Source organism: Neovison vison, chromosome 1 (genome assembly GCF_020171115.1).
Source record: "Neovison vison isolate M4711 chromosome 1, ASM_NN_V1, whole genome shotgun sequence".
Classification (NCBI taxonomy): Eukaryota; Metazoa; Chordata; class Mammalia; order Carnivora; family Mustelidae; genus Neogale; species Neogale vison.
Genome location: NC_058091.1, coordinates 118,994,757 through 119,064,990, shown reverse-complemented (window position 1 = coordinate 119,064,990; position 70,234 = coordinate 118,994,757). Strand labels below are relative to the sequence as shown.

General features: G+C 48.1%; 2 protein-coding genes across 8 annotated transcripts; one reads left to right on the top strand and one right to left on the bottom strand.

Annotated features, from left to right (window-relative positions):
- Nucleotides 1–52,956: 52,956 nt before the first annotated feature.
- BAK1 (BCL2 antagonist/killer 1) lies at nucleotides 52,957–66,430 on the bottom strand. 4 transcript variants are annotated; one of them, XM_044255210.1, is made up of 6 exons: nucleotides 66,411–66,430; nucleotides 57,224–57,324; nucleotides 56,144–56,279; nucleotides 55,632–55,775; nucleotides 54,380–54,560; nucleotides 52,957–54,287 (listed from the first exon to the last, which is right to left on the bottom strand). In XM_044255210.1, the coding sequence occupies exons 2-6, from the start codon at nucleotides 57,291–57,293 to the stop codon at nucleotides 54,183–54,185; spliced, it is 636 nt and encodes a 211-aa protein (XP_044111145.1). In that variant the 5' UTR covers nucleotides 57,294–57,324; nucleotides 66,411–66,430; the 3' UTR covers nucleotides 52,957–54,182. The 4 variants fall into 4 exon arrangements, with proteins under 4 accessions (XP_044111145.1, XP_044111139.1, XP_044111130.1 ...); XM_044255204.1 differs by lacking the exon at nucleotides 66,411–66,430 and adding an exon at nucleotides 59,398–59,750; XM_044255195.1 differs by lacking the exon at nucleotides 66,411–66,430 and adding an exon at nucleotides 59,403–59,750.
- Nucleotides 55,719–65,737, top strand: LOC122910546 (putative gametogenetin-binding protein 1). 4 transcript variants are annotated; one of them, XM_044255183.1, is made up of 10 exons: nucleotides 55,719–55,794; nucleotides 57,022–57,097; nucleotides 57,895–57,932; nucleotides 61,029–61,130; nucleotides 61,720–61,838; nucleotides 62,280–62,374; nucleotides 62,617–62,761; nucleotides 63,628–63,767; nucleotides 65,060–65,206; nucleotides 65,467–65,737. In XM_044255183.1, the coding sequence occupies exons 3-10, from the start codon at nucleotides 57,913–57,915 to the stop codon at nucleotides 65,515–65,517; spliced, it is 819 nt and encodes a 272-aa protein (XP_044111118.1). In that variant the 5' UTR covers nucleotides 55,719–55,794; nucleotides 57,022–57,097; nucleotides 57,895–57,912; the 3' UTR covers nucleotides 65,518–65,737. The 4 variants fall into 4 exon arrangements, with proteins under 4 accessions (XP_044111118.1, XP_044111124.1, XP_044111106.1 ...); XM_044255189.1 differs by lacking the exon at nucleotides 55,719–55,794 and having other exon boundaries at nucleotides 56,933–57,097; nucleotides 61,716–61,838; XM_044255171.1 differs by lacking the exons at nucleotides 55,719–55,794; nucleotides 57,022–57,097; nucleotides 57,895–57,932 and having other exon boundaries at nucleotides 60,508–61,130.
- Nucleotides 66,431–70,234: the final 3,804 nt, after the last annotated feature.

Below are 70,234 nucleotides of genomic sequence, written 5' to 3'. Positions count from 1 at the left end.
GCACAACAGAATCAGGGTCAAAGACATTTGAAAGACCAAGCAGAGTTTGTGTTTGAAAAAGCATTTCAGGGATTTTCCTCCTTCATTGTCTATCCAGCAGGAACCATCCTGGTTTTTCTTTTCAGATTACACACTGAGGGCCAGGTGTCAGGAGGGGAGAAGGAAGCCAGTGTATCCCTTCTGGGCCGCACGAATCCTGGGTCATGAAGTCCACTCCACTCCTGGAGACAGGTCCACAAGTGACTGTGGGACACTCCCCTCTGTTCACAGCTGTTCAAATAAGCATCGTTTGGAAAACACTTTGCCATTAGGACACCAATGGACAACAAAATGGATACTTCTTAAATATTCCAAGATCATACACCCTTTTAGGCAATCTCATTAAAACTAGGCTTTTAAAAAAACTCCATGGGTGCCTGGGTGGCTCAGTCAGTTAAGCATCTGCCTTCAGCTTGAGTCATGATCCCAGGGTCCCAGGATCAAGCCCCGAATCGGGCTTCCTGCTCAGCAGGGGAGGCTGCTTCTCCTTCTGTCTCTGAATGCTGCTCCCCCTGCTTGTGCTCTCTCTCTCTGTGTCAAATAAATAAAAATCTTATAAAAACAATAAAATATTTTTTAAAAAAGTTAAATAAATAAATAACGCCAATTTGATTGGCTAGAAACTACTTTTCTACAACTCTTCTTTAGCCAAAAATGTTATAAATTGTTTTTACTCTGTGCTTTATACACCATGTGGACCTAGTGTGTCAAAATTAAATTTTAAGAGACATGGATATATAGAGAGACCAGCTGAGCCAAATCCTCATCCTGAAAACATTACTTACAAAAGATACTAGTCACTTGTGCTTAGTAAACCATCGCACATGTCTGGTTCAGTATTTTAATTTCTCAATCTGATAACAATACATTAGAGGCCCTCGACATAGAAAGCAAACTTGTCCAGTAATTCCAGCTCCAACGTCAAACCTCAGAGACAGGTGTGGGTCTGGCCCAATTTAGCGTAGAGAGTAGAACGATGCTTGTGTGTGAACATTCCCAGGAGCCTAGGCAGAAGTAGAAGTGTTCGGGGCGCCTGGGTGGCTCAGTCAGTTAAGTGTCCGACTCTTGATTTCAGCTCAGGTTGTGATCTTGGGGTTGTGAGATCGAGCCCCAAGTCGGGCTCCACGGTCAGTGTGGTGTCAACTTAAGACTCTCTCTCCCTCTCGAATAAAATAAACAAATCTTAAAAAAAAAAAAGAAGAAGAAGAAAGAAAGAAATGTTTGCTTCCATCAGATGGTCAGATGGTTTGAAGACTTCAGCCTGAGGGATAATGCAAGGGGCGGAGGGCCTTGGGCTGGAGTTGGGGTAGCACACTGCGCCGCCTAGGGCTGGCTGAGTGGGGGTGGGGCAGTGAGCAACTGAGGGCGGGTGGCTCAAAGGGAACACCTCAGTCTGGGAATAAGGACACACATACCCTCTTCCTCCCGGTGCTAACCCTCCAGGGAGAAACTTCATCTCGCCATCACCGTCTGTCTACACATCGCAGCATGGCCTATTCTGGCCAAGGCCTCCACCTAGGATCTTCTGTTTAGTTCTCTTTAGTTCTCTTTTGTTCAAGACTGTGATGACCTCAGCTCACACAATTCCCGAAAGCGCCCCACTGTTGGTGTCCCTGTTTAAGATTTCCCTAGGCATGGGATGCCCGGGTGGCTCAGTTGGTTAAGCCACTGCCTTGGGTTCAGGTCATGATCCCAGCATCCCCCAATTGAGTCCGCATGGAGCTCCTTGTTTGGCGGGGAGCCTGCTTCTCCTGTCCGTTCTGCCTGCCACTCCCCCTGCTTGTGCACGCGTGCACGCTCTCTCTCTCTCTCTGACAAATAAATAAAATCTTTGGGGGGAAAAAAAGATTTCCTAGGCAAAACATTTGTCTAGGATGAGCTATACTGGTGAAGATCTGAATACCGGCCCGATGACAAGCCCAGCTCCTCCTGTGGGTGCCCCCGCATTCAAGAAGAAAGAAGACTACCTCTTCCTCCTGCAAGCTTGGGATGTGGGTTTAGCGATGTGAGGACAGTTGTCTCGTGGTTGTGCAGAGGTGTGGAGAGTCGCCCCATGACTGCAGGTAAGCAGCTTCTGCCCACCAACTCCCACCCCCCCCACGCCCCCCGCCTTGCCGTCAAGCCTTCTAGGGGTGCTCAGGGAAGCAGGGCCATTATGAGTTTCAAGTCTTTTACCGCCTGCCCCCGGGGGGCCTTGGCAATGCTATTCCTCACTGCCGCCCCCCCGCCCCCCCTGCCAAGCACTTGAGGCCTCTAAAGACCCTGATACAATGTGCCCACTGCAGGATGATTCCAGAAAGGCCATGGCTTGTGGCAGGGGGTGGGGGGCGTGCTACATCCTGACACAGAGGGTGGATATCAGAGGACCCCGGCTTTCATCAGGCCAGCATGACTCAGTCTTACCCACTAGCTTGAGACTCGCTTGCTGGCTGTGCTGCCTCTGCCCCTGATCTCTCCAGAACTGGCTCCCTTCATCACTGGCTTTGTTACCATCAGTTCACCTGCAAAACCCAGAGAGGGCTGGAAGGAGCCCCAGCAAGAGTGACGTCCACATCCTGGTACCCTGGAACCTATGAGTGTGAATAGATTTGGAAAAAGGGTGTTTGCCAATGTAATTAAGAATCTTGAGACCAGATCATCCTGCATTACGAGACGAGCCCTAAATCCAAAGACAAGTGTCCTAGGAGCCACAGGAGCGACACCAATGGGACAGCGGGCCTTGAGAAGACACAGGCGGAGAATGGAGTTCCATGGCCACAAACCAGGGAGCGTTGGGAGCCCCCGGAGCTGGCAGAGGCAAAGGATCATCCTCCAGGGCCCGCAGAGGGAGCCTGGTCCTGCCTGTACCTTGATTTTGGACCTCTGGCCTCTAGAACCCTGAGAATTCCTATTGTTCTAAGCTGCTGGGCTAGTGCTGGGTGCTCAGGGAGCCCCAGGGAGCTCAGACAGGGCCCTCAGCAGAGCCAGTGTCCCTGCCCAGTCCTACCCCCGTTCGCCAGCCAGCAGCACTCAGAGGTGACCGTCCCTCCTCAGACACTTTCTTCCCTGCATTCCTGGGCCCAGGAACGGTCTTCCTACTTCACAGGCCGCTTTCACAATCTTTCAGGCTGAGTCCCCCACTTCTCCCTACTGCTAAATGTTAGAGGCCCCCAGCGCGACCCTCGTGAGTCCCCTTGGTGAAATCATTCTGTCGCACAGCTCTAAGCACTGTCCGCACACTGACGCTCTTGACTTCCCTCTGTAGGAACCTGGCGCTGCAGGGGCTCAAACACTGTTTGGAGGAAGAGTAACATCTTTTCACACAGATCAACATTCTAAATGTGTTCACCATAGCGGGGCGCCTGGCTGGCTCCATCAGTGGAGCGTGTGTGTGACTCTTGATCTTGGGATTGTGAGTTGGAGACCCACATTCAGTGCAGAAATTACTTCAATGTGTGTGTGTGTGTGTGTGTGTGTGTGTTTAGCATATTCACTTTGGAAGCACTCTCGGATATATGCTCTTGTTCTTCTCATACGCCCTGTGACTTGTGAGTGACTGCGTGCTGGTCCTTCGGCTATTTTATGGCAAAACCCAGGTTTCTGGATCTTTCATGCCTCTCCCACCGCCCCTCTCACGAGACTGGAGCACCGCCCCCCCCCAAGTTTCCGCTCCACTGACCGTGCTGTTCCAAGACCACTCAGCATTAGGAATCCCGTCTAGTGACTCCGCCCTCTGATTATCAAGGCTTCTGGAGAGGCTCTCTCTCTATAACAGGGGTTGGTAAAGTAGGACCTGCGGGCCAAATCGGGTCAGCTCTCTGTTTTCGTAAAGCAAATCATGCTGGAAAGCAGCCACCTGCATTGGCGTACAGACTTCTGGTTGCTTCTCTGCTCCAACAGTAGAGCTGAGCTGTGACCACAGAGGCTGGACAGACCCCAAGCCGAACATTTTTACTCTCCAGCCCCTTTACAGAAACGGCTTAGTGACCCCTGCTCAGAAATTAGCCTCAGGGAAGGCTTCCCCCTTCTTGCTGGGTTTGCACCATTGGTCTCCTGCATCCATTCCGGGAGAGAGAAGGGGTGATCTTTTCCTGCTTTCCCACTGGTCACACTCCCGGGCTTGGAAACGGTTATGAAAACTACTATGTGAATGACGGTCTCCGTGGTTGCTAAACACCGTTGATCCCTGCTCCCTCCCCATCAATGCCTCTCCCTGAATGGGGTCTCTGATGACCAATAAGGTTGGGATTTCTCCCAACGGCCTTCCCACATCTGCAACACTCCCAGGTTTCTGTCCTGTGTGAACTCTTCTTCAATGGGCCCTTCCATTGGGCTTGGCTGAAGGCTTTTCCAGGCCTCTCGCACTCGTAAGACTTCTCTGGAACAGGTAGAGTCTGATGGGTGAAGACAAAGGGCTGCTCCCTGAACGCCTTCCCCGACTCGCCACAGGTAAAAGGCTTTCCCCCAGAGGCTACTCAGAGGAACCCAGTGTTGGGAGCGTTGGCATTTGTGGGGCTTCCTACAGGGTGAACTCTGTGGGGCACAGTAGTGAACATAATACAGAAAAGCCCTCCACTCTTATTTTTTTCTTTTTGCCCTCCACTCTTATTGCACACAGACGGCCCAGCTGGGGTGTGAACACTCTGGTGTGTGATGAGGTGGGGACCGCTCTCTCTGTGGCCTCTACGGCTTTTTCTCCAGCATGGGCTGTGTGGTCAGCCTCCTGAGAAGAGGCCCCTCCACACACCTTACAGACACACCATACTTCTTCCCATCAGGAAGAAAAGGAGAAAGGGCCTCGTTGTCTTGGAAAGTTCTTCTATGTCCATTACATTCACAGAGCTTTGTCGATTATGAAGGACCAAAGAGTAGCCTGAGCAACTAATTTCTAGAGCTTTCGCTCCACCCTCAGAGCTCAGGACACTTCTTCCCCATGTCAGAAGCTGGGAGCTGGAGCTAAAGGTTTTGCCACTGTAAGGGCCTGCGCCTCCCAGAGGAACTTGCTTATGGACCACGGATTTAGGGGTGGGGCAGGCCAGGTGGAGATGTCCAATTGGTGTGGCATGTGTTTATCCATTAGGGTGAATTGAGATCCGATTGGCCACCTGTATAGGGGTGGGGCTCAACCAACCGCATAAAGGTTGCTGTGCGAGGCTAGCAGGAGGGGAGGAGAGGAGAGCTGTGAGGGTAGCGGAGGGAAGAGTTGGCGGGAGCGGAAGAGTCGGGGGAGTGGAGGAGCTGTAACAGCTCTCATAAGAGCTATAACCGCCTCCGGTGGTCCCTACGCCTGCAGTCTCCAGCTGCCTGCAGCTTCCAGCCTCCGGGGGCCCTGCCTTCAGCAGCCCCGAGCTGCCGAGACACCAGCGGTCCAGCAGTGAGCGGTCCTGACGCCTGCAGCCCCTAGACGCCAACGGTCCAGCGGTCAGCGGTCCCGATGCCTGCAGTCCCTAGACACCAGTGGTCCAGCGGTCAGCAGTTCTGAGGCGCCAGCAGCCCTGAGATGCCAACGGCCCCTAGACGCCAGCAGCCTCGCTGCAAAATGCCTTGCCACCCCGAGCCACGAGCGGCCTTGTCCGAAGCGGTGGCTTCCTCTGGGTGGCAGCCTTGTCAGAGTGGCATCCGGGTTGTCCTCCTTGTCATCGTCGCTGGCATTGTTGCCTCTTCGTCGTCGGGAGCGGCCTCGTCCGGGAAGTGGTCTTGTCCAGAATGGCCTCTTCTTGGGAGTGGCCTTGTCCGGGGAGCAACCTCATCGAGCAGTGGCCTTGTCTTGAGAATCGCCTCTTCTTGGGAGCGGCTCCAATCATGGAGCGGCCTCATCTGCGGAGCAGCATCATCTAGAGCGGCCTCGTCCAGAGTGGCCTTCTTGGAAGTGACCTTGTCGGGATCATCGTCACCGCCTTTTCGTAAGAGGTAGCTCTGACCGGTCAGTTTGATTCTTGATGCTTGGTGCGAAATAAAGTTTTGCTTGACCTTCGCTTTGTATCAGTCTCGTTCCTTTGATCATGGACCCTAACAGCCACGTTGCACCTGTTCACAGGCCTTCTGTCTGCGGCCCTGGACACACACCTTCCCACACTCGCTGCAGGAGTGGCGCTCTCTGGTGCGAGCACACGGATGCACCAGAACGTGTATGTTTCTCGGGGCTTCCTCATGCTCCTACCCTCCATCAGACTGTTCTCAAGGGCAATTTCTCTGGGCCGTGGGAACAGGAGAGCGCAAACTTCTCTCCAGCAGATTTTCCGCTCAGCAGTAGGTTGTGACTTCCCAGTGGACCTCTTCCCAAACTCGCCATACTTGAAGGATCTTTTCTCCGAAGACCTCTTGTGGTTTCTCGGGACTCGGGGGATTCAACAAAATTAGATCTCTGGGGCCCAACCTCTGGGAGTTCTCCCCATGCCTTCCCTCCCCACTTAGCATCCTTGGAAATGCCCTGCATCCCAGCTGACTCCACTTTCCCAGCTCTGCTTTCACTGCCTGACAAAGAAAAACACCTGCATGACCATGACCAGAGGATAGCCACGGGTAGCCCCTGTGTACCAAAACCAACCTGAGAACAGAACCAGCGAAGAGAGAATGGTGGGGTGCGGCCCTCATCCTCCCAAGCCTCTGTGGGAAGGGAGGGAAGGGGGCTCGGACAGGGCCAAGAGGCAGCAGACAGAGAAAGCCGGAGAAGGCCGAGCGTGCTGGTAACACACAGAGAGGGGGAGGGAGGAACAAAGGGCTGGGCAAAACACATAGGGGGTGAACAGGGAAGTCAGCTGATGTGTAAAGACAAAGTGAGTCCCCAGAAGGAAAGGGGTAAGACGACACAGCAGCAGGTACAGGGGAATGGCTGCTGGCGAATTTCCTTGGGGTATTCACTGCCCGCAGACAGACCAGGCAGAAGTAGGGGCATCAGCCACCGTCCTCTGGGTGCTGATGCTTAATCCAGAGGAGAAGAAAGGCGCACTGGGATATTCCTGTAGAAGTTTATATACGGTTTCCCCTAGTAGCTGAGAGAACAAGAGAAAATGAAGATTCATCTGAATCAGTGTTCTGCCCTCCGTGCGTCAATGTTTCAGAAGGCACACAGGCAGGAGCTGCCTCAGGAGGGATGCTAGTGGACTTCCCTCACTCACCGGTGTGAGCGAAGCCCTCCATCCACAGCAGCCGGCAGATCTGGTAGCCATCATGCTCCGCCTTGTTCCAGGACTATGATCAAATTAGGCTGGGGAAAATAAAATTCTATTCATAGCACTGGAAACAGGAAAAGGGAGATAATGGACCCAAAGCAGCCACAGTCCCTCTGCCAACATGAAACAGACACAGCCGGGGATGCCAACAGGCTGGGCTGCTCTCTAAGGGGTCAACCATCTTGGGCCGGAAGTTGAACTCCCATGGTCAAGTTCTTCGATACAAAGACAGGTCACCTGGGGGCTGGAGAGGGTAGACTCAGATCCCAGGAAATGTGCCTATTTCCAGCAAGGGAAGTATCAGAACCCAACTATGGGAAGCAAGGGGACCAGGCAGCTAACAAGCATTCATAATCTGAAACCAAGTCAGGTCACGTTCCCAAAATTCTCCACCATGTCTTTTTTTTTTTTTTTTTAAGATTTTATTTATTTATTTGACAGCCAGAGATCACAAGCAGAGAGAGAGGAGGAAGCAGGCTCCCCACTGAGCAGAGAGCCCGAAGCGAGGCTCGATCCCAGGACCCTGGGATCATGACCTGAGCTGAAGGCAGAGGCTTTAACCCACTGAGCCACCCAGGTGCCTCTCTCTCCGTCATGTCTTAATGGAGATTCCTCTCGGAAGGGTCAGGCAATGCCAGTCCCTGTGAGTGACGAGTATGACCGGGGCCTCGCACATCCTCAGAGGTCACCCAATCCCCAAACACAGGATCTGCTGCCACTAAAAGAATAACCCCTGAGGGATTTTTCAGCACGGTGAAGGGGTGGTTCGAGTCTGTGTTTATACCTGAGGAGCAAGGACAGCTATGGAACAAGATAAGCGTCTTCTAGCAGGGAAGGGGATGGTTAGGGCTGCTGTGGTCAAGCAAATGCAGTGACAATGAAGGTGCAAGGGAAAACTGTATTTCCCTCCCCTGCTCTCAATACTTTTGGTCACCAAATATGTGTGTGTTTGGGGGTATCCCTATACCAAACAGTTCTCTAACACCAGCTGGGTGTCCTGCAATTTTTTAAAAAGATTTTATTTCTTTCTTTGAGAGAGAGAAAGCACGAGTGCACGCGCATAAGTAGGGAGAGGGGCAAAGGGGGGGAAGGAGAAGCGGACCCCCCACTGAGCAGGGAGCCCGCTGGGATGTGGGGGCTCAATCCCAGTTCCCTGAGATCATGACCTGAGCCGAAGGCAGAAGCTTGACTGACTGAGCCACCCAGGAGCCCTGTAATTTTTTAAAGATTTTATTTAAAAAAATTTTTTTAACTTTCTATTATCATTATTATTATTTTTTAAAGTAGTCTCTACACTCAACATGGGGCTTGAATTCACAATCCCAAGATCAAGAGTCACACGCTCCACTGACTGAGCCAGCCAGGTGCCCCAAGGGAGTCCCATGATTTAAGTCACCTCTGACACTGTCTACGTGGAGAGCGCGTCAGATCCTACAGGTTAAGGGCACAGTTCCACTGGCCCACCGATCCTTGGATGCTAATCGCCAAGTCCAAGTTGTCACCTGCACTTCTGACTGACCGGCTCTAAATCAGAGGTTCCCAGGAGCCCCTCCGCAGGTGCAATTAATTTGCCAGAGCCGCTCTCAGGACTCAGGAAAACGGTTTACTTCCTATTGTCAGTTTATTACAGAGGGTATTGAAAGATATGACTACACAGCTCTACATGAAGAGATACATAAGCAGAGCATAGGCGCTTCTGTCCCTGGTGAACTCAGCCTCTGCCATCGCCCGGCAAACGGACGTGTTCTTGTTCATCAAACCGGAAGCACTCATCAAATCTCCCTGCCCAGCAGCTCTTCCCAGGCTCACACCCAGTCCTCTTCCCTTCCCACAGGCTGGAAGGTGGGGCTGAAAATTGCAACCCTCCAATTACTCGGTCTCTCTGGTGACCAGTCCCACCCTGAGCCTAGCCAGGGACCCTACCTGCCTTGTCAGCATGAACTCCTGTGGACTTGGAAGGGGAATCCTTAAGCGTAACAAGAGACAATCCTATCACCCAGGAAATTCCCAGGGTTTTAGGAGCTCAGTGCTAGGAATCAGGGCCAAAGACCAAATATATTTATTATACCACAGGAAGGAATCAACTAGGTGGCCAGGCAAGGTCTTGTGAAGCAGTGGAAGGAAGCAAAGCTGACCAGACCCAAGGGCTAGGGCTGCGGCCGCCATGGCCACCATGGTTGCCGTGACCACCATGACCGGGCCTCAGGACTTCCCTCTGCAGAGGCTGGGGATTTCAGGGCCACAATCCGTAGAGGCTGGGGGAAAGTTTCTGAGGACCGAAAAAAAGAGAAATAAAAAGAGCCGGTCCTCTGCCTTGTACACTGACCTATTCCCACTGTCTGGGGAGGGACCAAACACACAAGGCAGGAATATTTCCAGAAGGGGGAGTGCGCACAGCCCTGCAGTTCTGACCCTACATTTAAATCTGCTTCAGAAACCAGACTCTGAGGCAACAATGGACAGTAAGTACCCAGCATCCCTCCTGAGAAGACAAGTGGGTTTCACTTTAGAATTTAAAAATCTTCCCACATATATCCTAACAATCTGGACTTGGGCCCCTAAGTAAGTAAATAGCTAAGTGTCACAAATAATCAATAATCAGGGAGACATGGCACGTCTCGGCAGTGAAATACCATGAGCTATAGAGAGAATAAAGTAGACTTACACGGAAAGACCTGGAAGTGTTTCATGATGCAGTAATGTGCTACAAGTGGGAAACCAAATTTCAGCTTGATGCTTGCAAAAAACATACAAGCTTACAGAAAATCGGACGGAATTTATTCTAAATTCCTGAAGGAAAGAATTAAGAGAGGTATCCATTCACTTTCCACATTTTTTTTTACACAAAGAGTTTAATGAAAAACATTTTCTCTCGGTTTTTTTTTTTATTATGCTAGCCTATGAACATAAAATGTATTTATTTCTTGAGTTTTTTACAAACAATAGCAAAGACCTCTTTCTCACTCATGTCATAGCCGGGCTGTGGCTGCTCACGGCTTTGCTCCGTGGCACTCAGGCTGAAAAACCAAGCCCAACCAGCAACCGCTCTCTTTTCTAAGCATTTATTTATGAGAGAGAGAGAGAGAATCAGGAGAGAGGCAGAGGGAGAGAATCTTCAAGCAGACTCCCCACTGAGCGCAGAGCCCACGCAGAGCCCAACATGGGGCTCAATCTCGTGACCCTGAGATCATGACCTGAGCCCAAGAGCCGGAAGGTTAACCAACTGAGCCACCCAGGTGACCCACAACAATTCTTCTTCTTTTTTTTTTTTTTAAAGTTGTGGTACAATGTATAGAACATAAATTTTATGTAGTCATTCTTAAGCATAAGTAATTATGTAGTCATTTTTAAATTTTAAGTAAAAATTATTAAGTAATTTTAATGGTATTAAAATTACTCTGCTCTACAACCTTCTCCAGAACTTTTCTCATCTGCCCAAAGGGACACTTCTCAGCCATTAAACAATAACCTCCCCCAGCCCTTGGCAATCAATCACCGCTCTACTTTCCGTCTCTGTGAAGTTGGCTCCTCGAGGTACCTCCTCATAAGTGGACTCAAACAGTATTTGTCCTCTGTGACTCTCTTACTGCATTAATATAATGTCCTAATACTGCACTAATACAATGTTCATCCACGCTGTAGCATGGGGCAGAATTTTCTTCGTTTGAGAGGTGCCTAGGTGGCTCAGTCAGCTAAGTGTCTGCCTTTGGCTCAGGTCATGATCCCGGGGTCCTGGGATCGAGCCCCGAATCGCATTAGGCTCCCTGCTCGGCAGGGACGCTGCTTCTCCCTCTCCCTCTCCCTCTGGCCACTCTCCCAGCTTGTCCTTGCTCTCTCTCTCTCAAATAAATAAAATATTTTTCAACTTATTATTTATTTATTTATTTGACAGAAAGGGAGATCACAAATAGGCAGAGAGGCGGGTGGGGGGGGGAAGCAGGCTCCCCACTGAGGAGAGAGCCTGATGCGGGGCTCGATCCCAGGACCCTGAGACCATGACCTGAGCTGAAGGCAGAGGCTTAACCCACTGAGCCACGCAGCTGCCCCATATATAAAATCTTTTTTTTTTTTTTTAAGATTTTATTTATTTATTTGACACAGAGAGAGATCACAAGTAGGCAGAGAGGCAGGCAGAGAGCGAGGGGGAAACAGGCTCCCTGTTGGGCAGAGAGCCGGATGTGGGGCTCGATCCCAGGACTTTGAGATCATGACCTGAGCTGAAAGCAGAGGCCCAACCCACTGAGCCACCCAGGTGCCCCCCATAAATAAAATCTTAAAATAAAACAAGAATTTCCTTCTTTGGAAAGGCTGAGCAACTTACATCCTTCATTGTAAGGATACCATGTTTCGTTTCTCTAGTCCCCCAGGGGCGGGTATCTGGGTTGCTTCCCCCTTCTGTATTATCACTACCACTGCTATAGGTGTGGATGTGCAAATACCAGAGTCCCTGTTTCCAGTTCTTTTGGGAATATGCCAAGAAGCAGAATTGCTGGGTCATATGGTAATTCTATTTGAATTATTTTGAGGAACAGCCAAACCAGTTTTCCTAGCAGCCGCACAAGGGTTTATGATTTCTCCACTAGCCTACCCCAGCACTTGTAGTTTCTGTTTTGCTCTAATAGTCATCATAACGGGTGTCAAGCAGGATCTCGCTGTAGGCTGGATTGCATTTCCCTGATGATTAGTGATGCTGAGCACCTCTTCTGGGAAATGTCTATTACTCAAGTCCTTGGCCCATTTTTTGATGGAGTTGTTTGTTTTTAATTGCAGGAGTACTTTATTTACTTATTTGAGAAAGTGTGTGGGAGCCAGAGCACAAGGGGGACAAGGGGGGTGGTGGGAGGAGAGACAGAGGGAGAGGGAGAAGCAGACTCCCTGCTGGGGACTCGATCCCAAGACCCCGGGATCATGACCTGAGCTGAAGGCAGATGCTTAACCTACTGAGCCACCCAGGTGCCCCTAAATTGTAGGAGTACTTTATACATTTTGGATCTCTTTCAATTTTTAAAGACTTTCCAAAAAACTTTTTGCATGGAACATGCCTACAATTCAAGAATGTCTTAGAAATACCATTTACAGTTGGATCGGGATTTTGGTGATTTTTTTTTTTTTAGCTTTTTATTTTGGAATAATGACAGATCTCACAGGATCTTAGATACCTGCGTCTGGAGTTAAAATAGCATCACCAGGCTGAACATAAAGGCAGAGTAATTATGCAAAGCTGAGCAGGAGAGCTAGTCTCTTAGCCCATCTCTCCCCTCCTCACAAAGGCCACTTAATTCACAAATCAGAGTGGGAAAACTACAGTAGAGGGAATCTGCAACAGGGAAGAGTGACAAGGGCCATTCCTTCGTCTGTATTACGAAGTTATTCTGGTTTCACTGAGAACATCCCCAGAAAAAAAATTTCTATCAAGGGTAGGCAGTGGAAATCATACTTTCTACCAAAAATGAATTGTGACAAATAAGAGGACAGACTTTTCAGAAAGCTCTTCCACTGTGATCAGAGGCTGCGAGTCACCTACCGACACCATTCTCCTTTCCTAGAACAGAAACACACTTGTTGTATTCAGGGTGACAAAGGGCCCAGCTAAAGAGTCCACATCTTCCAGCCTCTCCCGCAGGCAGGGCTGGTTACATGATCCAGTTTTGGTCAATGAAATGGAAGCCAGGAAGTCACTAGACAGGGCTTCCAGAAGGATTTTTCAAGTCCTCTTATTTAAAAAAGTGTCATGGGGCGTCTGGGTGGCTCATTCGGTTAAGCCTCTGCCTTCGGCTCAGATCATGATCTCAGGGTCCTGGGATCGAGCCCCACATGGGGCTCCCTGTTGGGTGGGGGCCCCGCTTCTCCCTCTCCCTCTGTGATCTCTCTCACTTTCATGCCCTCTCAAATAAATACATAATAAATTTTAAAGATATTTATAAAAAAATAAGAAGTGTGATATTTTGTTAGAAATGCAGAATCTTAGGCATTTAGTCCAACCTACGGACTGGGGATCTGCATTTTTACAAGAACCCCAGTTGGTTCACATATGCGTTTCAAGGTTTGAGAAGCGGTGCTTTAAGGGGAGTTTTTAGCTTCCCCTTCCTTCCTGCCTGGAATGTGAATGCCATGGCTGGGCCTCCAGGGGCCCTCTTTTGACCACAATGTGACCTCAAAGAAGCCACATGCTAAGGAGGATAATGAAAAAAAAACGGAAGGAGCCTGGGGCACTGATGACATCATGGAGCCCCCACGCTGTCCAGAACTGCCTGCCCCAGACTTCTTGAATACAAGAGAACCTCTACCCGTAAGACTATACCGAGAAGGAACCACTCTTGATGTACAGACTAGAAGAAAAAAATCAGAAAGCTCTCAGCAAGAAGCACAGTGAACTGTTACTGGATCATAAATCATACATCCCATTTTAAGTTAATATAGGTAGGCACATGTAAGTACACAAAAATGCCCAGGGATGGGGCGCCTGGGTGGCTCAGTTGGTTAAGCGACTGCCTTCGGTTCAGGTCATGATCCTGGAGTCCTGGGATCGAGTCCCACATCGGGCTCCCTGCTGTCAGGGAGTCTGCTTCTCCCGCTGACCTCTCTCCTCTCATGCTCTCTCCCTCTCTCTCAAATAAATAAATAAAGTCTTTTAAAAAAAAATGCCCAGGGGCGACTGGGAGGCTCAGTCCGTTAAGCGTCTGACCCTTGATCTGAGCTCAGGTCTCGATCTCAGGGTCATGAGTTCAAGCCCCTGTGTGGGGCTGCACGCTGGGCATGGAGCCTACTTAAAAGAAAAAAAATGTCCACAGGATAGAAGCATAGACATTAAAATGCTCATAGTGTAGGTGGTGGAATTATGAGTACATTTAATTTTCTTCTTTACACCTTCCTTTTATTGACTGAATTTTTCACATTCTGCATGAATTTCATTTTATAAGAAGAGAGGTGGTTTTTAAAAGGTAGAAAACACATGTGCCCTACATAGAAGTATGCCTTAAGGTAATTTGTTAAAAAGGTATAATATTGAACAGGATAAAGAACCGCCAGGTTGCCCGGCTGGCTCAGTTGGAAGAGCACGTGGCTCTTGACCTCGAAGGTCATGAGTTCGAGCCCCACGTTGTGGGTAGAGATTATTTAAATAAATAAACTTTACCTAAAAAAAAAAAAAAGAGAGTGGGAGTGGCCAACAGGAAAATAGCAACTAAAGCGAATGCAACTTCTCTAGACTAATGACGACCAGGGGCCTCACATGGAGTGTAAGTTGCACACCCTTGACTCCTGAGGCCCTAAAACTTCCAGGTCACATCACACACATTTTTGACTAAACATCTGTTCACCGGTTTGAGTCATTCCTTGGTTTTCAGATTCCACTAAATAACTTCTGGCTACATTTCAAGATAAAATGATCCTCAAGGAGCAAAGACTAGTCACACTTGAGGCCCACGTACATGTAACCACTTCAAAGGCAGCTCAAAATACACTTGCACTGGCACAGCAAACCTAAACCAAGGAGGGCCTTTCAGAATCCTTTAAGGGGAAACTGTTCGGACACGCACACGTTTAAGGAAATATTGTGTGTGCTTCCTTCTCTCCCTTTCCTTCTTGCGTGATTCCCCACACTCTGTATATAAGAACATTTCAAGAATTTTTTTTTAAAATTTTATTTATTTATTTGACAGACAGAAATCACAAGTAGGCAGAGAGGCAGGCAGAGAGAGAGGGCGAAGAAGGCTCCCTGCTGAGCAGAGAGCCTGATGCAGGACTTGATCCCAGGACCCTGGGATCATGACCTGAGCCAAAGGCAGAGGCTTTAACCCACTGAGTTACCCAGGCGTCCCTCAAGAATTTTTTTTAAGGATTTATTTATTTATTTGACAGAGAAAGACTGGTGAGAAAGGGAACACAAGCAGGATAAGAGGGAGAGGGAGAAGCAGGCTTCCCACTGAGCAGGGAGCCCGGTGTGGGGCTCAGTCCCAAGACCTTGGGATCATGACCTGAGCTGAAGGCAGACCTGAGCTGAAGGCAGATGCCTAATGACTGAGCCTCCCAGGCGCCCCAGAATATTTCAAGAATTGAAACACACACACACACACACACGCACACACACGCACACACACACACACAAAATTTAAGCTGTCTTTTGAATACAGCTTAGTTAAAATGTGAATACAACATCCAAACTGGCAAAACTCACACTGAACTAAAACTGTACCCAGAGACTGGCTCAGCAGATTCTAGCACATGGATGCCACCCGGTGAAATTCAATAATGCCCACACCCGACTCGCTCGCACATACATTCATGAGGGGAAGAATTTTTATCTTTTTTGTTCATTGATGATCTCAAGCATCTAGAACAGGACCTGGCACATAGGAGGTGTGGGGAAGATTTTTTTTTTTTTGAATGACTGCATATAGCAATAAACAAAGTCTTGCTTGAAGCAAAAAATTACCCGCAGACACACATTAAATCAATTTGCAAATGTCTCCAAGAGAAAAGGATATTGAATAGATTCCCCCTAATCTCTGCATTCACCTGAATGTATAAAGCGAATACACAGGGGTGCCTGGGTGGCTCAGTCATTAAGCATCTGCCTTGGGCTCAGGTCATGACCTGGAGTCCTGGGATCCAGCCCCACATCGAGCCCCTCATCAGGGCCCTGCTTGGTGGGGAGTCTGCTTCTCCCTCTCCCTCTCCCTCTCCCCCCACTCTCATGCTCTCTCTCACAAATAAATAAAGTCTTTTAAAAAATAAACCAAAAAAATAAGGCGAACACACTTTTTATCAAGCAAATACTTAGATGTTACAAACACATGGATTCTCTCCACACAAGGCAATGGGAGGTATTTTACGGGGGACAAAGATGACAAGGTGGTATGGATAGATGATGGATAGCCATGTAAACTGTTGAGGTTCATACCACGATGAGATGAGATGGCAGGCACTTAGGACCCTAAGAGATGCCGGAGAGACAAGATTAACCAGCTGCAGAACCCACCCCCCTCAGGCTCCTTCTAAAGGTGAGGCTCAGAAGGCCGGGATGTGTGTGATTAGGGCTTTGTCTTTTTTTTTTTTTAATTTTTATTTATTTGACAGAGAGAAAGATCACAAGTAGGCAGAGAAGCAGGCAGAGAGAGGAGGGGAAGCAGGCTCCCTGCTGAGCAGAGAGCCTGATGCGGGGCTCGATCCCAGGACCCTGAGATCATGACCTGAGCCAAAGGCAGAGGCTTAACCCACTAAGCCACCCAGGTGCCCCTGGGCTTTGTCTTTGATGTAACTTGGAAAGCTGTGACATAGACAATCTTACTCAAACATCTTCAAATGTGTATTAACAGGCTACCACGTAGCTTGCTGAGGTGGGTTATTAAGATCAATGTCTTTTTTTTGAATTCTATGATATACTTTGACTTTCTGTATCCTTTTTATAGGGAATAGATGTGTGCCCAACTTGCAGAAATAGTCTAGTTCCCTTGCCAGATATATTTCTCACTGTAGATTCGCATGCTGGCTAATTATAACAGCTTGGAAGTTACATAAACGCCCAACAATAGGGAATCAGTTAAGAATAAAATTCATTATAGTGCGTATGTATAACACGATGCAGCCATTAAAAAACATGATGTAAAAGTAGATATTGCCACAGGAAAAAGTCCACAAATAGAGGGCATATAAAAAATAAGGTTATAAAACAGAAGTATCAAGTAATCCCAGCTATGTTTAAAAAACATAGAGGCAAAAAATTCAGGCACAACCTTCCTAAGCATGGGGTTATGTCTCAGGGTACAATTAGAGATGACTTGTTTTATTCTGTAGTTTTGTGAATTTAGGTCTTCTTTTTTAAAAATTTTTTATTTATTTATTTGACAGAGACAGTGAGAGAGGGAACACAAGCAGGGGCAGAGGGAGAGGGAGAAGTAGCCTTCCCGCTGAGCAGGGAGCCCGATGCGGGGCTTGATCCCAGGACCTGGGATCAGGGCCTGAGCCGAAGGCAGACGCTTCACAACAGAGCCACCAGGCGCCCCTAGGTCTTATTTTTCTGGACTTTCCAAATTTTCTTTATTTACTTTTTTTCCCAAGGGTTTTATTTATTTATTTGACAGAAGGAGATCACAAGTGGAGAGGCAGGCAGAGAGACAGAGGGAGAAGCAAGCTCCCCGCTGAGCAGAGAGCCCGATGCAGGGCTCGATCCCAGGACCCTGAGATCACGACCCGAGCCGAAGGCAGGGGCTTAACCCACTGAGCCACCCAGGCGCCCTGGACTTTCCAAATTTTCTATACTGAACAAGAATTACTGTAATCAGAAAATAAGCAGCAATAATTTTTTTTCAATTTTCATTCAGATGACCTTAGGCAAGTTAATCAACCTGTCCGTGGTTTCTTTACCTGTAAACGGTAGAGGTAAAGAAACCTTTAAGTTACCAGGATGCAAATGCTTAGAACAGGCCCTGGCAGGTGCGAACTGCTGAGTGAAGGCTAGCTATTGGCTCCGAAATTCTTGCGAGAATGGTGGTATGTGCCTGAGGTCGGCCCATCTCACCTGTGGCGACACCACTTGTGAAGCCCCCTTTCCACTGTGAACAGCTAACAAAAGCAGAAAGGGAAAGTTAGGGCTGAATTAACAAATTTCAAGTCTTTAGGCAGCAGGGAAGAAATGGAAATGTGAATGAAGCGGCTGGGAATCTGACAATTTGGAGGGAGTGCCATGGCTCCCTGCACAGGGGGGACTCTCTAGAAGTACCTCAACTCATTTGTTTTATTTTATTCTTTTAAAGATTTTATTTATTTGACAGACAAAGATCACAAGTAGGCAGAGAGGCAGGCGGCGGGTGGGGAGGCAGGCTCCCCGCTGAGCAGAGAGCCCTATGCGGGGCTCCATCCCAGGACCCTGGGATCATGACCCGAGCCAAAGGCAGAGGCTTTAACCCACTGAGCCACCCAGGCGCCCCACTTATTTGTTTTAAATATAAATTTATACATACATACATATAAATATGTGTGTGTGTTTATTTTTTTAATTTACTTGACAGACAGAGATCACAAATAGCCAGGGAGGCAAGCAGAGAGAGAGGGGGAAGCAGGCTCTCCGTGGAGCGGAGAGCCCGATGCGGGGCTCAATCCCAGGACCCCAGGATCATGACCTGAGCCGAAGGCAGAGGCTTAACCCACTGAGCCACCCAGGTGCCCCATACTTTTTTTTTTTTTCAAAGATTTGTCTATCCTAGAGAGAGAGCTTGGGTAGGGGAGAGGAGCACAGGAAGAGGGATAGAGTCTTATGCAGACTCTGTACTGAGCACAGAGTTCAGTGCGGGGCTCAATCCCACAACCCATGGGATCACAACCTGAGCTGAAACAAAGAGCTGGGATGTTTAACTAACTGTACCACCAAGGTATAAATTTTTTTAAAAGATTTTATTATTATTATTTTTTAGAGTGAGAGAGATGGAGCACACATGAGTGGAGGGAGGGGCAGAGGGAGAGAGACAATCTCAATCTCAATCAGGCTCCACGCCCAGCACAGAGTCCAACAATCAAGAGTTGGACGCCCAACTGGCTGCCCCACCCACACGCCCGTAAACATTTTATTTTTAAGTAATTTCTACACCCAGTGTGGGGCTCAGACTCACAACCCAAGATCAAGAGTTGCATGTTCTACTGCCCAAGCCAGCCAGGTGCCCCAATTCAGCTTTTTTTAAAAGTGGGCACTAGGGGCGCCTGGGTGGCTCAGTTGTTAAGCATCTGCCTTCGACTCAGGTCATGGTTCCAGGGTCCTGGGATGAAGCCCAGCATCAGGTCCCTGCTCAGTGGGAAGCCTCCTTCTCCCCCTCCAGTTGCTCCTCCTTGTGCTTTCCTCTCTCGCTGTGTCTCTCTCTGTCAAATAAATAAATAAAAGCTTTAAAAATAAATAAATAAATAAATAAAAGCGGGCACTGGCCTAACAGCTCACAACTACCCTGGAGCTGCCTGGTCCTTGCTATCAAGGAGCCTCGGAAAAAAGCAATTTAAAGTGACTGGAATGTGACAGGTGTTGACAGGCCACCCTCCTCAATGCTTCCTTCTCTTCAGGGTGCTTACAACCGGGTTTCAGATATCTGTCAGCGTCCCCTGGGGTAGGACGTTGCTAAAATACACAGCAACAGCAGCTCCTCTCCTCACACATCAGTTGCTGTGTCACGGAGGCAGGCAGGCTAGTCTGACTGGTTCCAGTCAGAAGGACTGGGGAGAGAATTCAGAGGGTAGGAACTAATCCTGCAGCAAATGTGAGCTGTCTGACAGTCCCAGGGACCGCATGATTTATTGTCACAATGGGGATACTTTTTACTTCTCAGAGTAGAAAGGAATGCTGTTGATAATCACACCGGGACATTGGGTCTTGACTGGAAATGCCTGAAACACAGCGGGGTATACAGCTACCTGATTAAAATCGAGGGGTTCCCTAAGGCCTCGGGGAAATTCGAGCTCGTCACCTGACAACTATCTACTTGCATGGCAGGAGGAAACCACTCTTTTCAAACCACCGCATACTAGTAAATAACCCAGAAGGCCTATTTCAAGGGCTTACTCCCCACAAAAGTTTGGGATCTTCCTCTCTGGAATCCTTGGACTGAAAGCCAGAGCTCTACAGCAGGATGAGGGGCCCCGGTCCCCAGAGCTAATATAGTAGAAGACTTGCAAAAGGAAAGGCAGTAGACATCCGTTGATTTCTCAGTCGCTGGTCTCTTCCTAGATCCCGGATACCACACCAGCCTCAGGGAGGAGGAAGTAAGGGGGCTATTCAGGACTCAGTGGGGTCAGGGGCTGTGCCACCAATGAACCTCTGCTTCCCTTTCCTCACTGGACTCCAGGGGTTACAGGTCAGCCACTGGCTCAGAAGCTACCAATGCAGTAATGACAAGAAACCATGATTATAGGCCCAAGGCCAGTCCATGGCTGATGCCAGCTGGGACTGAAATTGATGTGCATTCTACCTAACGAGTGTCTTCCAAATTCTACAGCTGGAAAACAGGACTCCATTACTTTCCCATGGTCCATTTGATAATTACCCTATTCAGCGTTCTTCCTATGTTGTGAATTTTTAGCTTCTCCAATTTGCCTCTCTTTTGCCTCCTCCTGCACTAATTAACAGAATTCCAAGTCTGGCTTTGAAACCACAGAACTCCCCAACTACTGGTGAAAAAAGTCTCAGCAAGATCAGGCGGGAAAAATATTTCTCTGTTCTCCTAACAGCTGCAGAAAAGCAAGCACTATTTAATGTCCCAAAAGTGTTCTTGCTAAGGTTATTATTTTTTTAAAGTTTTTATGTATTTGAGAGTGAGAGTGTGAGTGAACGAGCTAGAGCAACAGGGAGGGGCACAGAGAAAAGCAGATTCCTCACTGAGCAGGGAGCCCAAGGGGGAGTGGGGCTCAATCCCAGGACCCTGAGATCATGACCTGAGCCAAAGGCAGACACTTAACCGACTGAGCCACTCAGGTGCCCCTTAATAAGGTGATTTTTAAGGAGTCTTTCAAGACTCCTGGACTTCGGACATTGTTAATACATCCTGGGAAAGTAATCTAATTTAAAGTCTATAGATTTTAAAGACTTTAAAGTCTGTAACCCTGATTGCTTACTTAATAATTGGTACTTCTGGGCGGGTGTCGGGGGGGTGGCAGTTGGTTGAGCATCTCAACTCCTAATTTTGGCTCAGGCCATAATCCCAGGGTCGTGAGATCGAGCCCTGCCTCCAGCTTTGTGCTCAGCTCAGAGTCAGCCTGAGAGTCTCTCGCCCCCTGCCCCTCCCCCAACTTGCATGCACTCCCTCTCTCTAAATAAATAAATAAGTACAATCTTTAAAATAATGATAATAATCTGTAGTCCTGGTAGCACTATTTAAGTAGATATGCTAGGTTTTTTGGAAGATGCGATTTTTCATGCTTAAGCCAGGAGAGGATCATTATTAGAAATCTGATCTACTCATTAGAGCATGGAGATACAAATGAATTAAAAAACACTGGCTTTATTGGATTTTGTTTTCAAACAGAATTTGACAATCAAATGTTTAACTTTATCAGCAATAAAGAGCCAACTGTTTCAATGTCTGGTGGCTGAAGTTACTCTATTTGCCTTTCGCAGATCTCTGCAAGGACTGAGCCAAGCTGTCTGGGTCATAGGAAGTACATGGATCCTGCACTGGGGCCAGGTCCCAACCCGCAGCAACTAGAAGAGAGCAGGAATGGCCCTTCGAGCAACCAGGGAAGGTCTTCACCTTCTATAGGCAATAACAGCTGGTCATGTCAAGATCACTTTCCAGTCCTCTTCCTGTTTGGCGGGATGAGAAGTCCCAGTGATTTCACTAAGGGGACAGAGGTGAGGAAGGGGGGTTAGAGGTCCCATTGCCATCACAAAGACACCTTTTCTCAGTCCAATGTCAGAAGAGAGGCCACTAGATTCAGACTGGTGCTTATCCGAACATGAGGGTTCTGAGAATTTGAGGGGGTCCAGAGCCAAAGTCCCATTCTCTACTCTGCCTCTATTTCTAAAAGAAAGAAAGAAAGAAAGAGAGAGAGAGAGAGAGAGAGAGAGAAAGAAAGAAAGAAAATGCAGATTTTAAACAGAACACATAAAAACTCTTAAGAGCTAGGGGGCACCTGGTTGGCTCAGTCAGTAGAGCATGTGACTCCTGATCTCGGGGTCGTGAGTTTGAGCCCCATGTTAGGCACAGAGATTACTTTTTTTTTTAAGATTTTATTTATTTATTTGACACAGAGAGAGATCACGAGTAGGCAGAGAGGCAGGCAGAGAGAGAGAGGGAGAAGCAGGCTCCCTGCTGAGCAGAGAGCCTGAAGTGGGACTCAATCCCAGACCCTGAGATCATGACCTAAACCGAAGGCAGAGGCTTTAACCCACTGAGCCACCCAGGTGCCCCCAGAGATTACTTTCTGGGTGGCTCAGTTGGTTAAGCGACTGCCTTCGGCTCAGGTCATGATCCCGGAGTCCCGGGATCGAGTCCCACGTCGGGCTCCCAGCTCCATGGGGAGTCTGCTTCTGACCTTCTCCCTCTGACCTTCTCCCCTCTCATGCTCTCTCTCTCTCACTCTCTCTCTCAAATAAAAAAAAAAAAATTAAAATAAAAATTAATTAATTAATAACATCCAGGGGAGAACCCTATAAATGCTACTAAACTCTACTCACTTTAGAAATCCTAAGTTCACTGGGAACCAAGGAGAGTGGGAAGAAATCCATCTTAAGCCTTACTTTGCAGTAACTCTGAACCACAGGTCGGACCTGAGGGAAAAGGCTTGGATAGTCATTAGTAATAGTGAAATTACCCAAAAATAAATAAATAAAATAAATTAAGCCAGGAGGAGAAAACTAACTAGAATGAACCTATATTCCTTTTTTTTTTTTAAGATTTTATTTATTCATTTGACAGACAGAGATCACAAGTAGGCAGAGAGGCAGGCAGAGAGAGAGAGAGGAAAGCAGGCTCCCGGTTGAACAGAGCGTGGGGATGTGGGGCTTGATCCCAGGACCCTGAGATCATGACCTGAGCCGAAGGCAGAGGCTTAACCCACTGAGCCACCCAGGTGCCCCTGAACCTATATCCTTAACAAAAGAATTCACAAGTGCTAGAATTCCTACAGTAATGGGTACAAGATGAAGGCAGAGCAGGACAGGGGTCCCAAGGGCCTGCCTGCGCTCATCCCGCTATGGTTCTTTGCCCAGCCCAGATACACAAGCTTCACCACTTTCCAAGTGGCTTATCACTTCAGTTTTATAGAATGAAAATCCTATTTCGTGGGCAAGAAAAAGGATCAGCACGTTGAGGAATCAGGGAATGAGGGCAACTCTGCTGACGAGGGCACTGATTTCATGATTCCAGGCAGGCTAACTGTCCTCCTCATTCCTGCCCCTTGGCCCCCACTCACTGGCTCTAGATATTCCATTTACTTCCTTCTTTCTTCTTTTCCCATGACCAACTGTATACTTCCCAGCTTCCCACTACCTTGCTGTCCACTCTAACCTAAAAAAAGCTTTCGGATAAAGGTTTTTCTGCTGCTCACCACAGAAATACAGAAAATGGGTAGAAAGCCTGGTCTGTGTTGCTGGTTTTCCTGATACCTTGCAAATCTCTTTTCTATACCCTTTCGTAATCAAGGGTGGATTTCAACTCCCGTTTGTACATACTTGCTCCAACACTTATACTGGGAGACTCTTTTTTTTTTTAACTATAAAATACAGGGGGCTGGCAAACTCCAGATGGGAATCCTCTACCTTAATGTCCCTCCAAATTTAATCTAATTAAATCATTCTGATACAGGATTATAGTGGCAAATGGAACCAAAGACTCATTTCCTATATTTGAGGGAAGCTGGAGAAACATGCTTTATAGGGCAAAATATACTCTGAGGCCCTGATGGGCCTAGTGGCCCATCTTTTTCGTGTGTCTGGAATGAAAAGACAGTGGCAGCGAGCAGCCACTCCAGAAAGCTACCAGTCAGTCCCAGGCCTGGGATTCTGCTGTGGAGAGTGCTTATGCAGAACTCTAGCTGTGAGAAAGGCAAGAATTGACAATGCTTAAAAAAACTGCCCATGTTTAACGTCTTATTCGTGGGGTTGTGAGTTGGAGCCCCACATTGGAGGTAGTTTATTTAGGAGGAAGAGAGAGGGAGGGAGAATTAATTATCTTGCCTCAGGGCCCATCAGCACTTCAAGGCTCTCTGTCAAAATACTGGGGACCGGGACCTATACAGCTCCATTCAGAGCACTTGCACCGAAAGAGGGCTTGCCCTACCAGTAAGGAGCATTTCAAACCAAGAGACATGCAAATTCCAAGCCTTTCCTCTAGCATAAAAATAAACAATATAGGGAAATTTGTGGGTGGCTCAGTCGGTTAAGCATCCGACTCTGGATTCGCCTCAGGCTGTGATCTCATGGCTCAGGGGATGAAGCCCCCCCTCCACGTGGGGCTCTTGGCTCAGCGGCCCCTTCCCCCACTTGTGTGCTCTCTCTCAAATCAATCTTTAAAATAAGTAAATAGAAAAACAATATAAGGAAGAAATAAACATTGAAATAAAACCCCAAAACAGAAGGTTGATCTCTGTTATTAGGAAAGTCTGAAGCTCGGGAAGCTCTCCAGACCCGGAAGCGATCCACAACACATGAGAAGGGAAATGCGGAGAAGACCCCCCAGTTAGTGAGAAGCTGCTCTTAAGCCTTCCAGTCGGATCGTCTGAGGGTCACAGGAGAGTTCTTACTCAGTGCCATGGCGTTTCTGTAATTCTTTAATACCACGTTCGTGTAAAGAGCCTTCTCGGGCCAGTCCAGGAGACTGCACTCTTTTGTTTCTGAAGCCCACGACCACATCGTCAAAGGGCACCGGCCCTGGCAACAAGAAATTTTGTGCACTCTGACGCGGGGTCGTCGCAGCACCTGCTCCTCGACGGAGAAGGAAGGCTGGGAACTTGAGGAGTGGGGGGTGGACGCGTCTGAAAAGAGTCGCTCTGGGGGGTGTGGGGGGTGGTACGCCGAAGCTGGCACGGCCCTAACCACCCCGGGCACGAGGAAAGACACTGCTGGCGTCGACCTCCGCCGGGGAACCCGGGACACACACCCACTCCCCTCCGGCGCTGGCGGCACGGCTAGGTGAGGTAAACGGGAGAACACAGGGCAAAACGGGACTGCGGCCCTCAGCAGCTCACTTGCCACCGACCGCACAGGACCAGTGAAACTGCAAGGCTGTTCAATTGCCAGGGGCCTCGGCCCCGCCCCCAGCCAACTTCCGCTTCCTCTCTAGGCTGCTCGGAGGACCTCGCGTCTCGGCGGGCCGCTCCATAGGGCGCCTGGATCGTGCGGCCGGTGGGTGCTTGGACCGGAAACAGGGCGTCCGGGGCTGTGGGTTAGGGCCTGGGAGTTCCTGCTAGGCTGGCCCCGTACGCCTCGCGTTTTACACCAATCATTAAAAAATACTCCCCCCCACCTTGTATTTCCCACTGGACAACTAAAGAGAGAGAGAGAAAAGCCAAACGTACCCCAAATATACAGAAATAACTACTGTTAACATTTTACTTATTTTTTATTTTTTTGAAAAAATTTTTAACTTGAAGATTCCTTACAAGATTATTACAATAATCGATACAATGTGATATCACAATAAAGATAGACACACAAATGGAACTAAGTAAACTCAAAGCATAGCAATAAGCACCTAACAAAATACTCTATTACCAGATTAATACAACAGATATATATAAATTAAAACCAGAATTAGGTACTATCACATACCTACTAACATGACTGAAATTTTAAAATAGTAATGATAATCAAGTAAGGTGAGAATATGGAGCATCTGAAAGCCTCATTTTTACTGATGAGAGTATAAAATGGTACAACCACTTTGGTTGTTTGTGGTTTTGTTTTGTTTTTACTGTTAACATTTTAGAGAATTCTACTCCGACATATAATTTGATATTTTAGAGAATTCTACTCCGACATATAATTTGATATCTACATATAATTTGATATTTTTATGTTTTTGTCATCTCCAATTTTCCCACTTGATTTTGTCATATAAGCGCACCCTCCCCCATACTGTGACACCCATTATAACACTCTGTTAACTGGATTATCATCATGTATTTATTCATCCTATATCAAGCCACCCAGTCTGAGCCCAGGAAATCAGCCATCCACTGAATAATGCCACTGAATTGGGTCTCAGCCTGTCCTTAAGGAAGTACTATGGAACTTGTCACTGTTTTCTCTCTGAGAAGTATGGTACTTTTTTTTTTTTTACACAGCTCCTCTCTATAATCACTCAAAAGAAGACATTTTTATGGACTTGCTATCAAGGAGAGTTTAATAGAACAACTAACTCGTTCGTTTTGGCCTTTGGACCCAGGGAGCTGGCTATTAGCTAACAAATTAAGGACTCAATCCCATTTACAATTGCACCCAAAACCATAAGTTGCCTAGGAATAAACCTAACCAAAGAGGCAAAGGATCTGTACTCAGAAAACTATAGAACACTCATGAAAGAAACTGAGGAAGACACAAATGGAAAAATGTTCTATGTTCATGGATTGGAAGAATATTGTAAAAATGTCTATGCCACCTAGAGCAATCTATACATTCAACGCAATTCTTATCAAAATATCATCAACTTTTTTCACAGAGCTAGAACAAATAATCCTAAAATTTGTATGGAACCAGAAAAGACTCCGAATAGCCAAAGGAATGTTAAAAATGAAAATCAAAACTGGTGGCATCACAATCCCAGACTTTGAGCTCTTTTAAAAGCTGTGATCATCAAGACAGTATGGTACTGGCACAAAAACAGACTCGTAGATCAATGGAACAGAATAGAAAGCCCAGAAATAGACCCTCAACTCTATGGCCAACTAATTTTTGACAAAGCAGGAAAGAATGTCCAATAGAAAAAAAAAAAAACAGTCTCTTCAGTGGTGCTGGGAAAGTTGGACAGCCACATGCAGAAGAATGAGACTGGACCATTTCCTTACACCACACACAAAAATAGCCTCAAAATGGATGAAAGACCTCAATGTGAAACAGGAATCCATCAAATCCTAGAGGAGAACACAGGCAGCAACCTCTTCAACCTCAGCCGCAGCAACTTCTTGCTAGACACATCTCCAAAGACCAGGGAAACAAAGGGAAAAATGAAGTATTGGGACTTCATCATGATAAAAAGTTTTTGCAGAGCAAAAGAAACAGTCAACAAAACCAAAAAACAACCAAAACAATGGAAGAAGATATTTGCAAATGACATATCAGATAAAAGGTTAGTATCTAAGACCTATAAAGAATCCATCAAACTCAACACCCCAAAAAACAAATACTCCAGTCAAGAAATGGGGAGAAGACAAAAACAGATAATTCTCCAAAGAAGGCATACAAACGGCCAACAGACACATGAAAAAATGCTCAATATCACTTGGCATCAGGGAAATACAAATCAAACACACAGTGAGATACCACCTCACACCAGTCAGAGTGGCTAAAATTAACAAGTCAGGAAACGACAGATGTTGGCGAGGATGTGGAGAAAGGGGAACCCTCCTACACTGTTGGCGGGAATGTAAGCTGGTGCAGCCACTCTGGGAAACAGTATGGAGATTCCTCAAAAAATTGAAAATAGGGCTACCCTATGACCTAGCAACTGCACTACTGGGTATTTACCCCAAAGATACAAATGTAGTGATCCAAAGGGCACCTGCACCCCAGTGTTTATAGCAGCAAAGTCCACAATAGCCAAACTATAGAAAGGGTCCAGATGTCCATCAACAAATGAATGGATAAAGAAGACATGGTATATATATACAATGGAATACTACTCAGCCATTAAAGAAAATGAAATCTTGCCATTGGCAACGATGTGGATGGGATGGAGAGTGTTATGCTAAGTGAAATAAGTCAGTGAGAGGAAGACAATTATCATATGATCTCACTGATATGTGGAATTCAAGAGACAAAACAGAGGATCAGAGGGGAAGAGAGGAAAAAAATAAAACAAGATGAAATCAGAGAGAGAGACAAACCATAGAAGACTCTTAAGCATAGGAAACAAACTGAGGGTTGCTGGAGGGGAGAGGGGTGGGACCTGGGGTAACTGGGACATTAAGAAGGGCAGGTGATGTAATGAGCACTGGGTGTCATATATAAGACTGATGAATCATTGACTTCTACCTCTGAAATTAATAATACATTATACGTTAATTGAATTTAAAAAAATTAAAAAGAAAGAAAGATACCTAACAACAAATCTTACCTAAGGGCTAAAGGGACCAGTAAGAGCAATCGTAACTTTTTACCCAAATCTGTTTGTTCTCGGAATTCAGCCTGCTGCCATGTTTCTATAGATAACATTCTTGCACAATATGCAAGAATGCAACAATATGAAAATGTTGCTTTAGTTGTTTTGCAGAGACTTGGGTTTCAGTAGAAACTCCAGCCAGAACCACTTAGGACCTCCATCCTTCTCTTGGAGCATGTACCAGTGTCTGATGAATAAATATTTGATATAGAAGGGCCTAAAACCCCACCCCAGACTCATACCAAGGGGGCCACTTTCTGATCATGGGTCATATGAAGAGACATGCAGAAGATCTGTAAAGATGCAGACAATGATCGCTTTAACCCTTCAGTTACTTATTAACTCCCTTTATCTGAGTTTGAAATCATGTAACTCCTCTTCCCTACACCCAGATCCTTTTTCATTCACCTTTAAATACCAAGAGTCTCCCCCTTTGAGGAGAGGAATTTGAGGCTTGCCTTCCCTTCTCCTTTGCCTGCCTCTTTTTTTCTTTTTTCCGGATAAGCTCTATGCCTAACCTGGGGCCCGAACTCATGACCCCAAGATCAAGAGTCACAATCTCCACCGACCCAGCCAGCCAATCTCCGCTCCTTTGGCTACCTCTTGACTAAAGCCTTTTCCTCCTGCGTACTTGGTGTCTCAGTGATTGGCTCTGCTTGCACATGGGTCATATTAACCTGGATTTGGTCACAAATTTGGTGAGCCAGCTTTGACTTTGGTTCGATGGCCCCAGCCATTAAAGGGAGTCTTGTGACAAGTCCAAGCAGTTGCCTAGGCTCTTCATCCTAGAGACCTTCCTTGGGGGTTCCACCCCAATTTGGGTGCACTGACCTTCAGGCGCTGAATTTAACTCTTGTGGCAAGGAAACAGCTTTTGGCTTCTATATGGACAGACATCTGTTTGGTAAGTAACCTCAGAACCAGTGACCAAATGCTTCTTTCTCCCAGCCCCCCCACCCTCCTTCCTCTTCCCCCCCACCCCCCTGATCTCGGTTCTCTCCAAACTGGGCCTTTGGCTTTGGCTCTCATAGCCTTCTTTTTCTTGCTTAAGAAAAGGTTGACGAGGAAGCCATTTATTCAGTTGACAAAGCCTTTTGAGTGGAAATAGAGAATCTTTGTTCACAGAGGAACTCTTGGCTTCATTTGGTTTATTTGTTGCTATAGCTCGTGTTCTAATTGGAAACTAGGAAATGAAAAATTGATCCCCGGCATGCAGCCCTTTGGGCTATATTCTCAAAAATTGGACAATGTGTAGTTATAAACCTATGAAAAGGAAAAAAGATGATCTTCTTTTGCAACCCTGCTTGGCCACAATATTCATTATGCTCTGGGAAAAAAATAGCTAGTTCATGGATCCTTAGAGTATAATACTATCTTGCAATTAGATTTGCTTTGTAAAAGGGAAGGTAAATGGAATGAAATACCTTATGTTCAGTCATTTTTTGCTTTTGTATCAAAATAAGCCAGCTCAGAAAAGATGTAAAATTCTACTTCAATGAACCAGTAACACAAAAAAGCCTGTGCTGTTGATTCTCACCAGGGAGAGGAAGAGGATTTATTGACTATTTGGATTAAACTCCTCTACAGCTCTTCCACTCTATGGGGGCACCAAGACTTACTGTCTGTACTCAGTCCCAACAACCTGAGCTCCCAAAGAGCCCAAAACCAAGACCCTCAGCCTCAGGGGACCAACAGCTAGGAATGATCTCCCCTTCTTACACCCTACTCAATTTAGTCAAGGAGCCACTCATTCCCAGGGAAGACAATATCTGCTAAGGCAAGTCCCAATCCCAGGTTTAGATTGGTGAGGGGGAGGGTTGGGGGATAATCTGTAGGAATGATTTGGGTCCACTGTCTACCATCCACCTTGTATTTGTTTCACTGGAAAAACAATATACCTACTTACAGAGATGACCCCAAGAGGATGGAAAATTCAATCCCATGTATTTTTGCCACCTACAACCCCACTTGGACACATATACAAAATTTGTTAAATATTCTCCTCGCTTCTGAGGAATGCCACATGATGCTAGAAAAGGCTAGGGAAGAAGTTATCGGGCTGCATGCTAAAACTCTCAATAACTCCCTAAGAGCTAATGCAATGATGCCCGTTCCTACTGTGAATCTAACACTGGAACATCAGTGTTAGAGATCCAGGTAAGCTTGAACACTATCAAGATGGGATTTTAGCTGGATTGAGAAAGGGAGTCCCTACACTGTGTAAAAGTCTTTTATTTTGGTGTAGTTGCAATAGTTTAATCTTACTTTTGTTTCCCTTGCCGGAGGAAAACATATCTAGAAAAATGTTTCTGTGGCTAATGTCAAAGAAATTACAGCCTATGTTTTCTTCGTGTTTTATGGTTTTGGGTCTCACATTTAGGTCTTCAACCCGTTTTGATTTGTTTTTGTGTATAGTGTAAGAAAGTGGGTGTGCCTGGCTGGTTCAGTCAGGGGAGCATGTGACTCTTTATCTCAGGGTTGTGACTTTGAGCCTCACAGTGGTTGTTGAGACTACTTAAAAATAAAATCTTTTAAAAATTCTAATTTATTATTTTATTTTTTAAAAAGATTTTATTTAGTTATGTGACAGAGGCAGACACAACAAGAGAGGGAACACAAGCAGGGGGAGTGGGAGAGGTAGGCTTCCCACTGAGCAGGGGGCCCTCTGTAGAGCTCCATCTCAGGACCCTGGGATCTGAGCCAAAGGTGGACACTTAATGATTGAGCCACCCAGGTACCTTAAAATATTATTTATTTATTTTTTTTTTTTAAAAAGAAACTGATGCAGTTTCGGTCTTCTGCTTCTAAAATCTTTTTTTTTAGGAACTGGTGCAATTTAATTCTTCGGCCTGTGCGTAGCTATCCAGTTTTCCTAACACCGTTTGTTGAAGAGACTGTCTTTTTCCCATTGTATATTCTTGCCTCCATTGTCATAGATTAATTGACTATCTAACCATGGGTTTCTGGACTCTCTGTTCTGTTCCATTGACCTATGTGTCTATTTTTGTGCCAGTACCATAATGTCTGATTACTACAGTTTGGGAGTATATCTTGGGATCTGGGATTGTGATACATCCAGACTCGTTCTTTTGCAAGACTGCTTTGGCGGGGGCACCTGGGTGGCTCAGTCAGTTAATCATCTACCTTCAGCTCGGGTCACCATCCCAGGATCCTGGGATGGAGCCCCGTGTCAGGCTCCCTGCTCAACGGGGAGTATGCTTCTCCTTCTACCCCTTCCCTCTGCTAGTGATCTCTCTCTCTCTCAAATAAATAAATAAATAATATTAAAAAAAAAAAAAAAAGATTGGAGCACCTGGGTGGCTCAGTGGGTAGTGATCTGCCTTCAGCTCAGGTCACGATCCCAGGGTCCTAAGATTGAGTCCCACTTCAGGCTCTCTGCTCAGCAGGGAGCCTGCTTCTCCCTCTCTCTCTGCCTGCCTCTCTGCCTACTCGTGATCTCTGTCAAATAAATAAATAAAATCTTTTAAAAAAAGATTATTTTGGCTATCCACGGTGTTTTGTGGTTTCATACAAATTTTAGATTATTTGTTCTAGTTTTGTGAAATATGTTGTTGGTATTTTGATAGGAGCTGCATTAAATCTGCAGATTGTTTTGAGTCATATGAACATTTTAACAATATTTGTTCTTCCAATCCATGAGCATGATATAGCTTTTCATTTGTTTGTGTTTTATAGTTTTCAGAGTACAGATCTTTCACCACCTTGGTTAAGTTTATTCGTAGGTATTTTGTTCTTTTTGGTGCAATTGTAAATGGGATTGTTTTCTTAATTTCTCTTTTTGCTACTTCATTATTAGTGTATAGGAATGCAACAGATTTCTGCGTATTAATTTTGTATCCTGTGACTTTACTGAATTCATTTGTCAGTTCTAGTAGTTTTTTGGTGGAGTCTTTAAGATTTTCTCATATGGGGGCGCCTGGGTGGCTCAGTGGGTTAAGCCGCTGCCTTCAGCTCAGGTCATGATCTCAGGGTCCTGGGATCGAGTCCCGCATCGGGCTCTCTGCTCAGCAGGGAGCCTGCTTCCCTCTCTCTCTCTCTGCCTGCCTCTCCATCTACTTGTGATTTCTCTCTGTCAAATAAATAAATAAAATCTTTAAAAAAAAAAAGATTTTCTCATATGATATCATGTCATCTGCAAATAGTGAAATTTTTACTTCTTCCTTACCAATTTGGATGCCTTTTATTTATTTTTCTTGTGTGATTGCTATGGCTCGTAGTTCTAGTACTATGGTGAGTAAAAGTAGTGAGAGTGGACATCCTTGTCTTATTCCTGTCCTTAGAAGGAAAAGCTTTCAATTTTTCACCCCTGACTATGATGTTAGCTGTGAATTTTTCATATTTGGTCTCTATTATGTTGAGGTATGTTACCTCTAAACCTACTTTGTTGAGGATTTTTCTCATGAATGGATGTTTTACTTTGTTCAGTGCTTTTTCTGCATCTATTGAGATGAACAGATGGTTTTTAATCCTTTATCTTGTTAATGTGGTATATCACATTGATCGATTTGTGAATATTAAACTACTCTTGCATGCTCGCTTCGGCAGCACATATACTAAACTACTCTTGCATCCTTGGAATAAATCCCACTTAATTATGGTGAATAATTTTTAATATATTGTTGGATTTAGTTTGCTAGTATTTTCTTTTTTTATGTTTTTTTAAAGATTTTATTTATTTATTTGACAGACAGAGATCACAAGTAGGCAGAGAAGCAGGCAGAGAGAGAAGAGGAAGCAGGCTCCCCGCTGAGCAGAGAGCCGGATGCGGGGCTCGATCCCAGAATCCTGGGATCATGACCTGAGCCGAAGGCAGAGGCTTTAACCCACTGAGCCACCCAGGCGCCCCATTGCTAGTATTTTCTTGAGGAATTTCATATCTGTGTTCATCAAAGATGAACTATAGCCTATAGCTAGCTTCCTTCCTTCTTTCCTTTTCTTTCTATCTTTCTTTCTTTCTATTTGTCTGGCTTTGGTATTGGGATAATTCTGGCCGTGTAGAATAAAGTTAAAAATTAAACTATTGGGACTATACCAAAATAAAGAGCTTTTGCACAGTGAAGGAAATCACTAACAAAAGAGTTACCTACCGAATGGGAGAAGATATGTGCAAATGATATATCTGATAAACAGTTAATATAGAAAACATATAACTTCTGCACTTGTACAAAATACATAGGACTTATACAACTCTACATACACACAGACATACACACACAATTTGATTATAAACAGGGAGAAGACCTGAATAGACATTTTTCAAAAAAACACAGACAGATGGCCAATGGAAACATGAAAATATGCTCAACTTTATAATCACTGGGAAATGCAAATCAAAACCACAACGAGATATCATTTTACACCTGTCAGAATGTCTAAAATAAAAAACACAAAAAGTAACAATTGTTGGTGAGGATGTGGAGAAAGAAGAGCCCTTGTGCACGGTTGATAAGAATGCCAACCAGGGAAGCCATTGTGGAAAACAGTATGGATGTTCCTCAAAAAATTAAAAATAGAATTGCCATATGATCCAGTAATTCCACTACTGGGTATTTACCCAAAGAAAATGAAAACACTAATTTGAAAAGATACATGCATCCCTATGTTTATTGCAGCATTATTTATAACAGCCAAAATATGGGAGCAAGTCAAGCATCCATCAAAAGATGAACAGATAAAGAAGATATGGGGGCATTTGTATGGTGCAGTTGGTTAAGCATCTGACTCTTGGTTTCAGCTCAGTTCATGATCTTGGGGTTGTGGGATCGAACCCTGCCTTGGGCTCTGCCCTTAGCACAGAGTCTGCTTGACGTTCTCTCTTCCTCTTCCTCTGCCCATCCCATTTGTGCTCTTTCTCTTTCTCATAAATAAATAAATAAATCTTTTTTTAAAAAGAAAGAAGGTATGGTATATTTATACAATGGAATTAGTCACAAAAAGAATGACATCTTGCCATTTGTAACAACATAGATGGACCTAGAAGGTATGATGCTAAGTGAAATAAGTAAATTTGTCAGAGAAGGACAAATACCATATGATTTCACTCATATGTGGAATTTAAAAAACAAACAAAGATAGGCACCTGGGTGGCTCAGTTGATTAAGCAACTGCCTTTGGCTCATGTCATGATCCTGGAGTCCCAGGATCCAGTCCCACATCAGGCTCCAGCTCCACGGGGAGTCTGCTTCTCCCTCTGTCCTTCTCCCTCTCATGCTCTCTCTCATTGTCTCTCTCTTAAATAAATAAATAAAATCTTAAAAAAAAACCAAACAAACAAAAAAAGAAAAAGGAAACAAACAAACAAAAAGACTCTTAAATACAGAGAACAAACTGGCAGTTTCCAGAGGGGAGATGGGGGGGTGGGCATCAGTGAAATAGATGAAGGGAATTAAGAGTGCACCTACCTTAGGACACTTGCTTGGTTCAGTTGGCGGAGGATGTGACTCTTGATCTCTGGGTCATGAGTTTAAGCCCCATGTTGGACATAGAGATCACTTAAAATTAAAAAAAAAAAAAGAGTACTCTTATCTTGATGAGCCCTAAAATTTTTTAGAATTGCTGAGTCATTAGATCATACATCTGAAAACTAAGATAACACTGTATATTAATTATACTTGAATTAAAAAAAAAAGAAAAGAAAAGCAATCCCTAAGCAAAAGAGTCTGAATATGTTTTAGGAAATAAAGCAAGGGGCGCCTGGGTGGCCCATTCCTTTATGCATCCAGCCCTTGATTTTGGGTCCGGTCATCATCTTAGGGGTGTGAGATCATGGGGCTCCACACTGAGCAGGGAGTCTGATTGCGAACCTCTCCCTCTGTCCCTCCCCCTGCTCACTCTCGCTCTCAAATAAACAAATATAATCTTCAAAAAAAGGAATGCCCCAAGCTTGCCAGGTATCTTGAAGAGAAAGAGCAACAGACAGTCCACCAGACATCCAGATTGGCTGACAGTGACCTGGAATGAAGGGGCCCAGAGGTTCCTTGCAAAGCCTGTTCTCATGTCCCATAAGGAACCCCCAGGAAGAGTGAAGGTGGAAAACAAACTTACAGACTTACTAATTGATACTTGGGCCACAGATTCAGGACTGAACTCCTAGCTGTCTCTACTATCAAATCAAACCTTGGCTGACAGGAGTTCCTGGGGCACAGTTGACAGAAACCTTCTTATAACCTAGCCCACCGGAAAGAACAAATTCACCTACAACACAGCTTTTTGTCTATGCCTGAATGTCCCGCCCTGTTACAGGGATATGACTACTAACGAAATTGAATGCTGAGGCTACTTCTACAGCCGATCGCATGAGTTTAAAAGTACCACCAGACCTAGCCCACGCCTTTCAAGCAATGCTACTACACCAAGGTGAAGTCCTATCAGGGCTGCCTGAAGAAGTTATGCAAAAGGCAAGATCAGATGTTTGGGTCGATGGGAAGCATGCGGCAAGCAAAATCGGTGATGCTCATGCATGTTAAACTTTGTGTTGGAGGGGTGCCTTGGTGGCTGAGTGGTTAAGCATCTGCCTTTGGCTCTGGTCATGATTCCAGGGTCCTGGGATCGATTCCTGCATCGGGGTCCTTGCTCAAGGGGGTGCCTGCTTCTCCTTGTCTCCATCTGCTGCTCCCTCCACTTGCGCTCTCTCTCTCTGACTTAAACAAATAAATAAAATCTTCAAAAGCAAACACCTTCATGCTGGGGTAAAGATTATGAATCCCAGACAGTACTCATCAAAGGAACAAGCAAAAAGAAGCATTTAGGCCATTCTCTCTGCCTTCTTGGAATTTGGCCTCATCTGCCCCCTGGTAATCCCCATACAACTCATCTATTTTGCCTCTATAATAATCAGGCAGAGACCAAGGGGCCACTAAGACTGAGACTGAAACTAAAGGGCCCCTAACCAGATTGGTTATCTGGTTATATCTCCAGATAACCAGGATATTATCAGGAATATCTCCACTAGGTGCTCCCCAGTCTATATACTCTCTAAACAACCTTGTCTGGGGCCTTTAGATGGTTCACTGTTCTGGATCTAAAGGACCCTTCTCAGTTCAGATTGCTGTGAATTGTGTGCATTTAAATGGGAAGAGCCCTGAGACTCAGAGTAAGCCACAATATTGCTGGACAGTCCTTCCCCAAGGCTTTAAAAACTTCCTTACCATTTTTGGGCAAGTTCTCGCTAAAGATCCAAGAAACCTCTAATTAAAGCTGGAGACGCTCCTCCAATTCATGGATGGTATATTAATTGCTGATTAAAACAACACAGTCTTCACACTTCGGTACTATTTTGACTCCAGACTTTTTAGCTGAGGGAGGTTACAAAGTTTCAAGGAAAAAGACCCAAATCTCCCAACCCACGATGAAATACCATGGTTTTGGGCTTTCCACAGGACAAAGAAATCTGCTTCTTGATAGAAGGGAGGCTCTAGCCCGAGTGGCAGTCCCTCCCACCCAGGAGACAATTGTGCAGCTTTCCAAGAGTGAGTGGGTTTTGTTGAATTTGGATACATAACTGTGTTTGGCCTGGTAGCTAAGCCCCTTTAGGAAGCACTACAAGGGAGAGAGAAGCCTCTTGACTGGACTGGAGAATGTCACAAGGCCTTTTGGATTATCAGAGAAAAGTTGTTAACTGCCTTTGCATTAGGCCTTCTGGATATTAAGAAACATTTTGATCTGTTTGTTCATGAATGACAAGGAATTAGCTTTGGAGTTTTGACCCCAAATCTCGTCTGCACTAGAAGATCAATTGCTTATTTCTCAAAACATTTGGACACTGTCACCAAGGCATGGCCTGCCCACTGAAGAGCCATGGCTGCCGCCTGATCTGGTACAAGAGGCAGAAAATTTTACTTTGGGCCAACCTACCACTGCCTACACTCTCCCCCCCATGACCCATGTGCTTTCCTTCCTAGAGCAAAAAGGGAAATATTGGTTAACATCTGGAAGATTGGGCAAATGTCAAGTCATTTTACTAGATAACCCCAAAGTTACTTTGAAGGTTGTCTCCATTTTAAATCCTCCTACACTGCTACTTGTTAGCACAGAGGAATCCATTTACGATTGTATTCAAAGAGCTGAAGAAGCTCATTCCAGCTGTCTGGACCTAACTGATATACCTCTGTAGGATCCTGACATGGAAATATTCACTGATGGAAGCTGCTTCATGGACCAAGGACAACAGAAAACTGGATTTGCAGAGATTACCAGCCAAGGAAGTTTGGAGGTGGGAACTCTTCCACCAGAGACCTCCACTCCAAAGGCAGAACTCATTGCCCTCACAAGGGCCCTTCATTTAGGAAAAGGAAAAAAAGGATAACTATATATACTGACTCTAAATATACTTATTAACTCCAGGAAATAAGGAAATCAGATACCCCCAAGAAGTTCTGAACTTGTTAACTGCAGTAATGAAACCGAAAGGAACTGGCAGTAGTTCATTGCCCAGAACATCAGAAGCCTAATTATAGAGCTCAAAGAAACAATCTGGCTAACCAGGCCACCAAGATGACAGGCTCTATGAAGACTCCAAGACCCTCTATGATGACTTTGGTGCCAGACGTAGAGTTAACTAAATACCAACCCAAATATTTCTTGGAAGACCTAAAAAGAGCTAAGGAATGGAGATTTGGGTACAATGCTGTCATAAAAGTCAACTGCAAATATAATGAATAAGGAATATTCCTTATTCCAGAACATCTTATGGAATAAATAGTCATATTCACCAAAGCACTGTTATGAGCAAGATGTTACTCTTCTGTGGGTCCAAACATATATTGCAGGACCCAAACTCCAGAGAATTATCTAAAAGACTGTCCAGAAATGTGACATTTGTGTTAAGAACAACCCTAGGACTAGGCCCCCACCAGTTCTAAACCAAGTTATAACCAAGTTACAAAACTTGGGGGCACCAGTCAGTAGAGCATCCAACACAATCTTGGGGGTGTGAGTTCAAGCCGCATGTCGGTTGTAGACATTCTTTAAACATATACATACATACATACATACACGCATACATAATAGATATAAATAAACAACTTAGAAACACTGAACCTGGAGAGAATAAGCAGATAGTCTTCACCATGACATGGAGAGTAACAGATGATTTTCAATATTTGCTAGTATTTGTAGACGTTTACAAGTTGGGTGAGGCCTTCCCATGCTGTTCAGAGAAGGCCTCAGAAGTTGTCAAAATACTTTTTTTTTTAATTTATTTAAGTAATCTCTACACCCAACGTTGGTTTTGAATTCATGACCCTGAGATCAAGAGTTATATGCTCTACCAATTGAGCCAGCCAGGCGCCCCCTGTCAAGACACTTTTTAAAAAAAAAAAATTTTTTTTAAGATTTTTATTTATTTATTTGACATAGAGAGATCACAAGTAGGCAGAGAGGCAGGCAGAGAGAGAGGAGGAAGCAGGCTCCCCGCTGAACAGAGAGCCTGACACGGGGCTCGATCCCAGGACCCCGAGATCATGACCCGAGCTGAAGGCAGAGGCTTTAATCCACTTAGCCACCTAGGCACATCTGTTAAGACACTTTTAAGAAAAATCAATGCCAGGTTTGGATTGCCACTAAACAATTCAGAGTGCCAGTGGAGTGGCATCAGTGTTTAATGCCTTGGGCTTTCAATGGAAACTACACATTTCCCAGAGACCTCAATCAACTGGAAAAAAACAAGAAAAATGAACCACATACTTTAAAAGACTTTAGCAAAGATCTGCCAAGAGACCAACTTAACTTGGGAAGAAACCTTGGCAGTTGCCCTACTTTGGTTATGAGTGGCCCCTAGAAGTGGGCCAGGTTTAAGCCCCTGTGGAATGTTAGTTATATGGAAGACCCTTTCTAAACTCTTTTCATGGCTTAGGAGTTCCTGATGGAGCTCACCGTAAGGAGTTGGATACTATCAGTATGTTTAAGCTTTGGGAAGTACTCTAGCTGCTATTCAGAAGTTTGCTTCTAGCAGGTTGTGTATCCCACAGATGTGTGCTTATACCACCCATATCCTGGAGACTTGGTGCTGTTAAACACCTGGAAGAGCAAGCACCTGGAGGACCAACTCCATCCTCATTGGACAGGACCCTATGATGTGCTGTTAACCACCCTTCAGTGAAACTGAAGGGTATTCAGATGCAGATTCATCACCCTCCAATTACGCTGGTTCCACAAGAATCCACAGGTGCCCTCTACCCTGTTAGCATGGAGAACATAGAGAAGAACCTACTTGGACCATCAAGTCTCTGACGGACCGGAGACTGCTATTTAGAAGAAGTGGTTCCAGAAACCAATCGATAAGGAAAAAATAGCCTGTGACCTACTACTAATAGCTTATACATGATGAATGTTATTCCTTCTCCCTTTGCACTTTTCTATTGTTCACGACCTCTCAAGCTTGAAATGATAATTCCATGATTAGGATTTCTCAAACATTGGCCAAGGCTGACAGTCTTTCTCACTGCTCAAGATGTCATCCTAAGCCCCACTCAGTGCAAGTCCATGGCAACCCAGTAGTAATGCCTATAGCCAGTCTTTCCCTGCTCACTAATTCTTCAATACATCTAAACCAACTCACGCCATTGGCTTAGAGAGTCAGGTTAATCAAGTCGGCCTCCCTCCCTACTCCCATCCCCTGTTTCTTCTTACCTATCCCAAAGCATGAAGTCTCTCTCATTCAGTGATTGGAATCCACCCCAAGAAGCTTGTGATTCTCCTTAGGCTTACAATATAACCAGAACACTTGACAACTCACCTCTTGTAAAATTAATTGAAACTTTTTCCTTTCACCACCTTCCAGAGACTTTTGGGAAAGACACTTTTAACAAGAGTTACTTATCTTACAATACTGAGAACAGAAAGAACCTGGCCATTTGGGGCCATCACATCTCTCTCTGAACTCCTTCTTACCAATTACATTAAACATAACCATACTTCTTGGTTTCAGACAATGCCTTTAGTGATCCTGCAAAATGAAAGTACTCACTCCCATACATTAACAAATGCTATGTGTACCCCCTAGGTTATTTTTTCCTTGTAGATATCACCATTTCCCCTGGGGATATGAATATTTGAATGGCTGGAGCATGGGAGGTCTTTTAGTACTTTTGGTCACCTTTTTTTCTATATATAATTCCAGTAAGGTTAGTCACTAGACTAGTTCTTTCAAATTGTTCTATAGGTTTAAAAGGAGAAGCCACAAGATATTCTGATTATCTTCCTGGAAACCGGGAAGATGTACTCTGTCTGGTACATGTTTGGGAGAACATTATTGCCATGGTGCAGGATGGCATCACATGAACATATGATTGGAATCCTTTCAGTAACTTTAGGGATCATATCAAATGAAACTGACAAAGCCGTGACAGCCCAAGAAAAAAACCTTAGGCCCTCTGGCAGCAGTAATCTTGGATAATAAAATTGCTTTAGGTTATATTTTAACAAAACAAGAAGGTGTTTATGTGCTAGCTAATTCATCATACTTCCTTGGAAGTTGAAGTTCATCTTGAAAAAACAAGAAACAAGCTCCTTAGCTACAACAAATCTCCCTTAAAGCCCCAGGCCCAGATTTTGACTGGTTTTCAGGGTTATTTTCTCAGAATCCCCAAGGAAATAGATCAGTTTTGTTTTTTTTTTTAAAGATTTTATTTACTTGACAGACAGAGATCACAAGTAGGCAGAGAGGCAGGCAGAGAGAGAGGAGGAAGCAGGCTCCCCACAGAGCAGAGAGCCCAATGCAGGGCTCGATCCCAGGACGCTGGGATCATGACCTGAGCCAAAGGCAGCGGCTTTAACCCACTGAGCCACCCAGGCGCCCTGGAAATAGATCAGTTTTACAGGTATTTCTAATTCTCCTTCTTTGCTACTTTATCATAAAGTATTGTATAGCATGTGATACAAGAACTAGTAACCAAAGTACAAAATTTTGGTAATGTAGAATGTTGAGTGTCAACCTGAAACTAAGGACTATCATTATTTTTTTTAAGATTTGATTGATTGATTGATTGATTTAACAGAGTGAGAACACAGCAGGGGGACTAGAATAGGAAGAAGCAGGCCTCCTGCCAATTGGGGAGCCGGATGCAGGGCCCGATCCCAAACCCTGGAATCACAACCAGAGTCAAAGGCAGATGCTTAACAGCCGAGCCACCCAGGCGCCCCAGGAATATTATTTTTTTAAGTAGTCTCCATGCGCAACATGGGGTCCAACCCGACGGTTAAACTCATGGCCTTGAGATCAAGACCTGAGTTGAGATCAAGTTGGATGCTTAGCTGACTGAGCCATCCAGGTACCCCAGGAATATTTCAAATGAATGCAAAATGTTCTACTCTTCTAACCCTGACCTCTGTCCCATTTTAGCAAGAAGTAGCTGGAATGGAGTCATCCCAATTCCCTTGAGAATGAGACATGATCAAAAGATACTGGGGTATTGAAACCAGTAACCACAGGGTTAATGGGACTAATAAGCTAACTATCTGGCTCTTTTTTTTTTTTTAAGATTTTATTTATTTATTTGACAGACAGAGATCACAAATAGGCAGAGAGGCAGGCAGAGAGAGAGGAGGAAGCAGGCTCCCTGCTGAGCAGAGAGCCCGACTCGGGGCTCGATCCCAGGACCCTGGGATCATGACCTGAGCCAAAGGCAGAGGCTTCAACCCACTGAGCCACCCAGGTGCCCCACTATTTGGCTCTTTTAGATTTTTAGTTCTTCCTCTCATTTGGTGGCCTCCAAATAGGGGGGTTTGGTTTGGCTTTCTTGGCCTTTTTTGTGCTTAGGAAAATGTTGATTAGGAAGCCATTTGGTTCAGCGATTGGAGCTCTGACTTTTAGGAAGGAGGTCCTCTGGGCTTCATTTGGTTTATTTGTTGCTGCAGTTTTCATTTCTTTGAATAAAACCAGCCATGTTCTAACTGGAAGATGGGAAATGAAAACCAACATGCAGCCCTTTGGGCTGTATTCCCCCCAAACTGGTCAATGTTTAGTTATGAACCTATGAAAAGGAAAAAGATGATTTTTTTTTTTTTGCAACACTGTTTGGACACAATACTCTTCAGACTCTGGAGGAAAATGACCTGAAAAGAGATACTTGAATTATAATACCATCTTATGACTGATTTCTTTTCCAAAAGGGAGATATTGGGGGATGCCTGAGGTGGCTCAGGTTGTTAAGTGTCTGACTCTTGCTTTCTTCTCCAGTCATGATCTCAGGGTTGTGGGATTGAGCCCTGGGTGGGGCTTCGCGCACTGGGAGTGAAGCCTCGTTAAGAACCTCTCTCCTTGGGGTGCTGCTTTGAGCTCAGTTGTTGAGTGCCTCAGTCTTTGGGCATCTGCCTTTGACTTGAATCGTGGTCCCAGGATCCTGGGATCGAGCCTCACATCGGGCTCCCTGCTCCATAGGAAGCCTACTTCTCCCTCTCCCTCTCCCTCTGCCACTGCTTATGTTTCCTTTATTGCTGCTGTGTCTCCCTCTGTCAAATAAATGAATAAAAACTTTAAAAAAAAAACTCTCTCCTCTTCTTCTTCCCCCACCCCTCCCACCCTATCTATGCATGTGTATGCATGCTCTTTCTTAAAAAAGAAAGAAAGAAAAAAAATATATTTATATGTGATATTTGGAAATTGGACCTTTACTGTCCTCTCCATAAATATTAGTCAAACAAAAGCTCCAAGATTTTGTTTCCATCTTGGTTATCTATCTGTGTGTGTGTTACCATATGTTGTAAATGTGAGATATTTTCTCAACTTCTGGATGGTATTACAAATTAATTTGTAAAAGAACTTTATTTAGTTGGTTTGAAGGCAAGTGCTTATAAGAATTGGGCATTCTAAAACTCAGAAAGATAGTAACTAACCCAAATGTTTTTCAAGTTCATGTGATCTGGGAAAATATTTGGTATTAAAACTAATTTAAGGTTGTTGGTTTAATTAAAGTAGACATATTTTAGAGTTATCAGCATTAAATATAAAACTTTTATTCTGCTGTGTTTACTGAAAGTCGAATGAGTTTGTGTTATCTCTATCGCAAAACTTGTCAGGAAAGAAAGAAAAAACTTAGGATAATAGTTGACTTTTTCTACTGCCTCATAAAGTTTAATGGGTAATCTAAACATAATTGTTGAGAACAAATGAACAGATGTAAATAAGATAAACAGGTATATAGGTAAACTTTTAAATAGCTTTAAAAATCTTTGATAACCTGAAACTTTCAGGTTTTGCTCAGTTAAATGGTAAGTAAAGTTAGATTCATTAATATCCACATAATTTTTTTAAAGATTTTGTTTATTCATTTGAGAGAGAGCATGAGCAGTGGGGGAGGTGGGGGTGGGGAGGGGAGTGGGAGAGGGAGAGGGAGAAGCAGTCTTCCGGCTGAGCAGGGAGCCTGATGTGGGCCTTGAGCCCAGGATTCTGAGATCATGACCTGAGCCGAAGGCAGGTGCTTAACTGACAGAGCCATCCAGGTGTCCCAGATCATTTCTAATTAAGACAAATTAATAAAACATAGGTTTACTGCTTTTGGCTCCCTATTACAGAAAAACTAAAGATATTTGAGTCTATTAGTAAAGATGTTTTATGTCATGCTGAGAAATTTGCTATGACAAGGCACATGTTTCTAAAAATTATGAAATGGGGGCACCTGGGTGGCTCAGTGGGTTAAGCCTCTGCCTTTGGCTCAGGTCATGGTCTCAGGGTCCTGGAATCAAGCCCGGCATCGGGCTCTCTGCTCAGCAGGGAGCCTGCTCCCCACTCTGTCTTTGCCTGCTGCTCTGCCTACTTGTGATCTCTCTGTCTCTCTCTGTCAAATAAATAAGTAAAGTCTTTCAAAAAAAATTATGAAATGTATTCATAAATTAGCCAATCTAAAGAAATGCCAATATATCAGTTCACAACTGCTTCCTTCTTCGCTTTCACTAGAAAATAAGTTTTCTAAGAATTAAGAGTTAAAGTTTTTTGTTTTGTTTTGAAAGAGAGAGAGAGAGAGAGAGAAAGAGAGTGTGAGCAAGCAGTGGGGAGAGGCAAAAGGAGGGGGAGGGAGAGAATCTTCAGCAAGCTCCACACCAGAGATTTTTCTTTATCTTTAAGGTAACCAGCCTAGAAAAACAAAGTTTCTGTTTTGTCTCTATGTTAGGTCTTTGATCACTTAAGAAAGCTAAATCTTCTCAGTATTAAAAAAGCTGTTTTGCTAACAACAATGTATCCCTCTGTATTTGCCGTTAGACTCTCTTAAGGTCTCCTTGGTTAAATAGATAATTAAGTTTTGTAATCATCTGTAATGCCATTTAGGCATGTGCTTTAAAACCTTCTGATATTTGGGGGGCACCTAGGTTACCCAGCTAGTTGGTTAAGCATCTGACTCTTGATTTCAGCTCAGGTCATGATCTCGAGTCATGAGACTAAGCCCCACATCAGGTTCCACACTCAGCGCAGAGTCTGCTTGAGATTCTCTCTCTCCCTCTACCTCTGCTCCCCACCCCCACCCGAAGCAGGGTCTCTCTTTAAAATAAACAAAAACAAAAACAAAAACAAAACCCTTCTGATCCTGAGACATTTGCCAAAATTCAAATTTTAAACAAAGTCTTGACGAATTAGGCTTGTTTATTTGGTCTGTTATATTACATGGGAAGCATTGTCAAACAGGATAATAAACCTTCTAGGTTACACTGTAGGAGGGAATGCTATAACTATTGTATAAATTATATAAAGTTCCTAAGGTTTTGATATGTCCTGGTATAAAGTCATCACTTGTAATTCTAATTATTGAAGCATTATGTGTCAGAGAAATAACCAGATTTCCTTGTCACCTGCATTATAATGAACTCTCATCAGATCTTTAGCCATGGCCATTTGGAGTCTTTTCTAATTTACAGTTATTGTTTTAATCTGATACTCTTGCATATGTGTTTCAGCTTCAAGGAGATTCATGGAAAGGACTTTTTGATGAATACAGGCTTTTGATACCTTTAGGATCATAAAACTAAGCTGAATAAGAATTTCCAGAACTAATAGAGAAACTGCACTCAAACAGAACAAGAATTAATAACATGAGACTGAATGAATCGAGAAAAGATGATGATTTTTTTATGACTCTTATTGAAACATTGCTGGTTCTCCAATGTTTCCTCTTCTGGATTTAAGAAAATTTTTGCTGCTAAGTTATCTGTGACTTACAGATATTGGGTGAAATAGTCTTTTGTAAACAAATATGGAACATTTTTCTCCCTATCTGATCACCCCCAAAATTTTGGAAACTCTGAGTATTCTTACTTTCATGGTAATCAATGGGGTTTTGGGGTTTTTTTTAGGATTTTATTTATTTACTTCATAATTTTTATTTTTAGATTTTATTTATTATTTGGCAGAGATAGAGACACAGAGAGAGACACTCCCCAAGCAGGGGGAGTGGGAGGGGGAGAAGCAGACTCCCCGCTGAGCAGAGAGCCTGACGCAGGACTTAATCCCAGGACCCTGGCATGATGACCTGAGGTGAAGGCAGACGCTTAATGACTGAGCCACCCAGGTGCCCCTTTCCTGGTATTTAGTTATCTGTATAAGTTCAATAAGAATTTGTTCTCCTTGTAAAAGGACACCATTGGAAACACTGTTCATAGTACTAAGGGTTTGACTGGAATGTCATATTTGAGGGAGACACTCGGACAGCTTTCAGGATCGAAGATTGACTTTACACAGCCAGTGAAGCCCCCTTGAAAATATCAGCCTGGTACCTTGCTTAGGAGGCCACTCAGGACTCAGACTCTGGATTTACAATTTGCCACAACCGCTAAACTGTGTTTTTCTTTTGTTTCCATAGGAATATTTCTATTTTATTTTATTTATTTGAGAGAGAGTGTGTGTGCATGTGCATGCGAGTGAGAAGGGGAGCAGAGGGACAAGCAGACTCCGTGGTGGAGTGCAGAGTCAGAGGCAATACTTGCACCCAGGACCCCAAGACCAAGACCCAAGCAGAAACCAAGAGTCAGATGCTTAACCGACTAAGCCACCCAGTTGCCGTGGCCATGGGAATGTTTCTTCTTCATTACCTGATTGCCTCTACAATATAGGCCTGAGAGCCCACGTGCAGGACCACCTCCTAAGATGAGACAGCTATTTATTTTTATTTTTTAAAAGATTTTATTTACTAATTTGACAGAGAGACACAGCGAGAAAGGGAACACAAGCAGGGGGAGTGGGAGAGGGAGAAGCAGGCTTCCCACTGAGCAGGGAGCCCAACGTGGGGCTCGATCCCAGGACCCTGTGATCATGACCTGAGCTGAAGGCAGATGCTTAAAAACTGAGCCATCCAGGTGCCCCAAGACAGCTCTTTAACTGAACTGACCTATTCTCATAGGGAGCCCACTTTGTACCTAAGGTCCAGAGCAGAACACTGAAACTCTGGCTACGAGGAACAATGTTGATCTGTAGTGTCTTCATAAGAAAAAAATCTTGGTTGAAAGGGGGATCTTCCCATGACTTCTAATCAACCCTGGGCTTATTATCTAGGTCTCGACCATTGGAGAATAGAAGAGATCTACTTACTAGGGAATTTGGTTACCCCTTTCTCTGTTCACAATTCCAGGGAATTTTTCAACTTTTTATTGAGCAAAAGGGGAATCGACACTAGATAGGCACTACCTGCCTGATTATCAGGAGGATGGATCTTGGGAGAACATTTTTAGCTGACCTACAAAACTGCTCTTGGCCACTGTTGCCCAACAAAAAAGAGTAAATTCATTAGCCAAGGTAGTGCTTGATAATCACATCGCTTTGCACTATATTCTTGCAGAACAGGGTAGAATGCCACTGCTAACACAGCTTGCTGTGTTTATATTAACACTTCTACTGCTATAAAAACTAAAATCTCATTTAGATAAAATCAGAGAGCAAGCCACTTGGCCATAGCAGATCTCCCTAGAGGTGCCTGGAGAAAGTGATTGGTTTACTGGACTCTTTTTTTCTTCTTCTTCTTCTTCTTTTTTTCTTTTCTGGATTCCCCAAGGGATTTGGTCAATGTTACAAGGACAACTAAGATTTGGGTTATCCATATTTTTCATTTCATTAATTGGATATGTACTAATCAAATGTGCTTTCCAGTGTTGTTCTAAAATGGCCAGAGAAGGAACTAATAATATCTTGGTCATATAGAAGGTACATGTGAAGCCAAGGACCACGGAATATCTCCAAGTACAAAGTTGTTTCATCCCTCAAACCCTCGAACTGCACCCTTTCTAGGAGGAAGTAGCCAGAGCAGTCATTGTCCCAATTCCTTCAAGATTGAGGAATAGATCATAACTCGGGGGGACTGAAAATGTGCCCTGTAGGATTAATATGATTAAGACTAACAGGAAATTAAAAGCTTGTTTTTCAGAGACCTGTCTCTCCCTAATCGGCTATTGTTTCTTTTCAGACCCCACGACAAACCCACTAACTGTTTCTGTAGAGGCCTGGACTCGCATTAATGAAGGTCACTGATGTGGTTTCGACCTGTGAACAGCAATGCCCTTCCCAGAGATAATGAGGCTAAGATCCCATCCAGCTTATAATGGCCTTCAGAGCATAGCCCCTCTTGTCCTACAGATGACCGCCTGACATCAGGGGCCAAATTTTGCCTCATTTCAAAGCTACATCTCCACCCACCAATGCACATGGGATGTATGTTACATGTATGTTTGCTTAATGCCATCCTCCATCTTTCCTCATAAGTTTCCCTGCCCTTTGCATCAATATGTATGTAATCCCACCCCTAAGATTATAAACATTTGTTCTAATCTCACTTGGGGGAAAGATTTGAAGCCAGCCGTCTGTCTCCACTTTTTGCTGCCTCTCGAATAAATCTTTTCCCTGCTGTATACTCAAGGTCTCAGTGATTGGCTTTGCTACATATTGGGCAGATGAACTTGAGTTCATTGATGCTATTTGCAGTTGTTTATGGAAATCAACTTTCAGCTAATTAAAGTTGTAAATTTACAAACAGATTTTCTTCAGTTTTTAAGTTTAGCTTGCAGAACTTTGATGTTCTATTTAGAAATCTTATAATTTCTGTACAAAAATAAAAGAAATAACTCATTCCTTGATTAATGTTCAATCAGCCCATGGGCTTGACACATTACATTTTCTTGAACATTACTCTTGCCATTTACAAAGTTAGCTAATTAAATTCTCTTACATATTTAAATTACATTTACAAATTTAATATACTTGATTTTTTCAAGCACTTCAAATTCCTCATAGGGCCGATTTACAAGTCAAACAAGAAAAAATCTTAAGCATGTAAATGACTCTCATAGACCTAATATTTCAAGCTTTTAAATGTGTCAAATCAAGTTGTCTTAAGGATTTCAATATTGTTTACAAACATAATCAAATTATCCTATACCTTTCAGCTTCAAGTTACAAGTCAAAAATCAATTACACAATTCAATCTGAAACCACAAAACTAATCTCTCAGATTCTCTAGTATGTCAACTTCTCTTAAATATTACACACACATTAAAAACACACACAGAGACTATCTCGGTCTTCAGAAATCTTTTCCCTTAAGGGGGCACCTGGGAGGCTCAGTCTGTGGAGCATCTGACTCCTGGTTTCTGCTCAGGTCATGTTCTCTGGGATTGAGCCCCACATTGGACTCCTCACTCAGCAGGGAGTCTGCTTATCCCTCTCCCTCTGCTCTTCCCCCTGCTCACCCTCACTCTCTCAAATTAATAAATAAATAAAATCTCAGAAAAAGACAAAACTCTTTTCCCTAGGGGCACCTGGGTCACTTAGTCATTAAGGGTCTGACTTTTGATTTTGGCTCAGGTCAGGATCTCTGGGTCTTCTCTGAGATAAAGCCACCCTTCCAGGTCTGTGCTGATTAGGAAGTCGGATTAAGATTCTCTCTCTCTCCCTTCCCCCACTCACACACTCTGTCTCTCTCTAAAACAAAACAAAACAAAACATCTTTTCCCTAACCTTACACAATAAAGTAACATTATGGACTTCTATTTATATAGCATTTTCCTTCCCAAGGTGGTAAAAATGTTTTCTGTTCATAGTTTTCTTGCCACAATTCTACAATCATCTTATTGATTTGTCCCTACAATGAAAGAAAAGTCTGATAATTACCCTTCTAAATGTAAACCTAGATTTAAACAAAACTTATCAGTGTATTAATTTATATTATTTATCTATGCAAAGGAACAAAACAACACTTACGATAGAGTGAATGATGTAATCGACTATTATCTTATACCATCCTGTTCTTTCTGCATATACTTCATTTTTTGCTTCATCTGTAAAATGGGCATAGCAATTTCTGTCTTAGAAAGCTGCACAGCCAAACAAGACATCTGTCATAAGCACAATAACTCAACATATGTTCATTTCTTCCTTTCTCCTTTTCTGACACCACAATCCTTCCCCCAAACTCAGATTAAAGTGGAGAAATTCTAGGGTTTTTCCTTCTTCTAAGCGTAAAGGGCAGGCAATTCTGTGAAACAGAAGAAAAATGACTTTCTCCGGAGAGGTGCCCCCTTCCTCACTCTGATCCCTCCACTGTCCACAGTGGGATTTTGAAATAATTTACTGCTTTAAAAAATAGAAAATTAGGGGTGCCCATCTGGCTCAGTTGGTGGAACATACAACTCTTGATTTCAGGGTTATGGGTTCAAACCCCATGTTGGGTATAGAGATTACTTTTAAAAAATAATGTATATATTTGTATCTCATATTTAAAGGATATGTTAAGGATTTTAAGGTCATGTGAAGACAATCTGTTTCATTATGCTATACACTACACTATATATCTCCATACACCCAGGAGTATTTCCCCACACCCTTACCAGGACAGCACTTGGCTTTGAGCCTACACACAACCCTTCTCTTACATGGCTCAGTAGCAACGTTATTCAGGTTCCTGGAAACCTTGTTCTTTCTCAGCAGACATGGGAATCCACATCTCTAAGCCCCACCCAGGGCTTCCCTTGTGCTCTGATTCACAACATCCACAATTCCGAGATGCAGAGCACGTCAAATTCACCCTGCCTTTCCCTGTGTGGTTCACCTGAGAATTTAGCAAGAAAACATTCCCATGCTGGAGGAAGCCTTACCATCTGCCGGAAATGAACTGGAGAAGCTGCCCTCAGTAAGGTCTGAGATAAGGGGGTCAGATCAAAACATGGTAAGTTTGGTGAGTGCAGCTCCTGGGGAAGTCCATCATCACAGAAGTCTGCACTTTGCAAAAAGAGTTTCACCCTGGATGCGATGCAGCAGGCAACTTTGAAGAACTGTCTTCATGTTGTGTTCTTAGCCAAAGCTAGGAAAAGTTGAGGCATTAGGCACCAGGAATGATTCCAAGATTGCAGAGCAAGAAAGGAGATGAATGGAACTAAGAGGTATTGTGATTTGTCTGTCGATTTCAACAATGGATGCCCAAATGTTACGCTCCAGATGTCATACACGCCTCCACATCCTCACAAGCATCCATTTGGTTGCCAAATCTCAGGTGGAGGGAGACTCTGTGGCTTTAATCCCTTCAGCCATTAAGTGACTTCTCAGAAAAATCCGGTTTCGGCTCCCATTAGTTCAGTACCTGATCTGGGTCTTGTGACACTGCCCTTCTACTGGCTCATTCACACAGTTTGCTGGGGATCTGCTACCAGCCGTGTGCTCAATAGACTAGATCACTGCTTTTTGTTCCCTTATTATCTGGTGGGCTGAATCCTCTCTCCCTCCCCGGCCCCCTGCATTTTTAATGTGCCACTAGTTTGGTGTTCACCTTTTTTTTTTTTTTTTAAGATTTTATTTATTTATTTGACAGACAGAGATCAAAAGCAGGCAGAGAGGCAAGCAGAGAGAGAGGGGGAAGCAGGCTCCCTGCTGAGCAGAGCCCAGAGGTGGGGCTCCTTTCCAGGACCCTGCGATAATGACCTGATCTGAAGGCAGATGCTTTAAGCCACTGAGCCACCCAGGCGCCCCTGGTGTTCACCTTTTTAACATGTCCAGCAATTGATGAATCTACCCCAGAAGCTGGGTTTGCTGGTTTTCTGGTTCTTTTGGACACTTCCAGAAATCTTTGGTAACTCCATTCCGACTCTCCCTCTCTTCCTCTCTTTCTGTTTCTCTCACACACACATACCCACCCACACACGCAGGATTAGAGTGAATTAAATCCATATTTTACAAGTGTCTTTGATCAGGGGCCTTTACATCTGAGGAGTGTACAACGTAGCAGGATATGGGGGCGGGGTTTTTTATTTTAATTAACCAATGGATTCATCTTAATTTATTTTAATGCGATTCAGATGGTTAGGTCATAAAAACCTACATTCAAGTCACTGAGAGGTTTGGGCAAAGGGAGGATTTTCTTGTTCAGATGGACACCTAGTGACCTAAAATAAAACTTTTTTTCAGAGGAGGTAAAACTGCAGGCACAGAAAGGTACACTGTGGGGTGGGGCGGGGAGGCGGGGAGCCTCTGGGTATAAGGCAAGGCAGGTTTTATACTCCCCACGCCTTCAGGATAGAGTTCCAACTCCTTCCTTACAGAGGCAGAGAAAGCCACAGCTCCAGCCACTGCCCACCCGCCTTTCCCCAGCCGTAGAAATACCCGCTCTTCCAAAAAAGGTCCTCAAGCTATTCTCAAAAACCCCGCGGGGAGGCAATGGGAGGTGCACCCGGAGGCCCCGCCCACCAGATGGCACAATGGCGTAATCGGCCCGGCGACGGCCATCTTGGATTCGGGCAGCCCGCCCACCTCTGTGGTCTTCATATTCGTGGGGCGGTGGCGCGGCGGCTGCGCGCTGTGGGCAGAGAGGCGAGTTACCCCACCTCCGGGCCTGAGCCTTTGGCTGTCCTGTGCTGGAGACTAACGGCCCCATGCCGCACCTGGCCGGGTCTCTACGTAAAACCGCGGGCCAGTATCCCCGTGGCAAGTGCCAGCTCCCGCCCTTTCGACCTGGTGACTCTGGGCAGGTACCTCAGTTTTCTTTATCTGTGAAGTTGGAGCTTAAGTCCCAGCCCCACCTCCCAACCCACCAGGTCACCAGTCATAATACCTACCGATCGTGCGTGTATGACGAATTCTCAGCAGGAGGCCTGGCCCGCGGGGTGTGTGTCCCCTGCAGGTTGTCTGGGAGCTTTTCCTGGAGATTGCCCTGTAGCCACCACCCCGCCAGCCACTACTGTAGGGCGGGAGAACCGGGGGGCGGGGGGCTTGCCATGACTGCAGTCTGTACCTCGACTCTTTGAAGACCCAAGTCCAAAAGGGAGAGAAGGTCGGCAAGATGCCCTTAGGGAGTGACAGTGAAGCCCCGCAAGTCCTTTAGGACTTGCATGTGACCATTTTGGAAGGGTGTCAGAAACACAGACCAGGGTGCCCGGGACTGGAAAGACTTGGGAACATTTGAACGCCCCCATGCTTGTTATTTTTATCACCTCTAGCTGCTTTCCCATAGGGACTCCGATGCAGCACAGAATTCCTGGACTGAAAAGCCCTGTGTGTGTGTGTGTGTGCGCGTGCGTGCGCTAGATGTGGGGAACATGGGGAGGAGGGGGCTGAGACACTGTGTCCCGGGCAGAGCCAGGTGTGGGAGAGAGTGCTTTCTGGGCCCTGCATGGATGGCAGGCCCAGGGAGGGGCATTCACATCAGGCCCGAGGTGGCCTCTGGGATTCCCCAGACATACACAGCTGTTCCACCAGCTCCACAGCCAGAGCCCAGCAGCTTGGGGTCCCCCCAGCCTCCTAAGGGGTGGGAAACCTGCCTGGGACACAAAGATGAGGGAGGCACCTGGAGAAGGGTCTAGGAGAGGTGGGGAGGGGCCAAGGCCTTCTAGGGAGCTGGGGCCTGGGAGAGCCACAAGCAACTTTTACAGGATTGTGAAAGCCTAATAGGAACTCCTATTCAATAACAAACCTGCTGAACGCCAGGCATGTGCAGGTTCCCCCAACCTAGTCTGGTGGAGAGAGAGGTAGCAGAGGATACAAAAATAACCACATGGGAATCAGGGGATTATAGTTTATTTTCAGATTTACTCAGAGGGGTGAGGGCTGGCCAGTGGGCTCCATGTGCATCCCCTTCTTGCATTTGGTTTAATCAAAAACTTCCCTTTCCCTACCTCTAAACCTCTAGATTGTGCAAGATAGACAAGGCCTTCCCACCCTGACCCACAGGAGGGGATTAGGCAAGTGAGGAGTGTGGAGAGTGGGGGTAGGGTAGTGGGGTAGAGTTCAAGTATTCACAGTTTCCCCATCCACACCCCCTGATTACACTGTGCCCAGGCCATGAGGGAGGATCCCAACTCTGGGGTTCCTAGTGACATTAACAGCTCTTTTCTCACTCAGAAACCTCAAGATGAGCTCCTTACCCCCTTTCCCTGACAATAACAAACACATCCTAAAGTCTAGTCTGGGCAAGGAGGGGACTTCAGGTCTCCACTTACCCAAGATCCCTCCTTCCTTATCTGGAGTGATGGGGGCAGGGTGGGCTTCACTTGTAGTGAACAGGTTGGGTTGAAGTGGTAATAGGGGAGGAGAAGGGAGAGAACTGAGGGTCTCAGGAGGCAGGCTGGGGGGTGCCAATGAAGTTCTCACAGCTCTGGTCTATACCCCCAATCCCTCCCCATCCCACACCCAGGCCCAGAATCCCTGAGAGTCCACTGCAAAGGCAATATGGGTAGGGGGAGTGGGAGCAGGGGGAGAGCTTAGGAAGGGCCAGGACTGGGCTCCAGGCCCAGCAATCAAACTCTGACCTTCTAGAACAGCTGAGTCCTGGGGCGCACAGGGTGACCTACGAACCCCCACATTCCAGGCATCCTCGTTTGGGCAGAGTGGTGGGAATGGGGGGTGGGGAGAGTCCTTCCAAGGGCATTATAAAAAGATAGAACCATTAAAAATTTGGAGGAAAGTGACTCTCAGCCTCTTGCTTCCCCAAGTTGTCAATCTCCCCAGCACCCAGGAGACACAGCTGAGGGAGTCCCAGAGAGCTGAGGAAGAAGGCTACAGCCCCTCTCTGACAGGATGGGCCCCAGAGAGGGAGGTCATTAGCACCATGCAATGTTGGGGCATCCCGGCAGCCTGAATGACCCCTGGGCAGGGGCCCTCCTAAAGCTTGAGTGCCCCACTTGCTAAAGCTTCTGTATTCTTGGGGGGGGGGGGGCTGCAGGGGAAGGGATGAGGGGAGAAGGCTTGGCTGAAGTCCAGGCAGGGGTGCCTGGACTCCCCCTGGGAGTCACGATTTGAAGAATCTTCGTACCACAAACTGGCCCAATAGAACCACAGACAGAACTATCAGCACGTTCAGGATGGGGCCATTTCCCAAGTTCAGGGCTGCCACCTGCCAGGAGAGACAGAGTGGTCATTGAGGGGTAGACAGCCAGCACAGGCTCGCCGGGGCAGAGGCGGGGCTGGGAGAGTGGCCACACTTACCCAGCCGCCCCTCTGTGCAATCCACCGGGCAATGCAGTGATGCAGCATGAAGTCAGCCACGAAGCGGGTCACCTGGCCCAGGAAGCCGGTCAGGCCACGCTGGTAGACGTGGAGGGCCAGGCGGTAGCCGAAGCTCAGGAGAGCCACCACGCGGCCCCAGTTAATGCCACTCTCAAACAGGCTACGGGCAGAGGGGCGTTGCTGTCAGCGGAGACCCCTAGGAGGCCCCCACGGCCTGCTCATCCTCTCCCACAGTCTGGTGGCCACCCGCCCTGCTCCCAGCTGGAAAGCAAAACGGCTGAGCCGTGAAGCAAAGTGGCAGAGGCTGCCCCAGCTGGGCCTCAATCTGGGAAAAGCCTGCATCTCTGTGAAAGGAGGAAACTCAGAGGGCCTTTGAGCGGGCTGGTGCTGTTGGGCTGTGGCCGTGAGTGCCAACGGGCGGACAGGAGGGAGGGCAGGACAAGCGGACAGAGGCAGCAGGGAGATTACCTGTGGTGGATGCTGCTGGCCTGGCAGCCCAAGAGACAGCAGAGAGAGAAGGACAAAGAGGAGGTTAGGATAGGTCCTGAAACCGGAGTGGGGAGGGGGCAGCCTCGAAGGACAGGGGCAGGACATTCGGGCTCTGAGCATCTGTTGTCTGCCTTCACCCCAGCATCAGTGCCCTCAAGGCTGACTCCTAACCCAGATTTAACAACAGATGACACTAGTAAGGACAGCCACCGTTCTGAGCCCACTTCCTCTATTTTATAGACAAAGGGCCTGATGGCCAGAGGGTTTCACAAAGCCCGTTAAGTGGCAAAGCTGAGACTGGACCCAAGCACGTGGTGTCTTTAACCACTGTCCACTGCCTCTCAGAAATAAGACTGTAGCAAAGAGACTTGGGCATTTCTGGAACATGAGCAACCTGACTGTCTTTGGCAGGAATATGATTCCGAATTGGAAGGACAGCTGTGTCTCAGCAGGACTGGGGAACTCTGGGGACAGCCCCATCCTGGGCGCCTCTCTAGTCCCATCTAGCCGGTCAAGTCCTCAGTACCCCAGCTCACAAGAGCTGTGAGCTTCTACCCCAAAGAGAAGGCGTCTGGGGCCCAAAGAGAGAAAGACAGGGGCCCAAGCCCATGCGTGAGCTAACAGCAGATACGGGAATGGCACACATGTCTCTTGATGCTGACAGAGAAGCATGTCTCCCATCTTAAGGGCGGGACACAGTGTGAGGGCAACAGCACAGCAGGGAGGCCGGGGCCGGGGCTACCTCGAGGCAATCTTGATGAAATACTCATAGGCGTTCTCCGCTGTTGGCTGCAGGTGCTGCAGCATGGCCTGGAACTCGGAGTCATAGCGCTGGTTGATGTCGTCCCCGATGATGGCAAGCTGCCGACCCACCTGCCCCATGGTGCTGGAGGAATGGGAGCCAGGTAGGTGAGGAGGCCCAGCGCGGGCAGGGCTGGGGCCTGGGCTCACGGACAAGGGGTTCCACCCAAGATGCCCCCGGCCTTGTGGACCCCTCCCTAGAGGTTCCTGACAGTGTTCTGACAGGAGGGCCAAGGCCAGGGTCACGGGACAGGCATGTCCTATAAATGGTGCAAGGCCCCAGCAGGGGGTGGAAGCCCAAAATGAAAAAAAAAAAGGCAATGATGGGAGAAGGACAAGACCACCCCCCTTCTACCCAGCCTCCCCAGCTCCCCGGGCCTGCTGGGCATTGACTCCATATGAACCTCCACTTCCCTGAAGATGTTCCTGTGGGCCGAGGGGCCTCTTGCTCACCTGCTAGGTTCTAGGGACAAGGAGACCATTTCTGGGTCAGCAGGCGCAGCCGCCCCCTCAGCCTCCTGCTCCTGCCGATGGCGGTAAAAAACATAGCTGCGGAAAACCTCCTCAGTGTCCCGGGCTACCTGCTCCTCTGAGAATCAAAGCCAGGAGTCAGGGAGGACGGGCTGGACCGGGCAGCCCCATGCTTTGTGCATGGGTCACTCTTCGAGGCATCAGCTGTCCACACCCATGGGCAGAAGCAACCCTAACTCTAGTCCTCAGTTAACACCCAGTGCTGCCTGTGTCCAGGATCACCCTCACCACAGCCTTGTGGAGCAGGGGAACCCCAGTTTACAGATGGACAAGCTGAGATGCAAGGTCACACGGTCAGAAAGAGCCAGGATATAAGCCAGGCATGTGGGATTTTCAGTGTGTTTGAGTGGGTACAGATACCCAGCCCTGATGGCCCAGGGAATGTGGGGAAACAGAATTTGAAATTGTAGCTTTGTGCCTGGAAAAGTCACATAGGGACATAGGGACAGATGGAGCACTGAACCCAAAGCCCCGGAAGCAGTCTGTTATGGGCTGGGGAGTCCAGGCGTCCCTGATGGTCCCCTCTGGAAAAGGGAAGAAAGGCAGCCATCTTACTTCCTCCCCAAAGTTGTAACAATCACTTTCGCCAGTTAGCAGGCCTGACGGGGTGACATGTCTAGGAACTTCCTTCTTTCTCCTAGTGGAGGAATAGAATAGCCACACCCCACTCTTCTGGCCTCTCTTCACCCCTTCCTGCTCCTCTTCCTTGGGATGGCGCTGTGCCTGCCTCACACTCCCTCCCGGGCCTCTCCTAGCCTCTACCCCCCTAACCCCAGGCCCAACCTCCTCCCCACTCCCAGGGCTCAACCTGGACTGCACTCCAGCTTCTGAGGCCACCTGTACTGGGTGGGAAGATGCCTTCCTCCTTTATCCGAGGTGAGTGAACCGGGGGGAGGAGAGCCTGCCTGTTAGTCCTGCCTGGACCTGACCCCTTCTGCTCTCACCACCCTCTCAGACAGCCCTGGTGGTTCATGGATGGGCAAAGGGCAGAGAGACCCTTACCAGAAGTAGAAGATGGGGCCGGGTCTCCACATTCCTGCCTAGGAGGACCTGGGCCTTGCCCGGATGCCATTTCTCAGGTCCCAGTGGAGGACAGGGTTAGCCTGTGGGGACGGGTGAGAGAAAGCTGTGATGGGGATGGGCAGGGGCTGGTTGACGAGGGTCCCACAGCCACAGAGAGAGGAGGGGGTTCCCAACTCTCCAAAGACCCCACGGTCCTAGCTCCAACCGCCTCTCAATTTCACAACCTTGGGTCCCTGTGGCGTCTGTGGGGCAGAATCAGAACTTCTGAGCATTTCGCTAGCAGTCCTTCCAGAGAGATGGAGAAAGGCAGGGCAGTCTGGATTCATACCTAGGGATCTGGACCCAGGGCCCAGGGGAGGGCGGACACCAGCAACACCCTCGTGGATCTCAGGTCATAATTCACCTCACTCCTGGGCAAATGGGGCAAGTTTTAGAGGCTGCGGGTTCTTTCCACTGCTCCTGGGACCTCCTGCACCCTACCTAGCACGCACTTACCACAGGATTGCCACCGTCTAGCTAATGACCCATGAAAGCTGTGCTTGAAGGTTCCACTTCCCCTTGGCTGGTAAGAGCATGCCTGTTTTCCAAGTCAGGCCTCTTGGCCACAGACATTTCCTGAGTGCCCATGCCTTACTTACTTCCATCTCCAGGGGTGTCAGACACTGAAAATGCACATGAACCCAGCAAGGTAAGCATCATCATACTCATTTTACTGGGGGGTGGGGGTGGGGAAAGTGAGGCACCAAGACGTTAGGGCCCGAGGGCCACTTAGCTAATCAGGGAGTCGGGTTGGTTATCTGAATTTTCATCACTTCATACCTTCAGTACTCCTTTAAGATTTATTTTCCAGTCTGTGGTTATCTGTTAACATCCCACCTGTGCTCTACCCATTCCTGTCTTGCACTGAGCTGAGGAAGCTGTCTCCGTAGTACCCCCCTTCACGCCCCTTCTCCACCACACCGCATACCTGCTCTCCTGTCCCCAGCCCGTTTTCCTCTTTGCTCCGTCCTGGCCACAGCCCCGATCTGCTCTGTGAACCCTCGACGGAGGGAGTATTTCCTGGACGTGAGCTGTTTCACTTTCAGTTTGCACCCCTTCATACCCACCCCTCCCAAAGCTGCCTCCATCAGCCTTTTGGGGAAGTACACCTCCTCCCACCCGTGCAGAAGGTGCAGTTCGACCGGGGACCAGGGACCGGGGACCGGGGACCAAGCACAGCCACTGCCTTCTCTGAGGGAGGACCTGAGTACCCTCCCCACCTTCCTCCTGCCTCTGGCCTGGGGCCATTTTCAAAAGTGCCCCAGGGCAAGAAGTCTCAAGAAGGGGTGGGGGAGAGCACTCCATCCCTCCACTTACTAGGGGCAGGGAGAAGAAAGAAGGGAGAAAGCAGACCCTCCCCTCCTTCAGCCCTGCCTGCCAGCAAGAAACAGACCTTTGCTTGGCACAACCCCATCCCTGCTGCTCCTTCCGGAAAAAGATGCCCTTCCCTCTTCCGTGGTCCCCCGCCCCGCACCCCCCCAAGCAAACCCAGCACCCCCGGGACAGCAGGACCGGAGGATGCTGACTGCACCCCCAACTCCATCGACCGCTACCCAAGGGGGTCACAGCTGGGGAGTAGGTGGGGGCGTCAGAGCGGTCCCCAGGGCCAGAGGCCTCCGCCGCCCTGGGCCTACCCCTGCCCTCATCCAAGTGGCCCGACTTCCTGGTAAGGGGAGTTCCCTGCTCTCCACTTGCCGGGCCCAGGATGTTCCCTAGAGGGAGATGCCTGGTTGGGCGGCAGACTCAGTCTAGGGTTCCTGGGGCAGCAGGAAGCACCGTGAAAGTTCTCTCCCTGCCCTTGACCTTGGCTCTGACCTCCACTTCCAACCCCCCAGACTGCTAAAAGACCTGACTCTTTAGCACCCAATTCTTTGGCGCCCAGGGCCAGGGCAGGGCTGGGACAGGGCCGGGAATGGGAGGGGAGGCCAGGGAATTGTCTGAGGGGCATCCAGAGGGAGCCCGGACTGGATCAGGTCCCCAGCAGGAGTTGGCGGAGCTGCTCAGATAAGTCTCCAGATCTTCCCTTCCGCACCCGGCTGCCTGCCGGCTCCCTGTATCCCCACCCCAGGGTCTGGGGCTGCCAAAAGCTGGGAGGATGGACAAGACCCTCCCACCTTACCTGCCCGGACCTTAGCCCGGGCCCGGATGGCTCACAAGACCGAGGCCAGAGATCCTGAGGGCCCAGCAACTGCTCCCGGGGGATCGGGGGCCCAGGCCCGGCTTCCAGGAACAGGGGTGAGTGCAGTCCTGGCGTTGGACACAGCCTGGGCTTGTCCCGGCGCTGCCCCAGGGACCCGCGAGGCCGCGGTGATCCTAGAGGTGCCGGCGGCTCCTGGCTCCAATCAGCTCCCTCTAGAGGAAGCTGCTGTGAAGCCGCCGGATGCGGATGCTGGACCCACAGCCTGGGGGTCGGTCTTGGCTCCTGGGCGGGAGAGACGCTCCACCCCCCACACTTTGCCGCACTCAGCTGGCATGGCTCCCCTTCTCCCACTCCTGCTCTTTGACCTGCACCCCCTTTCATTAGTCAGTACCAATAAAAAAAAACCAGGAGGGCAGAGTTTCTGAAGAGCCACAGTGTGCTTTGCATTTTGGCGACAGGGCCCTTGTCCCGTGGAATTTTCTCAGTAACCCTTGAAGTGGGTGCTGGCCCCTAGGCCTCTTTTACAGATGAACGAACTGAGGCTCAGCGGGATTAAAGAACTCCCAAGGGCACTGAGCTGAGTTTAAGATCAAGTCTCTGGATGCCATGGTGGGGGTGGGGGGTTGGGGGGGGTAATAATACGGCATTGAGATTCAGCGTGCAATTAGGACGCGCACAGGGCAGCTTGGTGGGGGTTTGACACCCTGGAGGTGATAGGCAGGCCAACAGAGATGAAAACGGGGTGTCTGTGTACCACCTGGGCCCGTGCCAGCGGATGCTGAGAAGAGAGAAGGAAGACAGATACTATCTGGCTGTAGGGAATGGTTCTCAAGGGCAGAGGCAGCCCCACAGGATCAGGGAAGGACAAGCCAGGTGGAGAGAGGTGTGTGCAGAGGCTCCAAAGAGCCCCTGCCCCATTCTCAGTCCAGGGAGCCCCCCAAAGCTTCCTCTGCCTGCCCCCACACCCCGTGCCCCCTGAAGCCTCATCAGCCATCCCAAATCTGCCTCCCATACCTCCTTCCCCTGCCTCAACGACCCCCTGCCCTCTCTGCCCCCCCACTAACCCCCCCCATCATGTATTCCTCCCAGCCTCCCCATCACCGCTCCCCCCACCTGACCTTTGCCTTCTAGAACTCCTGGAAGTTTCCAACTGGAGGTTTTAATTTGAAAACTCCTCCTGTTCTTAAGCAGTTGGTGGGGTGGCAGCTGCAACCACTCCCTCTGAGTCAGGGTCTCTCTCAGGATGGAGGCCCCAGGTCCAACCCCTCAGTCCCGAATTTTGGGCCGCTCCTCCATGTTCCTTTTTTTCCGTAGTCTGGTGGGGAGCAGGGGCAGCCCCAAGAGCTCAGACAAGGCCCTGATGCGGAGTCGGCCATGCCCCTCCCAGGAGCAAAGCACTACCCCTCTGATGAGGAACCGCCAGGGAGGAGCAGGGAGGAAGGAGCCAAGGCAGCCAGCCACACTGCCCTACATGCTCTCTGTGGCCTTGCCACAGCATGATCCCTTGGGGCTAGGGATGGGGGACACAGGGGCCCAGACCCCCACCCCAAAGGAAGTCCTGAGGGTGGCAGCCCAGGGTGGAGAGGTGAAGCCCATCCTGTCCAGGGGAAGCCAGGAGGTGCTGGGCAACGTGTCCAAGAAGGAAAAAATAGAAGAGAAGGAGGAGGCAGTTGGGGAAGCCTCCAGGGATACAAGGACCTCAGACAGGTGAGGGGCTGGGCCATGTCGGTGGTGGGCAGGGGCCTGGGATGGGGGCACTGGGGCAAGGATATGGGGCAGAGATGGGAGGAAGGCCCAGGAATGTGGGTCTTCATATGGGTAGAGGACTGGAATAAGGCCCCTAGCTCTGTAGGGAAGGGACAGGTGCATCAAGGATAGGAAGGAGCCTGGAGGCCAAGGGTGGGCCAGGAGAATGGGAGGAGAGTCTGGGGGAAGGGAACCAGAGATGGGGTGGGTCTTCCCACAAGTCAGAGGTTGTGGGTGGAAGCACCCAAGGTGAGAGAGGACCAGGCTGCCATTTCTTCCCAGCTCCTTCCTGGGCCCCACTCCACCCTGCTTTCCCTCCCCACTCTCTCCCTCCTGGCTCCCACTCCCATTTGGACCTGGCACCACTCCCTGTGAGAAAGGGGGCCCACCCCTGTATGATGAAGACCTCAGAGGACCAAGCAAGGAACTGTTGGAGGCAGGAGGGAGGAACAGACTGAGCAGAGCCTGTAGGAGGGCCTTGGGGAGTTTGGGGGTTTACCATGTCTCTGGCTCCGCCTGCCACCACCATCTGACTATGCTTTGGAGTCAGGGGCCACTTTGCCCAAGCCTTGGAGGTGAAACAAGGATGCCCACAGAGGGACATGGGGCCACTGGAGGTCAGCCGCAAGACCTTCACCAGGGAGGAAGAGAAGGAGTGTCTGCTGGACGGTGAGTGCGGTGGCCACAGGCATTGGGGCAGTGCCAGAGATAGGCCCTCTTCCTCAGACTCCTCAGGGGTGTGGGGCCTGGAAGGACACGGAGTGGTTTGAGGGAGTGCTGGGGGCAGGCTCCCTGGATTTGAGAACATTCCATCGCACTATGCCAAGCTGTGGGACGGGGCCATGTTGCTCAGCCATTCTGTGTCTTCATTTCCTGATCCACAGAGTGAGCATAGAACAGTATCCACATTGGAGGGCAGTGGCAAGGAGTTCATGAGATGCTCTTTGCAGGGTGCCTAGTACTGTGCCTGGCACATAAGAGGTGTTTGCTAAGAAAACAAGGGACCTCACCCTCGCTTCAGCCCACCTAATGCCCATGCCCCCTGGGCCTACCTAGGCCTGGGCTGCCCCTTGTTCCCATTGGCCTGCTGGTGACACTGCCCCTTCACAGGAGACTTCAGGCTGGCCTCCTTGAAGGTGGGGGCAACTCCTTGGAACCGCCTCCTCACCTTGTACAAGCAGCTTCAGAAATCAGCCATGGCCAAGGTCTGTGGGAGCAGACTGGGGCAGTGGGGGAGACAAGGGGGTTGGGGGGAGTGGGTGGTAAAGCCTGGGTGGGGTTCCTCCCCCCATTTGGCTGGGCCCCAGAATTTGTGGCTTGGGCAGATCACCTTAACTTTTGGGGAGCTGTACCCTCCTGCTTTTTGTTTTATCTTGGGGGTGGGGGTCGGGCTACAGGCTTGGGTCGGAGTTGTCCTCCCCTGATCAGCTGCGGGGCATGCCCTCAGTTTCCTCTCAAGGAAGGCTTGCTTGATGAGAAAAGCAAGGAAGAGGAAATGGAGGTAGAGGACAGCTCATTCAAGCTCTGTGTCCCAGGCATTGTCACCCTGCAGTCACCACTGCTTAAGACTTTCAGGTCAACAGATACAGTGGGTAAGTGCAGTGGGCAACCAGCCCTTAGGCCCAAGGGCTTCCCTTGGCTGCGGCTCATGGGTGTGATACCAGTTCTTACCACCAGGTGGGACCAGAGGACCTAAGATGACCACTGGAGATGGGGGTTGGGGTGGGGAGGAGAGGGGGCACCCGTGGGTGGCTCTGCTGGAGAAGTCTAGCTAGTCCTCCTTTCTCCTGGTTTGGGAGGGCATTAGGCGGACTTGTGCTCCAGAAGCATCACCCTTTTCCAGCCCAGACTTCTAACTTGTTCAGTGGCCTGAGCAAGGACGGTAATAGCCTAACACAATCCCATAACATGGTCACTGTTGACATTGGCGTAGCCATAGCCATAGGTTTGACCCTCTTCTGAGCATTTGTCACGAAATGCCATGTCACAGCTCTGAGATACGTCCTCCATTATAATCTCTACCTCATAGTCAGGAAGCAGAGTCACAGAGAGGTTAAGTAACTTGTCCAGGGTCACACAGCTAGTATGTGGCAGAGCTATGACTTGAACCTCGGCAACTGGGGTAGTCCCTGATCCTTGCTCTTGAGTCAGTGGCTGGTGAAAGGTGGGAGCAGATGTCTGCGCCTTGCACGCTCTCCCCAGGAGGTGAGGAAACCCACACTCAAAGGTAGGAGGGAAACCACTGGCCAGTAAGTTTCCAGGGAAGTCTGGGAGGTGGGGAGGTGGTACATGGCCAGATCCGGATAATGGAAATGTAGGCACTGGGGCTGGGGGTGACCAGAGACTCCCAGGGCTAGGATGATTCCTGGAGAGCCCGAGCCATCTCTTCTTCCTTCCCTCCCCAGCAGGTTGTTCCACCCTCTCCTGCCTGCCCCATGCCCATCTCTCTGCCTCGCAGGTTTCGTGGAGTCAGAGTTAAAGAAGCTTCTGGCAGTGCGGCGGGACTCCCGCCTCTGGAAGGTGGGCAGCCATGATGGCCAGGAGCTGCTGACCGAGCCAGAGATCACCCTGGAGGAGGCGGGCATTGTGGATGGTCAGGTATGCCCCAGCCTGTCCCAGACCACCACCCCCTGCCTGAGGCCACTGGAGAAAGTGAGGCCTCCCACCTCCATAGGCCCCTGGCCCTGGCTCCCACCTCCCCTGGCCTGGATAGGGACTGCAGAACCCTTTCCTAGTGGTGGTATTTTCAAGAGTAGGAGGCTGACCCCCCTCACCCACAGTTGTTTGTTTGTCTCTCCGTCTCTTACTTAACCCCGTGATGTTGCTCTTTTTCTCTTTTCTCTCCCATTCTTGCCCACACTGACTCCCACAAACACTTGTAGGCTACTCATGCATGTTGCTCCACAGACCACGCACTGCCCACCCTCCTTGACACTGGCCTTCAAGCTCAGGCCTGTGCCAGCTTCTCTGAGTGCACACAGACAGATCTGTTGCAGGAAAATGTGTCGATGGCCTTTAAAATTAATTTGCATTCATTCATCAGCTCATTCTTTCATTCTGTGGACATGTGGCCCTGACAGTCTATGTAGTTTCCTTTTATAGGAAAATAAAGGAAAAAGCGTAGGGTTCAGAGGCCAAAGGCTTTCGTTGAAGCCCTGCGCTGGCCTGGGTTTGCTCTGTGGCTTTGGAGACAGGCCTTGGCTTCTTTACCTGTAAAGGGAGCCTGGTGGGAGGACCAGACAGCACTTGATCTTAGCCAAAAGGCCCAAGTGACTGAAGGATCTAACAGGAAGGACAGGGGATGCCCACCGGCTGTCAAGGGCACTATAGTGTTAAGGATGTGACTTACCCCTTCGGGTAAATGTGAATTTACACATTACAGTATAATGTAAGTTTACTGTAATGAAAATTACAGTGTAAATTACACATTACAGTGAATACCTGTATCGCCCACCCCTGGGGCTCTGAGGGGCAGCTCTCTCACTGTCCTGAGCGGCAGGCCTGAGTCACCAGCCCCTCCATGCTCTAGGGAACGAGGCTGTGCACCTTATCCTGAACTACACGATGGCCCAGCTCTGGCAGGGGCCTGCGCTTTTGTCTTTTCACACTAAGGGGATCTCTCGTCACCCTTCCCGCCCTCTTCTCTTCCTCTCCCCTCCAGAAGCACCTTTGAGCCAGCCTGCCCCTGTCCCAGGGGTAGGGGGTCACACTCCTGGGGAAGCCTGAGCGGCACTGGGAGTCTCTAGGGAGTTTCTGGGTAGTGGCAGGTCGGGGCCCAGCTCTGGCCTCATGTGGGGAACAGAGCTGCCTCAGGGCTATCTTCCTGCTGTGGGTGTTTCGAGGGTCCTATCCTCATCACAACCCCCCACTCTCTCCTTGTCTACCCTCAGAGATACCAGGCTGAGGGGGAAAGAAGCCGCCTCCCAGCCTTTGGGGAATGCTGGGGACCTAGGGGAGGGGCGCTGAGGCAGCGGAAGCAACACCCTAGGCTGAAGGGAAGGGTGCAGAGCCCCCTTGGTGTGGTGTCCAGGACAGAGGTGAGGGAGGGGAGGGCTTGGCTCGGGTGCCTGACTCCCGGGGCTTCCAAGGACCCCACCCCTCACGAAGTTGGAGGGAGAAGAGTCCCTCATTTGGTGGGAGGGAGGTAGCTCAGGGCTGTGGGTCCACAGGGGAGGGTCTGGAATGGCCTCAGGGTGCTTATCTCTGGGGGGTATGTGGGAAGCTTCTAGAGGTACAGAGTCGGAAGGGGGAGCCTAAAGGCGCTGAGGCCTCTTTCTTCACCCATTTCTGCCCCCAGCACTTGCTCCTGGAGGAGATGGATGAGCTGGGGAACTGGCCCCCCGAGTGAAGCTGGTGCCAACCCGAGTCTGCCCTGCTCCCGGATCCCCGCAGCCTGAAGCGGGAGTTAGCCTCCCACTCTGTGGAGGCACATCCGAGGCGTCCCCAGGGCCAAGGGATCTTGAGATCACTGGTATCCATGTGTCCGCAGGGTGGGCCTGCCCAGCAGAACGTCCCCACCCACCAGACTCAAGCCTGGGTTCTTAATAATAAAACCCACTTTGACTTTGGCCTCCTTGGCTGTTTCTGGACCCCACCCCTCAGCCTCAAGCTAGGAGCAGACTGGGGTTAGCCAGGGTCTCAGTCTAGCCCTCAGGGCAGTAGCCCCCATTGCAGAGCCCCGAGTTCTAGTGGAGGGGCCACAGTGTGGCTTTGGAGCCAGAGGACAAGACCTTTGGTGCACCTGACCCGGGGGTGGGGAAGGACTGGGGGAGAGAGTGCCAGGAAAGCCCGTGCTACCACAGGACTAGACCCTGTTAGGGGGAGCATCCCTGACTTCCCTCCCTTCTGAGTTCCCAGGCCATCTCGACCTTGGAGGGGGGAGCGGGGAGGATCCGGGAATTCTCCAGCAGGAAGTTGCTGCCCAGCCAGCCCAGGGACAAAGCCAGGAAAGCAGGCTTGGGGCCATAGGGACCTGCTGGAGGGCTGAGCTGGGGGCAGGTAAAGGGTCCCCAGGGCGGGGGGTGTTGCAGAAGGATTCCCTGCTATGGAGGTGGAGGCGGGGCCCCATCCGGCTACCCCTGGTTACAGCCCTTCTCTACCATAGTCAGTGCCAGGTACCTCACAGGGATCCTGGTCAGAGGGAGATCTAGACGTCTCAAAGACCCAAAGGCAAGGATAGGCTTGAGTCAGGAGCACATAAGGCCGTGTCTGTACTGGCCACGGAAGGGAGCACCCTCATACCTGACTTTTTGGGGATCCAGTAGAAGGGTAGACTGGGCCCAGTTTGGACACCAGGAGTTGTTCACCTGGAATCCTTGACTCAGGCTCTGGGCTAGGGGCTGGTGGAAGGGCCATCTGACTCTCCCCTGAGTCAGCCAGGAAGCAGCCTTGTGACACTATGACTCACCTGTGCCTTAATTATTTCCTCCCAGAGTGTTGGCTCTTGGGAAGGGTGAGGGCCTTAGACAGCGGCCTGTGGGGGTTCCCTGGTTCCACCTGGATCCTTTGATCTCCCCCAGCGCAGATGTAGCACCCCTCATGGGCCCCATGGAGGGGAGACCTTCTCTCCCTCCCCCATCCTAATAAGCCCTAAGCCCATGACCTTGTGCCAGGCCATGTCCAGGCTTGAGTGGGGATTCCCAGGACCCAGAGCACTGTAGGACAGAGCTTCTGCCCTCCCCCATTGCTCTCCGGGTGGGGCCAGCCAAAGGAGTGCCCAAGCAGCCCCACATTGGCTTGGGATAGGCTGGACCCCCGCTGGCAGCTCAGGCTCCTTGGCTGCCTGTCTGAGCCAAGTGGCCTCTGGGGACCGAGCATCTCATCCTCAGCCCCCATGAGGGTTGGCTTCTGGGGAACAAGGGGGCAGGAACTTTCATTTAGTACGGGAGACTCAGAGGTGATCATTCCCCTCTCTGCTTCTCTCTTTCCCTTTCTGTCAAGTAAGGGTTGTGCCACATCTTCGTCTCCCCAAACACCCCCAAACAGAAGGTAGCCTGTGAGAGCAGGAAGAGGGTGTGCACACTGGCGCAGGCATGAGGGCCTTGTCCCAGCCCCTTGGAGTCCTCGGCAGCTTTCTGTGGAGGGCTGCTATGCACTGCCCTGTGTGTTGGGCCCTGCACCAGTGTGCTTGGCTCAAAAGCCAGAAGGTTCTGGAACCCAGCCAGGGTGCATCTCTCTAATTCACTCTGAAGGGCCAGTCAGGTTGGCAGTGGCCCTAGGCCGTCCTGCAGGTTTGAGGGGAGCCATTACTTCCAGAACTTGCCAGATCTCGGTTCCTTTCTGGGCTTGTCATCTCTCCCATCTTCTTCTGTTTTTTTTCTGTTGTCTCTGCATGTGTGTTTCTGTTTCATGCTCCCTCAGCCCCCACCATGCGTCTCTTACTGTGTCTCTGTCTCTTCTCACTGTATCTCTGGAGGGATAGAGGTAAGAAAAGCACCCCCCCACCTTGGGCACCTGGGTGGCTCAGTGGGTTAAAGGCAGAGGCTTTAGGTCATGATCTCAGGGTCTTGGGATCGAGCCCCACATCGGGCTCTCTGCTCAACGGGGAGCCTGCTTCCCCTCCTTCTCTCTCTGCCTACTTGTGATCTCTGTCAAATAAACAAAAATCTTAAAAAAAAGAAAAAGAAAAAGAAAAAGAAAAGCAACCCCCAGATTATTCTCAGGGCATTTTTGGGACCCAGAGGTGGCTGAAAGAAAGCAGGAGGGGTGTAGCTGAGGAGGGGGTACAGATGGTCCCAGGGAAAAGTGGTCAGGGTCAAATCTGAGCCTGCCTTCCTGAGGAGTGGGTAGGGTCTCTCTACCTGCAAGCTCCTGGGCAGGACCTTTGAGGAAGATGCTGCCTTGTGCCAGGTCCAGAGTCACTGGTTGTCAGTCTTGCCTATCCCCAGGAAAGGGAAGGGCAAAACCACCTGTATTCTTTTCCAGGTGGGCAATGAAATGGAGAACAGAGAGGCAGAGAGGAGAGACTCATCAGGTTGGAGCCCCAGCTCCAATGCAGACAAGGTCATGTGACCACAGATAGGTCCCATACTTCTGTGAATCTCAGGTTTCTGCATCTGTGAAATGGGCAACTCATGGGGGCTTCTCGTGTGGGCTGAATGAAGTGCTATTTGGCATCGAACAAATACTTCTCAAGCATCTACTACATCCTGTTCCTATTCTAGGCACTGCGGAATAGAGCAGAGAACGAGATGTACAGAACTTTTTTTTTTTTTTAGCATTTTATTATATTGCTAGAAGGATAGACAATAAACATAATACATCAGGGAGTGACAAGTACTGTAAAGAAAGATGAAGCTGGGTAATGCGATGCTGTTTTAGATCCGAGTGATGGGGGGGGGCAAGGCAGCTCTAAGGAGATGATGTATAAACTGGGATGGGAGGAAGGGAGGGAGGGAGCCATACGGGTGTTGGGGAAATAGCATTCTAGCAGAAGGGGCATAAGTGCAAGTGCCCTGAGGCACTGGCTCCTGTGAAGAACCAGAAGAAGACCCCTGTGGCTCAGAGGGAGAGGAGTGAGTGGGAAGGGGAGGAGTAGGAGGCGAGGTCAGGAGGGAAGGAAGAGGACGTGTATTTTGCCCAGCTGGGCTTTTTTCTAGGGCTTATTTGATCAGCGCAAGGAGTGACATAATGTGGCTTACGGTTTAAAAGTCTTCCTTGGGGGGCCCCTGGGTGGCTCAGTCGTTAAGCATCTGCCTTCCGCTCAGGTCATGATCCCAGGTCCTGGGATTGAGCCCCACGTCAGGCTTTGTGCTTGGTGAGAAGCCTGCTTCTCCCTCTCCTGCTCCCCCTGCTTGTGTTCCCTCTCTTGCTGTCTCTCTCTGTCAAATAAATAAATAAAATCTTTAAACAAAAAGAATAAAAAAATAAATCTTCCTGGCTGCTGAGGGGGGCAGAGACTGTGGGGATCAGGGACTGAAGCAGGGACGCAGGTGGCCTCACTGGCGGCTGTAATTATTACAAGGGGACTGGGGGTTGCTTGGGTGGGGGGGCTCTCTTTCACCAGGGAGAGTCCTCTGGCCCGAACTTCTGTACCCGAACTTCTGTGCGGTGGTCAGCCAGGGGCTCCCCAGGTAGAACCCCCCCAGCCCCGCCCCCGAGGAGAGGGGCGGAGCCTGGGCCCGACAGGAAAAGGCGGGGTGGGGCTGGAGGCCCCCGGGGCAGGGGTCGGGGTTGCACTTGGGTGACTGCAGAATGAGGTTGAGAGGAAGCGGCTGCTATCTGCCTGGCTTGTGCCCACCCAGGCGCGTAGCAAGTGCAGCCTGGCCACGACCTCCCTGCCTCCTTCACCCCCACCCCCGCCCTGCCCCGCCTTCGGGGTGTGAGTTAACCGCAGACCCCAGCCATGAAAGCAGGTGATGATGTTCCCGCAGAATTGGTGAGGAGATGCCCGCCTGAGAGGGAACCAGTCATTGCAAGCAGGGAAGAATCCAGAAGGTTTCAAGGAGGAGGCACCATTTGTGATTTGGGCTTGCAGGGGAAGTGGGAGGCCATGCCTGCCAGGAGAACCCTGTGGTAATGGGACAGTGTCCAGTTGCCACCACAACCCCAGGGTCCACCCCCTTGAACCATTCTGGACTCCTCTCCTGGGCCTCCTGTTCAGTCCACCTGTTCATGTGTAGTCCTTTGCTTCCTGCCCTCCATCCCTCTTCATGCGTGCTCTCTCTGTTCCTTTCCTGGGGCCCCAAATGACAGCCACAGCTTCTCTGGCTTCTCAGAGCCGCTGTTCCCCCACTGCCAGGTCTTCCGTGGTCCTCCCCTCTCCCTGCCCCCCCTCCCGCAGTAACTCCTGCCCCTCCCTTACAGCTCAGCTCCAGCACCTATGCTCTTGGAGTGTCACATCTGCCTGGCTCTGGGTGACCAGGATCTGCTAGTGCAGCTGCTCTCCCCTACCCAGGACGAATATACCATAAGGACAGGCCCTGGGGGGCTTGGTCTCCTCGACAGCCATGTCAACTGAGGTGACTGGTGCACAGTAGGCTCAACACATGCTAGACTGGGGGGGGGCAGGTAGGGGGGAGGAGAGGGTATATTGCTGGAGAGACAGGCGGGGGCCAGATTGTGTA

Bases quoted from the DNA above. Each gene is read 5' to 3' on its own strand.
- BAK1 (XM_044255210.1), bottom strand. From the start codon at position 57,293: ATGGCATCCGGGCAAGGCCCAGGTCCTCCTAGGCAGGAATGTGGAGAC. The intron at 56,280-57,223 runs GTAAGGGTCTCT...TTTGATTCTCAG, and splicing joins GGCCCCATCTTCTACTTCTG to AGGAGCAGGTAGCCCGGGAC. The intron at 54,561-55,631 runs GTAGCCCCGGCC...CTCTGCCCGTAG, and splicing joins TTCATCAAGATTGCCTCGAG to CCTGTTTGAGAGTGGCATTA.
- LOC122910546 (XM_044255171.1), top strand. From the start codon at position 60,667: ATGGAGGCCCCAGGTCCAACCCCTCAGTCCCGAATTTTGGGCCGCTCC. The intron at 61,131-61,719 runs GTGAGGGGCTGG...CTTTGGAGTCAG, and splicing joins GATACAAGGACCTCAGACAG to GGGCCACTTTGCCCAAGCCT. The intron at 62,762-63,627 runs GTAAGTGCAGTG...TCTGCCTCGCAG, and splicing joins CAGGTCAACAGATACAGTGG to GTTTCGTGGAGTCAGAGTTA.